Raw genomic sequence first — 72089 nt, 5'->3', positions numbered from 1 at the left:
GGGTGTATGGGGTTGCTGGGTGGTGCAGCTTGAAGGGCCGAAAGGCCCTACGAAATATTTCTAAAATTAAGAAAAAACTGAAATGTAAACATATCTTAGATTACGCCAACATTGTAGCGAAGCGAATGACATAATGTGTTTGTTCAAGCAAAAGCGATTAATGAAACTATCAGCATTTAATTGCCCCCTTGGAGGTTACTTACCAGTCCTAATAAAGGACAAGATGAATGTTCCACAGAACACCCGGCGGGACAGCTCACTGTCAGGGGAACGATTAACAACTCTTGCACCCAATGTCTCAGGCTCAAAGTGGTCCTTTGTACGCTCTTTACTACCCTGTTTTCGCGGCCGTGGGTATTCCGGGTGAGTTACTTTGGCAAGTCAATAATTAACTTTACATCAGTTCTTGTTTGACGGTAGCACAAATGATTGTTAAGGATGTTTCTCGTGGTAAACTAGTTAAAAACAAAATTAGACAGGATGAGATTTGTGACTTACTAGGTTTTCCTATCAGAGGCGCATACTATTCCGAGGCATTGCAGGTCTATATATGTGAACCATATAATCATTCAGTATTTGCAGCTCCCCCTCTGCCACCGGGAATTTTCGAAAATCCGGCTTCTTAAATTAACAAACTTCCGCTATACACGCGAAACTTCGTACTCGAATGCAGAGATCCGACAGGAAATATACATGCAACACACATCAAAGTTGCCGATGAACGCAGCAGGCCAGGCAGCATCTGTAGGAAGAGGTGCAGTCGACGTTTCAGGCCGAGACCGTTCGTCCTGAATTTCCAGCATCTGCAGAATTCCTGTTGTTTGCGTGGACCTTTTTCTGCGGCAGATGCTGTTCGATTTCAGGTGTTCCTCCTGCAGTTTTTTGCTTGTTTGCGTCTGCAGTCTCTTGTGTCTCCGAAACTTTTTCTTTTCTTTCCAAGGTTTCCACGAAATTGCTTGAAATGCACTAGCCGTTTCCGTGGAAACCTTGGAAAGAAATGCATTAGCATTTTCATTGATCTGGGTTAAAATATCTGATGATTAATGCTTAATTTAACTTTAGGTCGATGATCGCTAGGTCTCTGTTTTACCCAACTTGTACGACAGATTCACGTTACTGCTGCTGTAGACGTCTGCTTGATAGGAAATTGACTAGAATTCTGCTGAGACTATAGTATTCAAAGGCGATAAATTACAATTATTTTCCGTTTTCTTTCTCATGCTGTTGATTCGCTGAAGATGTTATGACATTACCAAGGAGTTCTTTTTTGTATTGAAAAAATCTTTATACGAAACTTAGTTGTAATTTATCAGAAAATTTAGCGTAGGGCGTCATTCAAAAGGACCGCCGTTTGAGTAGCCACTAGACGGGTTCATTTTCATTCCTTAATCTCTGTCTTGGCTTCCAGTATGATGGTTCCACTGCATGTTAAAATCCTCATTAATTGGTAACATCGAATTGTTCATGAGTATTCCTTTACATCTATCCTCCCACCAGTGTAGTGCGGCCCGAAGAGTAGGCGAATCTCCAAGTTGCTTGCACGACATACTTTAGGGATTGTGACTGAGATTGGCAAATTTATCCCCCAGGACTTCGTGGAATCACTATCCCTACGGATCTTCGCTCCAGGGGCGTTGCACTTCATTTCATCCGATTGATTCGCTGCATCTGCACTGAACCGGAATCCAATTCTACGCACAGCGTTATTTAGGACGGCCTAATTTTCTTCATCGGAGATCAACTCCATTGATTATTTTGAACATGGTGATTGTTGTGTATTTAAATATTTACGTAATGTGTGAATAATGTTTATATATGTATATATGTACCTTCTCTTGAATTAGTTTAATGTTTTCTAATTTCAAAACATAACTTTGGTGATTAGATATTTTTAATATGAATCCGAGACGGCTACCGACCTGCTAAATCGCAACGAGGCGTTGGAACTAACAAAACGCAGAGCGAGCAACGAGGATTAAAAAAATAACGCAGCGCACCATGTGCAGGGACGGTCCAGTTGCTTCAAAGGAAGGCAGCACATGTTCCTCGGAAGGGGAGACACGATCGAGTTTTTTTTAAAAGTCTGATAACGGAAGAAACTACGGGTTTATAAATAATCATAATAATCAGAAATGGTTGGTTAAGTCGAAAATATTGACACAAAGGATAACTAGAATATATATACTGAGCTAAATCAGCAATATTTTCAGGCAAATGTACTGACCAATGAGAAACGAGTACCAATCTTACTAAGTGCATTGGTAGTAAAGGTATACGGTTTGCTTCCGAGTTTAACTATTCTATCCAAACTAGCCTATATGAGCTTTGTTGATATTGGAGAAGTGATGCAGGAACAGCAGGCAGAGACACAATTGAGTTGCAGTCAGGAATGAAAGTGAGAATGAACAACATTGCAATGTCTAAACAGAAACCAGCCAGGCCGAATAAATTGTGTTACCATTCTGGCAAGGGCTCATCTACGCCAGACCAATGCAGATGTAAAGGCGAAACTTGCAGAAATTGCAACAAAGTAGGACACATACAAATAGTATGTCAGGCAGACAAAAATAAATAGACTGCACAGGGAAGAGAAAAATCTAAAGAGTAAAGTTGCAGTTTGAAAAAGAGTACTAATCTGCATTCTGTTCATGAAAAATCTGATAATGATGAGAGTGACGCAGAACTGGATACCCTCATGATTTACAATGTGAAAGCTAACAATGGACAACTAACATGGCACCAGAGTGAATGGCAAATTAATTAAAATGGAATAAGACGGTTCAATTGTTTCAGTCATTCTACAAAATGAGCTTGAGTGCCATTTCAAAAATACCAACAAGAAGCCTGGAGATATTCCACTAGGTACTTAGACTGGAGAATAGACAACTCCTGTGGGAATTACGCTCATGACAGTGAAATGCAACAACCAACAAGCCACATTGAGCTTGCGTGTGGTAAAAGCAGGAGGACCAGCATTGTGGGGATGAAAGTGGCTGAGACAATTACAACCAGCTTCGAGCTCTATCCGCCAATTGCATGACATCCCCTGCAAAAGAGTTAACAAAAAGCGAATTAGGAAAGGTGCTGGATGATACCACAGCTGTTTCCATGCTGTACACCGTGAACTGTTCCCCAATAGAGGGCAGACAAGTGTTGGCGCCAAGTTCTGTGCTTCTGGTAGGAAAGCATATTGGACCAAGGAAGGACAATGTTGCTTAAAAGAATTATGAAGGTTTCGAAAACTGTGGTCCAACTACAACAGTTTTTGGGGGTAGCATATCTAAGAAAGCTTCTGATATGTTAAGCTGGCAGGTACTTGTGTTTTCTCAGTTGTCTATTTTTCATCTTACTTGGAAACGTATTCAAATGTTTTAAACTGCCTCATGTTTACCAGGAGTTAAGTTGCAGTTAGAATAGTGCGCCAGTGTTCGGCTTTCCACTCAAAGCGAGGCCGAGACCAAGGTCAGAGCCGATTGTTCTATTCAATAATGGACAGTTTCCACTGGGGAAGTAATAAGTGAAATTGGAGAAACTGGATCAGATTTATTCTGACAATTGTCATTGCTAATTAAAAATGTTCTTTCTCTACCCTCCATAAAACATGACCTACTGATCAGCGTTCCAAACAAAAAACGAGTTAAGAGAAAAAAGTGAGAACCAATTCCCTCTTTTTTTCGTTCTTTTAATTCCTTGCTTAACTCTTAACTCCTGAGAGAGAATTCGAGGGAATTCGCCGCAAGCCGGCACATATCCCTGAAAACCCTTCAGCTGACAACAAATCTTGTTGACGACACTTCGAAATTACGTAAGCAAAATACAGTATAGACGTAACTGTGAATGGAAACATCTAGAAATTCTACTCTAGAAATGTATTCAAGTATGTTTCAGGCGATAAGCACAGGTGTCAATGGATGACTTTTTTAGAAGTTGAAGACGACTGCTTCACTATCTCTGATCACGGATTTCCTTGCTATTTTTTCTGTACCCAAACAGCGAACCTTTTGTCCATTGTGATCTTGCCCCAGGGAAAGTGTGGTCTCTCCAAGTGTATCGCTCGATATTTGGTGTCCATGGCAGTCACCGACCTCCTGGTTGTTGTCACCGCTTTGATACTGAATCCAATCAACGGTATTTATATGCCGGTGAGTTTCCTGTCCATCACTCCCGTCTGCAAAATGAGCACCGTGCTTATTTATTCATCCAGAGACTGTTCCGTCTGGTTAACCGTTGCTTTCACCTTCGATCGATTTGTAGCCATTTGTTGTCAAAATCTGAGGAACAAATATTGTACCGGGAAAACGGCGCGTGTGGTCATATGTGTGGTTTGCGCCATGGGATGTTTAAAAAACATCCCCTGGTTCTTTCCATATGAACCCCTGTATGTGATAAACGGCGTGCCCTGGTTTTGCAGACTTAAGTTATTTTTTTATGCTTCCTTTATATGGACAGCTTTCGACTGGTTCGATCGTGTTTTAACTCCTTGTATTCCGTTCCTCTTGATTGTATTGTTCAATGCTATGACCGTCAGGTACATTCTGGCAGCCAACCGAGCCCGAAAGAGACTCCAAGGTTCTTGCAGTGCTGAGAAACAGAATGACCCGGAGATGGAGAGCCGCAGGAAGTCCATAGTATTACTTTTTATTATATCGGGAAATTTCATTCTGTTATGGACGACGTACGTAGTGAATGTTGTATATGTGCGGTTTACAGACGGTTCTTACTTCACTGGCTTCAATTTCAAAGACCCCAGGTTTATCCTGGAAGAAAGCGGAAACATGCTGCTTCTCTTCAGCTGCTGCATTAACACGGGCACCTACGCAATGACCCAAAGTAAGTTCAGGCAGGAGCTAAAGAAGCTGATAAAATATCCACTGTTTGCCATGATGACATTATGTAAATAATGGGCGTTCGAAAACATCTCTGAACTACTCTGTATCTCATATACCTGATCTCCCTCTACCATTTTCCCTTGTTGTCAGAGCTCGGCTCTAAAATAAATACCTTTAAGCCCCTTTTTGTAAATAATTTCTCCCCTTTTTCTGAATGATTTCCGAAGAAGATGGTATCACTTCCTATCCGGAGCTAACAAATTTATTTTATGCTTGGGGTCGCATTCATTTTTATTGGAATTTGAATCCCACATTTCCTCAGGTCGTTATTTCTTTTTCTCAACGTGAATTCTGTCTAATTTATGCATCCTCTGTTAGCTGCAGATTCCAAGTGACCTTGGTCTTTAATCTCAGATTCAGAATCAGGTTTATTATCATCGGCATGTGTCATGAAATTTGTGAACTTAGCAGCAGTAGTTCAATACAATACATAATATAGAAGAGAAAAAATAAAATAATAATACATAAATAAGTACAAACGTTCACAAATCAATTACAGTATATGCTATTGGATAGATTAAAATCGTGCAAAAACAGAAATAATATACATTAAAAAGTGAGGACGTGTTCAAGGGTTCAATGGCCACTTAGGAATCGGATGGCAGAGAGGAAGAAGCTGTTCCTGAATCGCTGAGTGTGTGCCTTCAGGCTTTTGTACCTCCTACCTGAAGGTAGGGTGCTGGAGGTCCTTAATATTGGACGCTGCCTTTCTGAGACACCGCTCCTTGAGGATGTCCTGGGTACTTTGTAGACTAACACCCAAGATGGAGCTGACTAAATTTACGATCCTCTGCAGCTTCTTTCGGTCCTGTGCAGTAGCCACCCCACCTCCCTTACCAGACAGTGGTGCAGCCTGTCAGAATGCTCTCCATGGTACCTCTAAAGACGGTTTTTGAGTGTATTTGTTGACATACCAAATCTCTTCAAACTTCAATGAAATATAGTCACTGTCTTGTCGTCTTTGTAACTGCATCAATATGTTGGGACCAGGTTAGGTCATCAGAGATCTTGACACCCAGGAACCTGAAACTGCTCACTCTCTCCACTTCTGATCCCTCAATGGTATCTGTTCCTTCGTCTTACCCTTCCTGAAGTCCACAATCAGCTCTTTTGTCTTGCTGATGTTGAGTGCCAGCTTGTTGCTGCAGCACCACTCCGCTAGTTGGCATATCTCGCTCCTATACACCCTCTTGTCACCATCTGAGATTCTACCAGCAATAGCTGTTTCATCAGCAAATTTATAGATGGTATTTGAGCTCTGCCTAGCCACACAGTCATGGGTATAGAGAGAGTAGAGCAGTGGACTAAGCAAAGCATACACCCCTGAGGTGCAGCGCTGTTGATCGTCAGCGAGGAGGAGATGATATAACCAATCTGCACAGTTGGTGGTCTGCCTGTTAGGAAGTCAAGGATCCAATTGCAGAGGGAGGTACAGAGGCCCAGGTTCTGTAACTTCTCAATCAGGATTGTGGGAATGATGGTATTAAATGCTGAGCTATAGTCGATGAACAGCATCCTGATGTAGGTGTTTGTGTTGTCCAGGTGGTCTAAAGCCATGTGAAGAGCCATTGAGATTGTATCTGCTGTTGACCTATTGTGGCGATAGGCAAATTGCAGTGGGTGCTGGTCCTTGCTGAGGCAGGAGTTCAGTCCAGTCATGACAACCTCTCAAAGCATTTCAGCACTGTAGATGTGAGTGCCACCAGGTGACAGTCATTAAGGCAGCTCACATTATACTTCTCAGGCTCTGGTATAATTGTCGTCCTTTTGAAGCAAGTGGAAACTTCTGCCCATAGCAGTGTGAGGTTGAAAATGCCCTTGAATACTCCCGCCAGTTGGTTAGCACAGGTTTTCAGAGCTTTATCAGGTACTCCATCAGGACCTTCCATCTTGCGAGGGTGCACTCTCTTTAAAGACAGCCTAACATCAGCCTCTGCCTCAGGGATCACAGGGTCACTGGGTGCAGCAGGGATCTTAACAGCTGTAGTTATATTCTCCCTTTTAAAGGTGGCATGGAAAGTGCTGAGTTCATCTGGTAGTGAAGCATTGCTGCCATTCATGCTAATGGGTTTCGGTTTGTAGGAAATAACGTCTTGCAAATCCTGCCAGAGTTGTCATACATGCGATGTCACCTCCAACCTCATTCAAAATTGTCTCTTTGCCCTTGAAATAGCCAACCATAAATTATACCTGGTTTTCTGGTAGAGGCCTGGGCCGGGGGTACAGGATCTGAGCTATCGAAGAGCCTTGCTATTTTCTTCCCTATTCACTAGCTCCAACTATGTACTGAAGTCACCTGTCTGATAGAAACATTTTAAAGTGTTGAAAAATAATTAAATTCCTTCAAATTAAAGTTACTAAAACACATTCAAATACATTTAACTGTTATAAGTTATTGTGGAAGTATAATAGATATTAGGTACTGTACAGGTACACAGAATGTTGCCGAGACTCGATCTGGACTACCACTGTGTTTCCATATTTAAAGAAGGACATGCTTACATTGGAGACGCTGTAGAGAAGTTTTAATAAATTGGAAGAGATAAGCTGATAAAGAAATGTAGAATGGGTTGGACTTTTAACTATTCCAACCTTGAAAAATAATAAGGGTCAGTTTCACATGTATAGGATTCTGAGGGGATTGATAAGATGGGTTGAGGATTTTCTCGTGTTTTTGTGTGTGTGCTGCTTTCAAATTCCAGCATCTTCAAATTTTCCCGTGTTGGTGTTGAGGACGCTTACTTTGGTGAGGCTGGCTGGAAGGAAGAGTCCATCCATTTTGATAGAGATAAGGAGGAATTTCTTCATTCAGAGGGTCGTCAATATTTGGAATTTGCAATCCCAGGGAGGATCCTTCAGTCCTGCCAAAGGTTCTCAGCCCGAAATGTCGACTGTATTTTTTCCATTGATGCTGTCTGGCCTGCTGATTTCCTCCAGCATTTTGTGTGCCTTGCTTGGATTTCCAGCATCTGCAGATTTTCTATTGTTTGTGATATAAAAGTGTGATAGGAAGATATCAGGGTCAGGATGTTCCTGTTAGAGTGAAGGGCAAGGCTGACAGAAGTACCCGGGATGATGAAGGATATTAAGGACTTGGTCATAAAAAGGGGGAATACATTATGGAGAAGCTATTTGGATGAGACCAAGTCCTTGAAGAACGTAGGGATGCAGGAATACACTTAAGACGGAAATCAGGAGGGCAAATGAAGGACACAAGACACAAGTGGGAGATAACGTAAAGGAGACTCCTGAGAGATTCTGTAAGTATATTGAGCAAAAAAGGATAACAAGTGAGAGTGTATTTCTTCTTAAGGATGAATATGGACATGAGATAAATCTTAAATGAGTAATTCTCATCTATATTTATCTTGGACAATGTCATATAAGGAAATTCAGGAAAGAGAATAGAGATGTGTTGAAACATTTCTATACTACAAATGAGGTGGTGCTGGTAGATACAGTTGATAAATCCCTGAGGTCTGACAAAGTATATTCAAAGATACAGTGAGGAGCAATAGTTTGACTGAGATGTTTGAAGAGGTGAGCAAGAGAATTGACGAGGGCACAATGAAAGGCATTGGTCCCACTTAGTAAACTGGACCAGAAGTTTACATCACATGGAACCCAAAATGAGCTCGTTATTTGGGAAAAAATGGCTTGGTGGAATGAGTTAGGCAGTAGTGGAACCATTTTTTTTTGTTGTGTTTTGCTTTTGCAGTTGGAAGCCTGTGACCAGCAGCATGCCTCAGGCTTTGTTGCTGGGTCCAATACTATTTGCCACATATGTTGAGGATTTGGAACCTAAGGTTGACGGCATGATGAACAAGTTAACGAGTGGTGTCACAGGTAGACCTACCAGTGAAAAAGGGGTTTGCATGCCATCCTTCATCATTCAGGGCATATAACAGGTCAATGTCATGGATAACTAGAACTCAACTAGATCCCAACTCCAATACATATGGGTATAGATTGTAGTCGGACAAGACATTTGTGAGGCTGCAGCTGGAGAATTGTTCACAGTTTTGGGTACCTGCCAGAGGAAAGATGCTATTAAGCTGGAAAGAACGCAACTAAGATGATCGGAATGTTGATAGGATCCAAGAGCTAGAATTAGAAGGAGAGGCTGGGCAGACTTGGACTTCACCCTTTTGAGCATAGCAGACTAAGAGGCCACTTTATAGAGGTGTTTCAACAATGAGAGCTGTAGATAGGGCGAATGCATACATTCTTTTTCATAGTCATGGAAAACTACAGATAGAAACAGAACTTTGGCCCATCTAATCCATGCTGAAACATTTGAACAGCCTTGTCTAATTGACATATACTTAGACCATAGCCCACCAAACCCCTCATATCCATGCTTCTTCAAACATCCAAACTTTTCCTGAATGTTGAAATTAAAATCACATTCACTACCTACATTGCTATCCCATTCTACACTCTTAGCACCTCTGAGTGAAGCTCCTCCCTTATATTCACCTTAAACATTTCACCTTTCACCCTTAACCCATGACCTCTAATGGTAGACTCACCCAACTTCAGTGCAAAAAGCCTGGTTGCATTTAGCCTATCTACACTCCTCGTAATTTTGTGTATATCAATCAAATCTCCCCTCAATCTTCAACGTTCTAGAGAATAAATTTCTAACCTATTCAATCTTGCCTTATAACTCAGGTCCTCCAGTTCCAACATCCTTGTAATTTTCTCTGTACTTCTTCAATCTGATTTACATCTTTCCTGGAGATAGGTGACCAAAACTGCATATAATACTCCAAATTAGTCCTCTCCAATGTCCTATGCTGCTTTAACATAACATTCAACTCCTGTACTCAAAAACTTTGATCTCTGAAGGCCAAAGTGTACCAAAAGCTTTCTTTATGACATTATCTACCTGTGATGCCACTTAAAATGAATTATGGACCTGTGGTCTCAGATCCCTTTGTTCTACCATATTCGTCAGTGCACTATGGCTTATTGTATAAGACCTACCCGATGGTCCTTTAAAAGTGCAATATCTCACAATTGTCTGCACTAAATTCCATCTGACATTTTTCAGATCATGTTTCCACCTGGTCCAAATCCCACTGCAAGCTTTGATCGTATTCCTTGCTGTCCACTGCACCCCTAATCTTGATATTAACTGCAAATTTTCTGATTCAATTAGCCATATTATCATCCTGATCATTGATTATAGATGACAAACCAAACAGACCCAGCACCAAGCTCTGTGGCCGTTCACTAGTCATGGGCCTCCAGTCAGAGGTCAACTATCTACTACTACTCTCTGGGTTCTGTCACAAAGCCAGTATCTAATCCAATTTACTACCTTATCTTGAATGTCAAGCAACTGAAGTTTCTTAACCAACCTCCCATGCATGATATTGTGAAATGTCTTGCTGAAGTCCATGTAGTCCATCCACTGCCTTGCGTTCATCAAAATTTCTGGTAACTTCCTCAAAGAAATTCTATAGGATTGGTTAGGCACAACCTATCACACTCAAAACCATGCTAACTATCCCTCAAACAACAGGAATTCTGCAGATGCTGGAAATTCAAGCAACATACATCAAAGTTGCTGGTGAACGCAGCAGGCCAAGCAGCATCTCTAGGAAGAGGTGCAGTCGACGTTTCAAGACGAAGGGTCTCGGCCTGAAACGTCGACTGCACCTCTTCCTAGAGATGCTGCTTGGCCTAACTATCCCTCATTAGTTCCCGTCTAGTCAAATACTCACATATCCATTCCCTTAGAATAACTTCCAATAACTTTCCCCCTACTGATAGCAGGCTCATTGGCCTATAATTTTCTAGTGAGGTACAAGAGGATTGGATGATAGGTTGTGTTGTTCAGCAGGAATAGTATCTGGGTCACTAAGGGTGATTTAATCATCTCTGCTAGGGCCCCTGAAATTCCTACACTTGCCTTTAATAGGGTGTGAAGGAACACCTTGTCAGGCCCTGGGAATTTGTCCACCCTGATTTGCCTCAAAGCAGCGAACACCTCCTCCCCTGTAATCTATATGTCCATGATCTCACTGCTGCTTTTCCTCACTTCTATAGACTCTATGTCTGTCTCCCAAGTAAATACAGGTGCAAAGAAATCCACTTCAGATCTCCCACATCTCTTTTGGCTCGTCACATAGATTACCATTCTGATCTTCCAGAAGACCAGTTTTGTCACTTACAATCCTTTTTCTCTTAGCATATCTGTAGAGGCCCTTAGGATTCTCCTTCACCTACAACTGCTAGGGCAACTGCTAGCCAGAATGATTTCTTTCTTAAGTGTTCCCTTGCATTTCTTACACTACTCGGCTATCTCATTTGTTTCTGGCTGCCTATACCTGCTTTGCACCTTCATATTTTTTCTTAACTAGGGCCTTAATATATGGTCCGGTCTGTTAACTACTCATTTCAGTTAATTTCCTTTGCCCCATGTTCCACCAGCCTCCTTAATTAGGGCACCTGATCTTCACCCAAACTGGCAGGATGAAAACCCCAGCTTACACTACCCAGGGCGCGATGAATGTTCCAAGCTGCCAAGGATAAGGGACCATCTTCCGAACCACCAAGAATAAGGGACCGTCTTCTGAGCCGCCAAGAATAAGGGACCATCTTCATGAGCTCCTCCGTTTCAAGATTCGTATTGTCTGTTGTTGTTTGTTTTTGTTGTCTCGTGTCCATCTGAGTGTTGCCAGCCATTCTGCCGCTGCTCTGAGCTGGGATGCGAGTGGTCTGTCGTTGATTTGTTTTGAAGGCTCCGAGTCCCAGTCCAAGTCAAGGCTCCGAGTCCCAGTCCAAGTCAAGGCTTCGTGTCCAGTCAAGTGATTGCCGGCCGTTTGCCGCTTCATGAGCTTCTCCGTGTCAAGATATGTACTGTATTGTTTTTTATTGTTTGGTTTAGTCGTCTCATTTCCAGCTGAGTAGGTCCAGCCATTTACCGCTACTCTGAGTTGGGAATTCTGTCTCTTCGTGTCCCAGTCCAAGTCCAGGCTCTGTGTTCCAATCAAGTCCAAGTCCAGGCTCTGTGTCCAAGTCAAGTCTAAGTCCAGGCTCTGTGTTCCAGTCAAGTCTAAGTCCAGGCTCTGTGTCCAAGTCAAGTCTAAGTCCAGGCTCTGTGTTCCAGTCAAGTCTAAGTCCAGTCTCTGTGTTCCAGTCAAGTCTAAGTCCAGTCTCTGTGTCCAAGCCAAGTCTAGGTCCTGGCTGTGAGTCCAAGTCAAGTCCTAGTCCATCTCCGTGCCTGTGTCCTGCACTTGGGTCCGCTTCCTCCAGCTGCCCCACAGCAACACACACTGGCCAGATCCTTTCTGAGACTATCAAAATCAGACTTTCTCCAATTTAGAATCTCACCATGAAGAGCAGACCTATCCTTTTTTGATAATTACCTTGAAACTAATAGCACGATGATCATTAGATGCAAAGTGTTCCGCTACACAAGCTGTATCACCCGTCCTGTCTCATTTCCAAAAAGGAGATCAAATTTGCATAAAATTTTAATTGGAATTCTATGTACTCAGTAAGGAAACTTCCCAAAAAATATTAGACACACTCAATCCCATCTAGTCTTTTTACAGTATGGAAGTCCCAGTCAATATGTGGAAAGTAAAAATCAACTATTATTAAAACCTTATGCTTCTTGCAACAGCCTGCAACTTCTCTACAAATTTTAAATCTTAAAGCAATATACACAACATGCTGGAGGAACTGAGAAGGTCAGGCAGTTGTATGGAAATGAATTAACAGTGGACTTTTCAAGTTGAAACCTATCTTCATGACTGAAAAGGAAGGGGAAAGATGCGAGAATAAAAAGGTGGGGTAGGGGAAGGAAGCTAGCTAGAAGAAAATAGGTGAAGCCAGGTGGGTGGGAAAAGTATAGGGCTGCAAAAGAAGGAATATGGTAGGAGAGGAGAGTAGACAACAGGAGAAAGGAAAGGAGGATGGGACCCATTGGGAAGAGTTAGGCAGATAAGAAGAGGTAAATGGCCAGAGTAGGGAATAGAAGAGGGCAGGGGAGGGAATTTTTTTTTTAACTGGCAGTAGAAATCGATATTCATGCCATCAGGTTAGAGGCTATCCAGACACAATAGAAGATATTTCTCCTCCACCCTCATCTGGTACAAGAAAAGGCCATGGATCAACATGTTGAAACTGGCAAAAACAAAGGAGCTGGTTGTGGATTACAGGAGGAATGGAGACGGGCTAAACCCAATTGACATCAATGGATGTGGGATTGAGAGGGTAAGCAGCTTTAAGTTCCTCATCAACCACATCACCAAGGACCTGATGTGATCTATACACACCAGATGTGTGGTGAAAAAGGCACAACAGCGCCTCTTTCACCTCAGATGGTTGAGGAAGTTTGGTATAGACCCCCAAATCCTAAGAACTTTCTACAGGGGCACAATTGAGAGCATCTTGACTGGCTGCATCACTGCCTGGTATGGGAACTGTACCTCCCTTAATCACAGGATTCTGCAGAGAGTGGTGCGGACAGCCCAGTGCATGTGTAGTTGCGAACTTCCCATGATTCAGGACATTTTGAAATACAGGTGTGTAAAAAGGGCCCGAGCAATCATTGGAGAGCAGAGTCACCCCAACCACACTCTATTCCAGCTGCTACTATTTGAGAAATAGTACCGCAGCATAAAAGCCAGGAACAACAGGCTCTGGGACAGCTGCTTCCACCAGGCCATCAGACTGATTAACTCACGCTGATCTGAGTGTATTTCTATGTTACATTGCCTGTTCTATTTATTATAAATTATTATAAATTACTACGTTTGCACATATAGATGGAGATGTAATGTAAAGCCTTTTACTCCTCAAAATCAAAACGAATGGGAATTGGAGTTAAAATGTTTGGCCACAAGGAAGTGGAGGTGCTTGGATAAACTGTTTCCCCAATTTACAATGGGTCTCATCAATGTTGAGGAGGCCACATTGAAGCACCAGACACAATAGATGACCCCAGCAGATTCACAGTTGGTCTGAAAGATCTGTTTGGGCTCCTGGATGGAGGTAAGGGAGAAGGTGAATGGGTAGGTGTAGCATTTAGGCCACTGCTGGGAGGGAGATTATTGAGGAGGGACAAATGGACAAGGGAATGATGGAGGGAGCGATCTCTGTGGAAAGTGAGAAGTGTTTATGTAAAGATGTGTTTGGTGGTAGAAACTGTTTGGAAATGGTAGACATTGTGGAGAATGATGTGTTGGATGCAGAGGCTCATGGGATAGTAGATAAGGACATGAGGAACTCTATCACTGTTAAGGCAGTGGGAAGATGGGGAGAGAGCGGATGTTCAGGAAATGGAGGAGATACGGGTGAGGGCAGCATAGTCATAGTCATACTTTATTGATCCCGGGGGAAATTGGTTTTCATTACAGTTGCACCATAAATAATAAATGGTAATAACACCATAAATAGTTAAATAGTAATATGTAAATTAAGCCAGGAAATAAACGTCAATAGTAGAGAAAGGAAAACCCCATTCTTGGAAGAAAGAGAACATCTCTGATGTCCTGGAAAGAAAAGCTGCATCCTGGCAACAGAAATGAGAAAAAGGAATACCATTTTACAGAAAGGCCTACAAATCTCTTCCTCTAAATCCTGCAGACTATTGGCTAGTCTAGAAAATAGCGGCATTAATGTAGTCACTTTTCTTATTCCTCAGCTCGACGCATAAATCCTCACTACATGAGTTCTCCAGTCTGACCTGATTGAGCACTGCTGTGACTTTTTCCCTGACTAGTAACATTTCTTAATCCCTCCGCTCTATCATGTCTAAAACAACAGAACCCTGGAATATTTAGATGCCAGCCCTGCCCATCCTGCAACCAAGTCTCACTAATAGCTACAATATCATATTCCATATGTTGATCCATGCCCTGTTCTCATCTGCCTTTCCTACAATACTTCTTGCATGGAAAAAATGCAACTCAGAACAATAGTCCCACTATTCTCAACCCTTTGCTTACTGACTTTGTCTGAGGTCTTAACAACATCTTTCTCCAAAACCACTCCACTATCTGTTCCAGCACTCTGCTTCCAATCCTCCTGCAACTTGAGTTTAACCTGCCCAGTCCCATCCCGTGCAGTATCCACAAACCTTCCTGCGAGGATATTAGTCCTACTCCAGTTCAGGTACAAACTACCTCTTCTGTTTGGGTCCCACCTTCTTTGAAAGAGAGCCCAATAATCGAAAAATCTGATACCCTCCCTCAAAAACCAACACCTTAGACACAGGTTAATCTATATGATCTTCCTCTTTCTGGCTACAGTCTCACAAGGCATGGGTAGCAGCTCTGAGATCACCACCCTGGAGGTCCTATTCCTTAACATAGCACCTAACTCCCTGAACTCACTTTGCAGAACCTCATCACTCTTCCTGCATATGTCATTGGTATCCATATGGACCATGGCCTTTGACTGATCACCCTCCCACTTACAAATGCGAAGGACTCAATCCAAGATGTCCCAGACCCTGGCACCTGGGAAGCAACAGCCCATCTAGGAATCTCATTCTTGTCTACACAGCCTTCTTTCTGTTCCCCTAACTAATGGATCTCCTATCACCACAGCTCAACACTCTCCAACTTTCCTTGCTGAGCTACAGAGCCAGACTCAGTGCCAGAGGCCTGACCACTTCCTCTGATAGTCCATCACCATCCCAGGCAGCGACTCTCTGAGTGAGAAAGATCACCCCTCACATCCCCCTTGATCCTATCCCCTCTCACTTTCAATGCATGCCCTCTGGTATTAGATATTTCAACACTGGGAAAAAGATACTCTCTTCCCACTCGCATGATCTTGAAAACTATTATATCTCTACTTAGCCTCCAATGCTCCAGAGAAAACAACCTAAGTTTATTCTGCTTCACGTGTTAGCACATGCCCTCTAAACTAGGCAACTAACTGGTAAACCTCTTCTGCACCCTCTCCAAGTCCTAAACATCCTTCCTATACTGGGATGACCAGAACTGTATGCAATACTCTAGATGTCGCCTAACCAGAATTTTATAAAGTTTCAACATAACCTTCTGACTTTTGAACTCAATGCCTCAACTAATAAAAGCCTTCTTAACCACCTTATCGATGTGCATAGCTCCTTTCAAGGAGCTATGAACTGGGATCCCAATATCTCGCTGCCCTTAACAGTGTATTGTCTCCTTGCATTTACCCTACTGAGGTACAGCACCTCATATTTATCTGGGTTACATTACAACTGCCATTTCTCAGCCCATATCTGCAACTGATCTATATCATTCTGTATTCTTTGTCAGTCTACTACACTATCCACGCCTCCACTGATCTTAGCATCATCTGCAAATTTACTAACCAACCAATCTGCATTTTCATCCAGGTCATTTATATACATCTGAAGCAACAGAGGTCCCAACACAGATCCCTGTGGAACTTCACTAATTACAGACCTTCAGCTTGAATAAGTCCCTTCAAACACTGCCCTCTGTCTTCTATGTGCAAACCAGTTCTGAATCCAAACAGCCAATTCACCATGAAACCCATGCATCTTAATCTTCTGGATTAGCTTCCCATGAGGGACTTTATCCAACACCTTACTAAAATCGATGTAGACAACATTCACTGCTTTACCTCATCAATCTCTCTCATCACCTTGTCAAAGAACTCATTCAAGTTGGTGAGGCACGACCAGCCACAAACAAAGCCATGCTGGCTCTCCCTAACTAGGCCATGGGTTTCCAAATGGTGATGTAACCTATACCTAAGAACTTTCTCCAGCAATTTCTGTACAACTAACATGAGGCTCACTGGTCTACAGTTCCCAGGATTTTCCCTTTTTCCCTTCTTAAATAGAGGTACAATGTTTACCACTTGCCGGACCTCCAGGACCTGGCCTGTGGCTAGAGAGGTCAAGGCCCCAGCAATCTCATCTCTTCCCTCCTTGAATAACATGGTGTAAATCCCACCAGGCCCTTATCCAGCTTAATACTCATTAGGAGCCCCAACATTTCCTCCTCCTTGACCACTAAACACCCCAACATATGCACTCAGCACCAATCTCCTGGTCCCCCATATCCTATTCCTTGGTAAATATTGAAGCAAAGTACTATTAAGTACCTCACTCACATTCACTGCATCCAAACAAATGTTCCCCCCTTTATCCTTGAGTGGTCCCACCCTCTCTTATATTCTTCGCAATATATGCATAGAATTCCATGGGATTCACCTTAATCCTACTTGCAAGGGCTTTTCATGCCCCTCTTGGCTTTCCTAGTGCCCTTCTTTAGATTTTTTTTTGCCCTTGTTCTGCTCATCGTGTACTTCATTTGATACTAACTTCTGAAGTTTTACACAATCTTCCTTTTTCTTTTGACTAAATTCATCAGCTCTCTAGCCATCCAAGGTACGCTTATGTTTCCAGCCCTGTCCTTCTTCCTAGCAGGAACATACCTTTCCGGTGGTCTGTGCAATTGATATTTAAACACCCTCCATATGTCTGATATGGTCTTGCCTGAGGAAAAGTGTTCCCAATTAACACATCTTAATTCCTGCTTAATACCCTTGTAATTTGCCCTACTCCAATTTTAGACTTTCCAACAAGGACAGTATTGAGCCTCATCTATAGCTATTTGGAAAGTTAAGGAGTTATGGTCACTGTTCCCTATCTGTTCACCCACTGAAAGGTCAGTCATCTGGCTCATTATCCTACACCAGGTTCCCTACCTGGATACACTTTATCAATTCTGCCCCTTCTAACTCGTTGCACTAAGAAGACCCCAGTTTATATTAGGGAAGTTGAAATCCTGATGACAACATCCCTATAATTTTTACACATTTCCTTAATCGGATTACATATCTGTTCCTCAATATCCCAGTGGCTAATAGGTGGTCTGTAGCACAATCCCGTCAGCATGATTGCACCCTTCCTGTTCCTGAGTTCCACCCAAATGGACTCAGTGTCTGACCCCTCCATTAAGTCTCCTCTGAGTGCAGCTGTGATATTGTCCCTGATTAGAAGTGCAACTCCACCCCCTCTTTTACCTCCTTCTCGATCTTTTCTAAAACTTCGAAAACCTGGGACATTAATCACTTATTCCTACCCCTTTCTCAACCAAATTTCAGTAATGACTACAACATTGTAGTTCCATGTACTGATCCATGCTGTAATGTTAGGGAAATTGATTTGCTAAGGAAATTAATTAAAATTGATCACAGGTAAATTAAACATAGACTTTGAAGCAAAGAGAGCTTTATTCATGATATCGTGGAGAGTGGATCCTCTAGCAGTGGGTTTCAAACTCCAAATAATACAGAGGGCACAGCTCTTTTTATACATGTACAACCATTTGCAAAAGCAAAGGCTGTTTCATTAACCTAGTGAATTACAAAAGGTTCACATGTATTTATCATGATAAGCTATACCTGTAGCAACAGTCACAAATTAAAAATTCAGTCCTTTGTACAACTTTGTATGAAAAGACAGTTTGTCTCATATCCTTGAGGCTAATTCTTATAAGATAAGCAACTGCAAGTATTTATTCTTAGAATTGTCTCTGCTAAAAGCCAAGTCCATATCTATAAGAAACTATGCTGCAAACTAGTTCCATAATCAAAAAATCAATATTAACCCTTCATTTATCAAAATCTTTAAGTCACAATATTGTCCTCCACAGTACCCCTCTTTTTGATCACAGGATCAGTATAAATATCAGAGTTAGCAAATGGGGCTTCATAAGTCAGTGGTAGGGATTTCATTTTTAAATATTCCACTTCATTATACTCCAGGTCTTAAGTATTAGTGTTAACCCGATGGAATGTAGAAATGGGTAGGTTTGCACATATGAATCAAGTGGCAAAAACACATACTAAATTACATAATGTACTCGTGTTATCCACCACACCACCAAAGATATTCCCAAAGGGCATCCAAGCCCCAGACAGATATTGTTATAGAATTCTTCACCAATCCGATGTATCTGTTTTAGATATCTCCAGATATGGCCAGCCAAGCAAGCAAGTTTATTTGTATAGCACTCTTCAAACACAAGGCAACTCAAAGTGTTTTACATAGAACAAGATATAAAAATTAAACATCAAATTTGAGACAATATATAAGAGAATAAAATCGCACAAAATAGAGATGATAAATTGAAGTTAAAGTGCAGGAGATTCTAACTAAAAGTTACAGCAAAAAGAGAAGTTTTAAGCATTGATTTAAAAGAAATTAAAGTTGGGGCAGACTTCAGATCCTCTGGAAGGCTATTCCAGATATGTAGAGCACAGTAACTAAAAGCTGCTTTACCGTGTTTACTTTTGACCCTGAGGACGGTAAGCAGACCCACCCCAGATGACCTCAGGCTTGGGAAGGTTCATAATGCAGCAGGAAATCAGAGATGTAGTTAGGTCATAATATTTTAAACTCAATCCTCTGATGGACAAGAAGCCAAAGAGATCTGATAACTGGAGTAATATGTTTTACTTTCTTGGTCTCAAGTGGGTTATGTTTACAGATCCATCAGGAATATAGGTACAACATTCTTGGCCTTTAGTGGCACATGTTCCTCCTTTCTCAGCCAAAGTAAAATATAAGGCCATCCTGTTTTGCAGGGCCTCAGTTCGAGTGGCTACTACTTCAGCAGTTAAGCTGAAATAAACATTATAAGCACAGGTAAGTCTAGACACTAAGGCAATGAGGCAACTGAATCTATATATCATTAGCCACTCCGTTCTTTTCCAGTACACTATCTGACTCTGGAAGAGAGGGCTGATACACCTTACACTTGGTTCTGTGCTCCCAGTGTCTTTCCCTGATATCTGTCTTCTGGTCTGATCCATCCCTTACTGACCTGGGGCTCTGGTTCCCAGCCCCCTGCAAAACTAGTTTAACCTCTCCTGAGTAGCATCAGCAAACTACCGGTCAGGATAGTAGTTCCCCTCCAGTTCACGTGCAACCCGTCCCTCTTGTACAGGTCACCCCTGTACAGGAAAGACTCCAATGATCCAAGAACTTGAAATGCTGTCCTCTGTGCCATCTCCTCATCCACTCATTCATTCATGAAATCATCGCATTCCTGCCTGTGTTAGTCCATGGTGCAGGGGGTAATCCATAGATTACAACATTGGAGGACTTCTGTTCAGACCCTTTCCTCTGTATACTCACGTAGACCTTCTCCGCCCACCCCCGTAATCTGTATAGGGTCAATGAAGTTGTTGCCACCTTGCCTCACTTCGAAAGACTCTGTGTTCATCTCCTGAGTAAATACAGATGCAAATATATAAAATGTCCCCCATCTCCTGCGGCTCCACACATGAAATACCATTCTGATCTTAATGAGGATTAAACTGCTTTTTTTTTCTGGGGCATTTTATTGGACAAAATGTTAATAAAACAAATCCTATTGACTAATTAAACAAACCAAACTTATAGGCCAGTTGGAACAAATGAGGTGCATACAGAGTTCAAGAAATGCAAGAGAATAGAAACATAGAAAACCTACAGCACAATACAGGCCCTACAGCCCACAAAGCTGTGCCGAATATGTCCTTACCTTAGAAATCATGCAGGGTTACCCATAGCCTTCGATTTTTCTAAGCTCCACGTACCTATCCAGGAGTCTCTAAAGAAGAAACATTCAAACTTTTATGTTTTTGTGTTTACCCAGATCATATCCACCCGAGACCCGTTTATTTACTGGCGATGGCCTTTTCATCACTATTCCCACGCATAGTAGAGTTACGTTGCTGTTAGTTTGTATTCACAGTAATGGCTAACCCATTACAAATCTACGGTGAAAGGGTTACAATAACTACCTAATGTTTCTTGTAAAAGTCTGCGATCTCTCTACAATTCCCTCTAAATCCCCCAGACTGTTGGATGGTGCGTATTAACCTTTCTTATTACTCAGTTCCACCAATAAAGTCTCACTAGCCGAGTTGTCCAGTCTGTCCTGACTGAGCACTGCCGTGACATTTTCCCTAACGGGAAACGCTGCCCCTCCTCCTTTAATCCCTTCTACTCTGTTGAATCTAGAGCTGCCAGTTCTGTCGCCCCTGCAACCAAGTCTCACTAATGGCTACCATAACATTCCGGTGGTTGATCCAAGCCCTGAATTCACCTGCCTTTCCCACGATACTTCTTGCATTGAAGTATCAGCTCATCGCACTATGCTCAACCTTTTGATTCCTGACTTTGTCTGAGGTCTTAACAACATCTGTCTCCGCAACCTCTCCACTATCTGTTCTGGCACTCCGGTTCCCATCCCCGGGATTTTTTTGTGTCTCTAACATTCTTTTATATTTATGTAATCCAAAGCAGACATAAATCCATTCAGCATTTCCTATGATTAAATTACAAACGTTTTTATGTTTATTTTGATAATTGTCCTCCAGTACGAATTTGATAGTAATCGTGAAGCTGACAATGGCAGAACGCCATTCCCAGAATTCCACGCGAGGCAGACTGCACTCTACCATTTGTCAGTGAAGTTTAGTACGCAGGCGTGCAGTTGGATTCCCTTCTGCAGAAAGGGTGGAATGGCGACGGAGTATATGGATCGAGTGGGTCGAAACTGGTAAGAGATATGGGGCATAAAGGAAGGGCTAATGCTGTGAGTAGGCTAGAATAAGGTATAAGCTGCAGGTTTCAGTCTGAGACTTAAGTAATCGCAAACGTTGCGCTTAAATCGGAGAGGTAAGTCCTATATCAGCCGCAGGAACATCAAACGCATGCTCTGTTATTGGAGGCGCGACTGTGCATAGGTGGGGCTTCAAGACCAATTTGACTAAGAGAGGAAATTATTGGCCTCTTCCTTTGATGGGCAGCATAGTGACAAGCGGAACGTGAGGAGGGGACTGGACAGAGTGCAGCCGATCGAAATCTGATATGGCGCTGGGAGTTTGGAAAATCAGGAAGGACAAACTCAGAATGTATTTATTTCCTACGTGCAACTTCTGCACTTGGGATATAAATTTCTAATCATTCAAAATAGGGTTAACAAAATACTTTCCATCGTTGCAGTTTCCTGTTGCATTTCTTGATTAAATCGAGTGAAGAAGAGTTTAAACACGATTGAATGGATGAAATGCATTATTCAGGTGCAGAGACACAACTTTAGCTGAGCGGGCAAGATTGGCGTATAAAAGGGATTGGGTGTAAATTGATGCACTACTACTCCAGAGGCCAGGGCTAGTCATTTATGGGGGTGACACCGTGATTAATTTACCACACAAGAAATCCAGAAGTAAGAGTTCAAAGCCCAATAAGACAATGCAGTTATTTGGTTCGTAATCTGGAGGGCAAAAAATAGACAATCTAACGATGATACCCATTAAAATTAGTGACCTGTCATTGAAAACCCTTCTGCTTTGGTAATGAAAATCCCTTTGCTGTCCTGATGGAGAGTTTCAGCCTTAAACATCGACTCTTAATTTTTTTCCATAGACGCTGCCCGACCTAAGGGAGGGAACGACCACTCCTCTCCCTCCTCCCTCCCTCCCTCCCTCCCTAACCTAAGATCCTCCAAAATTTCGTGAATGTTTCTCTGGACTTCCAGCATCTGCAGAATCTACTGTGTTTATGTTTTGTTTGGCTGAAGTCCTTCGGGTGAGGATATCTGTCATCCTCACCATGAGTGGCGGGAATGGTTGATTAATGGACCAGGTTTCTGAAATGTTAGAAGAGGTAGAGGAGAATGTAAAAGAGTTCTTAATCAGGAACAATATTACAGCTGCACTCAGGGGAGGCATAACTGGTGGTGGGGGAGAGTCAGACAGTGAGGCTGTTTCGGTGAAACTCAGGAAGGGGAAAGGTACAATCACACTGATGGGATTGTACTACAGACCCCTAATAGCCACTGGGAAATTGAGGCACAGATATGTAAACAGATTAAAGAAATGGGTAAAGTAATGGGGTTATTGTCATGGGGGATTTCAACTTTCCTAACATAAACTGGATCCTTCTTAGTTTTGCAAACACGAGGAATTCTGGAGATACTGGAAATTCAAGCAACACACATCAAAGTTGCTGGTGAACGCAGCAGGCCAGGCAGCATCTCTAGGAAGAGGTACAGTCGACGTTTCAGGCCGACACCCTTTGTCAGGACTAACTGAAGAAAGAGCTAGTAAGAGATTGAAAAGACTTTTAAATCTCTTACTAGCTCTTTCTTCAGTTAGTCCTGACGAATGGTCTTGGCCTGAAACATTGACTGTACCTCTTCCTAGAGATGCTGCCTGGCCTGCTGCATTCACCAGCAACTTTGATGTGTGTTGCTCCTTCTTAGTGTAAAGGGTTTAGATGGGGCAGAATTTGTAAAGTCTATCCAGGAATGTTTCTTAAATCAATATGTGGATGGATCATTGAGAGGGAGGCGTACCGGACCTGGTGTTTAGTTAATAGCCTGGTCAGGTGACTGACTTTTCAGTTGCAAACACGAGGAAATCTGCAGATGCTGGAATATCAAGCAGCACACATAAAAGTTGCTGGTGAACGCAGCAGACCAGGCAGCATCTGTTGGAAGAGGTACAGTCGACGTTTCGGGTCGAGACCCTTCATCAGTAGGTGATGTTAGGGAACAGTGACAACAACTCCTTAACTTCCACAATAGCTATAAATAAGGATAGGTATGCTCCTTGTGAGAGAGTTTTAAATTGGAGTAGGGCAAATTATGAGAACATTAGACAGGAACTAAATTGGGAACACCTTTTCTCTGGCAAGTTCACATCAGACATGTGGATGAATTGTACAGAATACAGGAAGGGTATGTTCCTGCAAGAAGGAAGGACGGGGATGGAAAGGTAATAGAACCTTCAATCAGCAGTTGAATTTAGTAAAGAAGAAAAAGGAAAAGTATCTGAAGTTTTGGAAGTTAGGATCAAACAAAACACATGATGGGTATAAAGAAGCCAGAAAAGAACTAAAGAAGGGAATTAGGAAAGCCAGAAGGGGCCATGAAAAGTTCTTGGCAAGCTGGATTAAGGTGAATCTCAATGCTTTCTATACATACATCAAGAGCAAGAGGATAACTATGGAGAGAGTCGGACTGCTCAAGGGTAAACAGGGGAATGTTTGCTTGGATACGGAGAATGTGAGTGAGGTACTTAGTGAGTACCTTGCTTCAGTATTTACCAGAAGAGTATATGGAGGACCAGGAGATCAGTGCTGAGTGTATAAATATATTAGGGCATTTAGTAGTGAAGGATGAGAAAGCATTGGGCCTTCTAATGAGTAGTAAGCTCGACAAGACCCCAGGGCCTGATGGGATTTACACCCGGTTATTGATGGAGGCAAGAGATGAGATTGCTGGGCCCTTGACCAGTATCTTTGTGTCCTCTTTAGTCACAGGCAAGGTCCCAGAGAATTGGCAAGTGGCTAATATTGTATCTCTATTTAATAAGTGTGTGGTGCGTGGCCAAGTGGTTAGGGCATTGGACTAGCGATCTGAAGGTCGTGGGTTCGAGCCTCGCCAGGGCAGTGTGTGTGTCCTTGAGCAAGGTACTTAACCACACAATGCTCCAGTCTACCCAGCTGAGAATGGGTGCCAGCAAAAATGCAGGGGATTAACCTCGTGATTGACCGCTGGGGGGGGGGTGCAGGGGGGAGTCTCGTACTCTCAGTCACTTCATGCTAGCCTGATGGGCACAAGGCTTGTGACAGACTTTAATCTATTTAACAAGAGAAAATCCTGGTGAGTCTTGCATCAGTTGTAGGAAAATTCTTGAGTGTAGGATATATGAGTATTTGGAAACTCATGGTGTAATTTGGAAGAGCCAGTGTGACTTTGTCCATGACAGGCCATGTCTTACTAATTTGAGTTTCTTGACCAGAGAGTTTGATGAGGATAGGGCATGGATTTCAGTAAGGCATTTCACAAAATCCCTCATGGGAAGTTAATCCAGAAAATTAAAATGCATGGGATTTGCGGCAAATTGGCAGTTTGGATCCAGAACTGGCTTGTGCATAGAAGACAGGATAGAGGTTGAAAGGACTTATTCGATCTGGAGGTCTATAATTAGTGGAGTTTCGCAGGGATCTCTGCTGGGACCTCTGCCATTTGTGATGTATATAAATGACCCGGATGAAAATGTAGACAGGTGGCTTACTAAGTTTGCAGATTGGTGGAGTTGTGGATAGTGTAGCAGACTGGCGAAAAGTACAGTGCAGAATAGATCAGTTGTTGATATGAACTGAGAAATGGCAGACAGGGTTTAACCTATATAAATGTGAGATGTTGCACTTTGTAGAACAAATTAACAGTGTTGCTGAGCAGAGGGATTTTGGGATCCAAGGTCATAGCTCTTGAATGTGGCTGCACGGGTCAATGTGGATGAGAAGGCTTTTGGAATGCTTGCTTTTATGAGTCAAGGCACTGAGTTCAAAAATCAGGAGGTTATGCTACAACTTTAAGAAACTCCGCTTCGGCCAATTTGCAGTATTGCTTTCAGTTTTCTTCGCCCCACTGTAGGAAGGATGTTGAGGCTTTGGAGGGGGTGCTGAAGAGGTTTACCAGGATACTGCCTGTTATTACAAGATGCTGGATAAACTTGAATTGTTTTGTCCGGAGCATTGGAGGCTGAGGGGAGATCTGATAGAGGTTTATAAGATTATGAGAGGCATGATAGAGTAGACAGAGAGTATCTGTTTCCCAGAGTTGAAATGCCTAAAACCAGAGGGCTTGCACTGAAGATGAGAGGGAGTAGGTTCAAGGGGAATGTGAGGGGTCAGTTTTTACTCAGAGTCATGGATGCCTGGAATGTGCTGCCTGGTATGGTGATAGAGGCAAATACATTAGAGGCTTTTAAGAGGTGTTTGGATAGACGTGAATGTAAGGAAGATGAAGTGATATGGACATGGTGTAGGTAGGAGGGATTAATGGTTAGGTAGGTGTTTTTGATTTTTTTAGCCGGTTCGACACAACATTGTGGGCTGAATGGCCGTTCCTGTGCTGTATTGTTTTATGTTCTTAAATGGCCCCATGACAGCTTTGTGCTCCACTTATTTATTCCAATACCCTGTGTTCAAGGAATAAAATTAGACTATCACCTTGTATTGAACTTGGCAGTAAATTTGGACATGGTAAGTTTGCAAAGGGTTAATCCAACCTTACATAAGACTTCAAACAAATATCTGAGAATTGGTGTTTAAACTGAAAGTTCTGTACCATGAACTAGTCAAATAATAGGCTGAAATTGTCATTCTTGTATAATTATACCAACGTGCCAAATTCCTTTGCCACAACCTTAGAGCACGTCATATCCCACTGGTAGGACAAACCCATCAGAGGCATTGACAAAATTGTATATGGGCGGGAGGGAGTAGATTACCAGCAGCTGGCCTTCTGCCATTAGCTGATGAACTGGTGCTGCTCCACATTTGGAAGAAAGACTGGAAGTAGCGAGAGCATTGAATGTAATCTGGCTGAGGAATTTCAATTCCTTTTACCAAGATGAAACAGGTACTGTGGCAGATAGTTGAGTGAACCAACACATGAGGTAGAGTAGATTTACTTAACCTTACAGTATATATGTGTATCACTGTCTATTATGGAGGGGCCACTGTATAATATCATGTAGTGGCCCCTCCATTCCAAATGGTGCGGTGGGTCGTAAACTCAACCATCATGGGGCACTAGCCTGCCTACCATTGAAGACATCTTCAAAAAATGTGCTTCAAAAAGCTGCATTCCTCATTAAGAAGACCACCATCTAGGACATGCCCACTTTTCATTACTGCTTTTAAGGAGAAGGTACAGGAGCCTGACAATACAGACTCAACATTTTAGAAACAGCTCTCTCTCCTCTGCCCTTAGAGTTCTAAATGGTCTATGAAGCAGTAAACACATCCTCACTACTTTTGTTCTCTTTTCACACTATTTATTTATATATACCAGCCATCAGTTACCTAGCTGCAATAGTGCGCTAGCCAAGGAACAAAATAGAAGCCGCTGACATCAAGACCTGGAAACTACTAACAATACTTGGGGGATTCCATCCAATGTTGAGTGACTGCACACCTGCTGGAATAAAGGAGGATGGGAACTTGAAAGTATCAAGGTTCCCACATTCCTGAAAGAAACGCAAAATATCCATGACTATGTCAAGGAGATGGCCCCTGAGGACGACTTGCTAGGAGTATACCTCAGACAGCAGCCAGGAGAGATGGAAATGGAAGTGGATGAAGCAGAGCCAGAGGACCGGAGGCCATGGCAGGACCAGCCACTGCACAGGATGTATCATCACCAGGTATCGAAGTGGCTGACATAAGAAAGTCTTACCAATGGCTGGAAATGGCAGGACTTAGGGACGGCACAGAGGCACGGCTCATGGCTGCAGAAAAACAAGTGCTGAGCACAAGAGCAATAGAAGCAGGGATCTATCACAAGACCCAAAGTGCAGAGTGTGCAAGGAATCCACCGAAACCATCCAGTACATAGTATCAGGGTGCCAGATGCAGGCAGGGACAGCATAGACTGAACGGCACAACTAAGTTGCAGGGATTGTGTACAGGAACATCTGCACTGAGTATGGATTGGACACTCCCAAATCCAAATGGGAAACACCCAAGAACGTAATGGAGAATGACAAAGCTAAGATCCTGTGGGACTTCCAAATACACACTGATAAGCAGGTACTGGCCGACCAACCACACATGGTAATACTGGACAAGGAACAGGAGAAAAACAGTAACATTTAAGATGTGACAATCCTGAATGACAGTAACATCAGGACAAAAGAATATGAAAGGCTGGAGAAATACCAGAGCTCAAAAGAGCAGATGGAAAGGTTGTGGAATGTTAAAGCCAGTGTAATCCTGGTGGTGATAGGAGCACTTGGAGCTGTGACACCTGGACTGGGAGAATGGCTCCAATAAATCCTGGGAACAACATCTGAGATCTTGGTCCAGAAGAGCGCACTACAAAGAACAGCAAGGATACTGTGCCAACCCCTTAAGCTCCCAGTCCTCTGGTAGAGGACCTGAGTTTGAGAGAAAAATACACACATACACCACCCATAAGGGTGAGAAAAAAATATATTTCTTATTGTAATTAATGCAGTCTTTTAGGTTTGCATGACTCTGCTGCCACTAAACCACGAATTTCATGACATACGTCAGAGATGGGAAACCTGATTCTGATATTGCGTCCCATTACCGGTTGTCCATCACTGGTTACAGACTGACAATCAGGAAAAACACTCGTTCACCACTACCCTCTGCCTTCTGTCTTAAAGCCAATTCTAATTCCTGTTTGCCAATCTGTCTTGGATACCTGGGCTTAATCTTCTGGATCAGCTGACCATGCAGGACTGTGGCAATGTAAATTTTTGAGGAGAGCAGCTTTCGTAGTCTGGTCTTTGTCCTGGATGTACAGCAACAGAGTGTGGAATCAAGGAGAACTGCAGTAATAGGAGACCTTGTCGTTAGTGGGACAGATTGAAAACTCCGTGGTCATGAATGAGAATTTAGGATGTTTTGTTGCTTAACTCCCAAGCGTTTTAGAACATTCCCAGGGTGGAGGGGCAGAATGAGTAGCCAGAGCGTAGACAAAAGGATGAGATCTTGCAGAGTGAATATAAGGGGTTGGGTAGAAGGTGAAAAAACACAGAACCCTAAGGATTGTAATCCCTGGATTACTCCCAGTGCCACATAGTGATGAAGACAGGAATATATGGCTGATTAGCTGATACAGGAGGGAGGCAATCAAGTTCTTGGACTTCTGAGAATCTCTTTTGAGGCAGAGATAACCTAGACAAGAGGGATAGGTTGCATCTGAACAGAAGGGGAACTACTAGTGTAGATTTAAACAATAGCATAGCTGCTGATGCGATGCTGTTACAGCTCCAGATGTCAGAGTTCAGAGTTCATTTCTGGTGCCATCTGCAAGGAGTTTGTACATTTTCCATGTGACCACAATGGGTTCTTCTGGGTTCCCATTTCTTCACACAGTCCAAAGAAGATGCACCGGTTAGTAGCTAAATTGGTCATTGTAAATTGTGCTGTGATTAGGCAAGAGTTAAATAGGTAGGTAGCTGGATGGCTCGGTTTGTTGGGTTGGAAGGTCTCTTCTACACTGCATCTCTAAATAAATAAGTCCGGTATGGGCCATGGCACAAGGTAGTGTTGTGGCAGATAAGAATGTTGAAGCAAATAAAGAAGTGAAAGCCAACAATAGGTGGGGACAGGACAGGAAAAGAAAATGATGCGATAGGCTCAACTGCATTTACTTTAATGGCAGAAGCCTGACAGGTAAGGCAGGAAAATTCGGGGGATGTACTGGAATGTTATAGCTATAATGAAAGGATGGTAGAAGGAACAGGAGGAATTGGAATTAGTTTCATATTGTCACACATATTTCTGTATAGTGAAAAGCTTGTCTTGCACATTACATACAGATAAATTCATTACAAACTGCGTTGAGATAGTGTAAGGTAAAAACCATAACAGAATGAAGAACAGGAAAAGAAGATGATGTGATAGGCTCAGCTGCATTTACTGTAATGGGAGGATCCTAACAGGTAAGTGTAACTGCTACACAGACTGACAGTGCAATGTTCTCGGGTACAGATGCTGCAGGTATAATAAAAATGAAGGAAGAGAGGAGTGGAAGATTACAGTGGCAGTATTGAGAGAGGATTCCTCTTGTGGGAATGTCCACTGAGGTGAAATAGGTAGAACTTATAAATAAAAAAGATCCCTTTTGGATTGTACTATAGGCCTCCAAATAGCCAATGGGAATTGGAGAAGCAAATACGTAGAGATATTGCAAATGGATTTAGGAATACTGAGTTTGTATTAGCAGGTAATTTTAATTTAGAACATAGAGCACTACAGCACAGTATAGGTCCATAGGCCCATGATGTTGTGCAGAGCTGAAGATCAATCAAACCCTTCCCTCCTAAAATAACACTTCATTTTGTATCATCCATATGCCTTTCTAAGAGTTTCTTAAATGTCCCTAATATATCTGCATGTCCCATTCACCCAGCATTCTCTGTATTTAAAAAAAAACTTCCATTTGTACCAGATTATACTTTCTTCTGATCACCTTAAAATTATGTGTCCCCATATTAGCCACTTCAGCCCTGGGAAAAAGTCTGGCTATCCACTTGAACTATGCCTCTTATCTTGTATACCATTATCAAGTTACTGCTCATCTTCCTTTGTTCCAAAGAGGAAAACCCTAGCATGCATAACCGATCCCCATAAGACATGCCCTCTAATCCAGGCAGCATCCTGATAAATCTCTTCTGCACCATCTCTAAAGCTTCCACATCCTTCCTATAATGAGGCAACCAGAACTGGAATTTCCTGATATTAACCACCATAGGTGATTAAATGGGGCAAAATTAGTCAGATGTACAGGAAGGATTTCCCAATCAGTATGAGTATGGCCTCCCTGAGATTTTTTTCTGCCAGCATACTTAGCAAATCTATAGAATAGTACCTGTAGGCAGGATCAATGGACAACAAACTGTTGAAATGCAAATATAAATATATAATAAGCATGAAATAACAAGATAAGAGTCCTTAGAGTGAGACCATCAGTTGTGAGAATACCAGAAACAGAAAGAGTGTTCAAGGGTCTGACGGTTCAGAGGCAGTAACAGTGTTTGAACTGGTGGTGCAATTCCTGAGGCACTTGTAGCTTCTACAAGATGGCACCAGTGAACAACATGATCAACGGCGATGTCCTGCAGAGTTTCACAAAACTACTTCTCTTATTTCTTCTTTCAAATATGATTCTACTAACAAGCTTTACATGATCCAAACTTGTGATTTACATTTTGGTGGTGTGTTTTGGGGCTGATTGAGTGGTCTGTCTCCAAGGAAGTTCGATGAGGATTGGAGCGGAGTATGCGGCCTGGTAGCCTGGAAACGGGGCACGAACGCATGATCAATTCTATAGCTTCTCTCTGATTGAGGCACTGAGCAAAACTGTAGTCGTCGAGAACAAGAGTGGAGGACGGGCAGTTGCTCAGCACCATCTGCCTGCGTTTGCCTTGGGATCCACGTTGTCTGTACTGATCGGCAAGGCCGTGGACTCATTTTTAGGGGACTTTAAGATTCAAGTTGTATGTGTTCCTGGATTCTGGTTATCCTGTTTTACTGTTTTTGAGTGGTTTGATTAGGGTGATCAATGCTTCGGTGAAGAATAGCTCTGGCTTGTGGTGAGATGAGGAATTGAACTAAAATGAATTCAACTGGTTTGGTATTTTACATGTTCTTTGCTCGCCTGTTGCTGTTTGTGCAGGACTAATCTCAGGTTGTCTTCTGTGTACAAATTTTGATAATGAATATACTTGGAATCTTTAAATCAATTCTCCCTTCATTCTCCTATGCCTTAGGGAATAAAAGCCTAACCTATTCAACCTTTTCTACCTTTTCTTATAACTCAGATCCTTAAGTCCTGAAGTCCTGGCAACATCCTCAAATCTCAAATCTCTTACTAGCTCTTCCTTCAGTTAATCCTGACGAAGGGTCTCGGCCTGAAACGACGACTGTACCTCTTCCTAGAGATGCTGCTTGGCCTGCTGCGTTCACCAGTAACTTTGTGTGTTGCTTGACTTTCCAGCATCTGCAGAATTCCTCGTGTTCATATGTCAATTATTTGGATGACAGAATTGATGACTTTGTGGCCAGGTTTGCAGGTGATATGATGATAGGTGGAGGGACAGGTAGTTTTGAGGAGGTAGAGAGGCTGTAAAAGGACTTAGACAGATTAGGAGAATGGTCAAAGAAGTGGCAGATGGAATACAATTTATGGTCATGGATTTTGGTAGAAGAAATAAAAGGGTAACTTCTAAAAGTTGAGAAAATTCAAAAATCACATGCGCAAAGGCATTTGAGAGTCCTTGTGCAAAATTCTCTTTAGAAATGGAGTGATGTCTATGGAATAGCATGATATGGCCACTGCTAGGGATTCCCCAGGATATGCCTGGAGCTAGCGCTGGGCATGACAGTGAGCAAACTGCTGAATAGGCAGGCAGGCACCAGGAAACCTGGAAAAGATTTCAGATTTGGTAGAAGAAATAAAAGCGTAGACTACTTCCTAAATTAAGAGAAAATACAAAAATCTGAGGTGTAGAGAGACTTGGGAGTCCTCATGCAGGATTCCCTAAAGGTTAATTTGCCAGTTGATTCTGTGATGAGGAAGGTAAATGCCATGCTAGCATTCATTTCAAGAGGACTAGAATGTAAAAACAATTATGTAATGTTGAGGCTGTATAGTCATAGTCATACTTTATTGATCCCGAGGGAAACTGGTTTTCGTTACAGTTGCACCAACCAAGAATAGAGTATAAATAAAGGCCACACTTGCAGTATTGTGAGCAGCTTCGGCCCCCTTATTTAAGAAAGGATGTGTTGACACGGGAGAGGGTTCAAAGGAAGTTCATATAAATTATTACAGGATTGAATGCCTTATTCTATGGGTAGTGTTTGATGGTTGTGTGCCTGTACTAACTGGAATTCAGAAGAACGAGCTGTGTGGGGGGGGGGCAGGGAAGGATTCTCATTGAAACCTATTGAATGTTGAAAGTACTTGATAGAGTAGTTGTGCAGAGGATGTTTACTATGGTAGGAGAGTCTAAGACCAGAGGCTACAGCCTCAGAAGGGGCCTCCTTTTAGAATGGTGATGATGAGGAATCTCCTTTGCCAGAGAGTGGTGAATCTGTGGAATTCATTGCCACAGATAGTTGTGGAGGCCGAGCTTTTATGTATATTTAAGGCAGAGGTTGATAGATTCTTGATTAGTCAGGGCATGAAGGGATACAGGGAGAAGGCAGGAGACTGGGGTTGAGGGAAATGGATCAGCCATGATGAAATGGTGGAGCAGACTCAATGGGCCAGATGGCCTAATTCTGCTCCTATTTTTTATGCTATAAATCCTTGCACTCCTTTACCAACAGTCCTATGCAAGTACTTTTCACAAAAAGGACTCCAGCAGTTCAAGGTGATTCAATAATTACTGTCCTTGCTGATGATACCCAGCTCCCAAAACTGAATAAAAATAAGCATGATTATTTAATTGAACCTTAAAGTGACTCCATTCCTGCAGATGTAGAACCATAGAAACTACAGCATAGAAACAGGCCTTTTGGCCCTTCCTGGCTGTGCCGAACCATTTTCTGCCTAGTCCCACTGACTTGCACATGGACCATATCCCTCCATACGCCTCCCATCCATGTATCTGTCCAATTTATTCTTAAATGTTAAAAAAGAACCCGCATTTACCACCTCATCTGGCAGCTTATGTCTCAATATCCTCTGAAAACATCCAAACAACAGTCTAGTTTTGATGAGTAATAAGAGATAGGAAATCAATGCAAATTTTAAGATTTTGTGTTTTTAAAAGAAGGGTTATATTAGTTTTTAAATGGACTCCAGGCAATTGACATACAATTGTCATATGATACTTGCAGTTAATGAAACAACACAGGCTCCATCAATCTGCTGTTACTGATGCTTTATTGGTCATCAGGGCAAAACAATTGCAACCTTCAGACTAAACTCTTATTTTGGCTGAATTGGCACTTTTATCGCACAACCTTGTTGGTTTGATTGATTAACTTGCTCAGGAGCTTGCAGGTTTTTCATATTCATAGAGTTACTTAAGGCAACAATGGCATGGTGGGAATTTGTGATATCTCAATTCATTTTTGTTGAAATTCCTGCATATTTGATTGGTCAAGTGAATTCTGCATAAATTTGTCTGTTGATTGTATTCAGTTCCATAATTTCTCCCTGAATTGTGCTGAAGGAGTAAGAAAGTTTAAAAAAACATGGTTACAAGGTGACAGTTTTTAAATCTGTTTTATATTTAAATAACTATAAAACTGTGATATGTGATTCTAATTTCACTGTTTCCACTGTGATATGTGATTCTTTGAGTTTGAGGAAGGATATGATTGTCTTGGATTACTGCAAAGATTTACAAAATTAATTTCTGGTGAAAAAGATGTTTCTTCAAGTAACAATTGAGCAGAATGGCTCTAAATTCAATAGTGTTAGGAAGATGTGACGATTCAATGAAGCAGGATTCTAACGTGTCTTGATGCTGCGATATTTGCCTTTGTATAGGGTCCAAAACCAGGGGATTCAACATAGATTGACAATTACTTCAGACTAAGCTGAGGAGGACTGTTTTCTCTGTGGACATTTTAGAATTCTGTATTCCAGGGAGCTAATGTGAATTCTAGCCTGAAAAAGGTTGTTAGACCTTGGTGGGCAAAATAAGAAGAAGCGGTGGTTCCCCATGTGCTTCATCACTCGTTAGCTGCATGACTGCCCAGCACTCCCTTCTCCTATCCCACCCATATCCTTGAGCTCCCTGGAGCCATTATACTGCAGATACTGGAATGGAGAACAAAAGTAAACTATTATGAAGATATATAAAATGGTCCAGCTTGTCCGTGTCAACCAAGTTACCGAACTCAGCTAGTCCCATTTTCTTGTGTTTGACCCATGTCCTTCTGAAACCTTCCATATCCATGTAACTGGCTAAATGTTGTTTAAACATTGTAATTTTATGTGTCTCTACCACTTACTCTGTTAACCTGTTCCATATAACCACCACACTGTCTAGAAGGAGTTGTCCCTCAAAACTCACACCTTATTTCTTTCCTTTAGGGTTTAGACTCCATTACTCTAAGTAAAGGACTGTGACCATTCTACATACCTCAGCCTGTCATGATTTCAAATTCTCCATGATGTTACTACTCAGCTTCTTCCATTCCAGGAATGAAAGCCCCAGCAGTTTCTCCTTGGAACTCAAGCCCACCAGTCCCAGTAACATCCTTGTGAAGCTTTTCTGCACTTTTTCCGGTTTCATCCTTCTGAATAGCTAGGACACCAGACCAGAACTTCAGAGATAACTCCAAGTATAGTGTTGCCAACATCTGGTACTGTTCTGCCATGATCTCCCAAATCTTGTACTCAATGCCATGACCCATAAAGGCAAGCATGCCCAAACTTCCTTCATTGCCATGTATAATTGTACAATCACTTCCAGATTACAGAAACGTAGAAAACCTACAGCCCTTCAACCTACAATGCTGTGCCGAACATGTACTTACTTTAGAAATTACCTAGGGTTACCCAGAGTCCTCTATTTTTCTAAGCTCCATGTACCTATCCAGGAGCCTCTTAAAAGACCCTATTGCAGCGGTCCCCAACCACCGGGCTGCGGACTGGTACCGGGCCACGAGGAAACGATATGATTTGGCGATATGAGTCAGCTGCACCTTTCCTCATTCCGTCACGCCCACTGTTGAGCCATTACACGCGCGTCATCCATGTCAGCGCGGGAAGGAGATCAACTCCTCGAGCTTGCAAATGACCGCGGGCTGAAAAGTATGTTTGACGTAATATCTCTGCCGGCATTCTGGATCAAAGTCAAGGCTAAATATCCTGATATAGCCACGGAAGCACCAAAAATGTTGCTTCCATTTCCAACATATCTCTGCGATGAATGTAACAAAAACCAAATTGCAGAATAGACTGGACATAAGGAACCCCGTTTGAGTATCGCTGTCTCCCATCACCCCTTGATAGAACCGTCTTGTTGCAGGAAAACAAGCCCAGGGCTCCCACTGATTCAGCGATATTGGAGCGTTGCAATGATTTTATATGTTCATACGGGGAAAATATGCGCTGTGTGTTTAATATCCAAACGTAACTTAAAATGTTATGATGCTATTGACTTATATAACCATGTAACAATTACAGCACGGAAACAGGCCATCTCTGCCCTCCTAGTCCGTGCTGAACACTACTCTCACCTCGTCCCACTGACCTGCACTCAGCCCATAACCCTCCATTCCTTTCCTGTCCATATACCTATCCAATTTAACTTTAAATGATAATATCGAACCTGCTTCTGCCACTTCACTTCTACTGTAAGTTCGTTCAACACTTACTTCAATCTCCCCTGTCCTCCCCTGATAATTGACATATCGCTATATTTATGCGAGGAAAATATGCGCTGTGTGTTTAATATTAAATTTGTTAGATAAACCCTCTAGAAACAAAATTGAGTGTATTAGCCACTTCTCACCTATATTCCGGTTGTGATTAACACCACCCCACCCCACCCTGAACAGAATCGCCAAAAACGATTTGTAGAAAAATAATCGGCACGTGCACGCATGCGCAAGTCACACATGCGCACTGGTTCCTGTGCAAGGCTTCATGGTCATTGTAGTCTTTCTCTGGGTAAACACAACGTATTTGACTGCTACTCTTGTCCGTTGGTAACCATACACCCCGCCCCCCACACCCCCCGGTCAGCCGGTCCGCAAGAATATTGTGAATATGAAACCTGTCCGCAGTGCAAAAAAGGTTGGGGACCCCTGCCCTATTGTATCCATCTCCACCACAGTCGCTGGCAGCCCATTCCACGCGCTCACCATTCTCTGCGTAAAGTAACTTGCCCCTGACATCCCCTTTGTACCTACTTCCAAGCACTTGAAAATTGTGCCCTCTCGCGTTAGCCATTTCAGCCCTGGAAAAAAGTCTTTGACTATCCATACGATCAATGCCTCTCATCATCTTATACATCTCTATCAGGTTACCTCTCATCCCCATCGCTCCAAGGAGAAAAGGCCAAGCTCACTCAGCGTATTCTCGTAAGGCATGCTCCCCAATCCAGGCAACATCCTTGTAAATCTCCTCTGCACCCTTTCTTTTTTTTGTAATTTATTTTTTATTGAAGTTCATCATCAAACAAACATTTCCATAAGATGTAATTCAGATACTGTACATATATATCATATAGTCATATTTGTCACAAATCTCCACATGATATTTATCTGAGGTATACACTTATAGAAAGGAGAGGAAAGAAAGAACAATCTAAAGAAGAAAACTATGTACAGAGTAGGGAGTGATCTTTTTATTAACAACATATTCATTGACTTGTGAGAGTAAAATCAGGCCTTTGAGGTGTTATGTAATTAAACCATTTTTCCCAGTATGAATCAAAATGTTCCAACTTATGATTAGCAGAAGCTGTTATCTTCTCCATTTTGTAAATGTCCATTGTAATTTCCATCCATACATTTAAAGTTGGGCTCTCCTGTGATAACTATTTCCTGGTAAGGGTCTTTTTAACCAGCCACCAGCAGTACATTCATTAAATATTGATCTCTTTTCAACCATTCTTGAGGTATATACTCAAAATATATGGTCTTACTTTCTAAGGGTATTTCACATTTAAAGATGTCTAGTAGGGCATTGTGTATCCACTCCAATAGTGGTTGATAACAGGGCATTCCCAGAAAATATAATGGTTTTCATTTTGATTTCCACAATTTCTTCAGCAAACAGGGAGGTTACTATCATAATGGGATTTCTGAGAGGGTGTAATAAAATATCTTACAAATTTTTAGATTCAAACTCCCTCCATTTCTATGAACTGGTAAACTTCCATTGATACCTCCATATTATTGTCCATTCTTCCTCAGATATTATTATCCCTCCTTCCTTCTCCCATTTTGTTTTAATGTATGAAGTCAAATGTGTCTAAGATTTGACAAACCCTTATACACACTTGAAATGATTCTACTACTGTTGTCTGAATTATATGCTTTTCTAAATAGCTCTATCAAACGTACTTGCCTTGGTTACATTTTTAACCATCCTATTAACATACTGTTGCATCTGTAAATACCGATAAAAGTCTTGTTTTTCTAATAAGTGTTTCTCTTTGAGCATTTCAAAACTAAACAATGTTCCTTCTTTCATTATATTGCAAATAGCTGTTATTCCTTTAGCTGTCCAGTCCTTAGATCTAGCATTCAGTTTATTCGGCGTAAAATCCAAGTCATATGCACACCATTTAAGAATTGCAATGTTTCTCTCTAGTTTATATTCTTTTATAAGAGTTTTCCATATTTTGAGAGTCCATTTCACCTATGGGTTATCAGTATTATTTATGTAACTTTGTAGGTTGTTGTCAGCCAAAATTGCCTGTATGGGGATGGAAAGTATCCTCTCCTCAATGTTTTTCCATTGAGCGTCGTATGATGGGTTGCATCAGCATATCACAGCTCTCAACTGTGCTGCAAAATAGTAATCTCTAAGAGAAGGTAGGCCCCATTTCCTCCCCCCACCCCTTTTCCTTGGCTATTGCAAAGTTTTGAGACGAACTCTAGGCCTTCTACCTTGCCATATACATCTTGATAGCATCTTTTTCCATTCATTGAATTGATTTTGGTTAAACTCTATTGGTAGGGTCTGAAAGAGATAAAGTAGTCTGGGCAGTATATTCATTTTAATAGATTCAATCCTTGAACTGAGACCAAGAAAACACTATACAGGCACTATATGACAATCCTACCGCTCGGATTAAAATCAATGGATATTTATCTAATAGTTTTACCCTAGAAAGGGGTACAAGATGGGGTTATCCATGGTCACCGCTATTCTTCGCATTATATGTGGAACCATTTGCTCAATACATCAGACAAGATGAAGATATCAGGGGAATTACTATTAAAGGGACAGAACATAAAATGGCCTGTTATGCAGATGACATTTTGATCTATCTAGAGCAACCAATGTACTCGTTACCTAAATTGATGCAATCCTTTGAACAATATGGCCACTTATCAGGATACAAGATCAATATAGATAAAACCCAATTACTTTCATAGAACTACAGCCCACCAAGAGAAATTGAAAGTAGATATCCTTGGGCATGGCAAACAGAGTCCGTCAAATATTTGGGCATCATTATGCCAAAAGATTTGGCAAAATTATCAGAGTGCAATTATCAGCCGAAAAAAATTAAGGAAGGTATAACAAGATGGAATTTTCTATAGTTTCCACGTCCTTCCTGTAGTGACATGACCAGAAATGAGCACAGTACTCCAAGTGGGGTCTGACCAGGGTCCTAGACAGCTGTAACATTACCTCTCCACTCTTGAACTCATTCCCATGGTTGATGAAGGCCAATGCACCGTATACCTTCTTAACCACACAGTCAACCTGCGTAGCAGCTTTGAGCGTCCTATGGACTCAGATCCCAAGATCCCTCTGATCCTCCAACTGCCACGAGCCTTACCATTATTACTATATTCTACAATCATATTTCACCCACCAAAATGAACCACCTCATACTGCTATTGTGATTCCCGTCTCCCCTTCCCCCACCAATACTCTGCAATCCCGTCTCCTTCCGATCCCATCGTTGGCTCCTGGGTCCTCAGAGGCTCCATCTTCCTATCACCCCAACCCTCCCCTCTCCATTGACACCCCCAGCCTCCCCCCTCCCCCCTCTGATCCCAGCTCTCATCCGTGCTGGGTCTTTACCATCCCCTCCGACCTTCAACTGTCGGAGGCAGAGCGCTCTGTCCTCAGTAAGGGCCTCACCTTTGTCCCCCTTCGCCCACACCTCAGCGAGTTCCGTGTTCACCACGATGCGGAACTCTTCTTCCGCCGTCTCCGTCTCCGAGCCTACTTCTTCGGCAAGGACTCTTCCACCCCCACCAATGACCCCTTCTCCCGTCTTCAACCCTCCTCCTCTTCATGGACACCCCGCTCTGGTCTTCTGCCTGCTCTGGATCTCTATATCGCTAACTGCCGACGGGACATCAACCGTCTCGACTTCACCGCACCTTGTTCCCATTCCAACCTCACTCCTTCGGAACGCTCTGCTCTCCACTCCCTCCGCACTAATCCTAACCTTATTATTAAACCCGCCGATAAGGGGGGTGCTGTTGTGGTCTGGCCTACTGACCTCTACCTTGCTGAGGCACAGCGACAACTCACGGATACCTCCTCTTATTTATCCCTCGATCGTGACCCCACTAAGGAGCACCAGGCCATTGTCTCCCACACCATCACCAACTTTATCCGCTCAGGGGATCTCCCATCCACTGCTACCAACCTTATAGTTCCCACACCCCGCACTTCCCGTTTCTACCTCCTACCCACGATCCACAAACCTGCCTGTCCTGGCCGACCTATTGTCTCAGCTTGCTCCTGCCCCACCGAACTCGTTTCCGCATACCTCGACATGGTTTTATCCCCCCTTGTTCAATCCCTTCCTACCTATGTTCGTGACACTTCTCACGCTCTTAAACTTTTGGATGATTTTAAGTTCCCTGGCCCCCACCGCTTTATTTTCACCATGGATGTCCAGTCCCTATATACTTCCATCCCCCATCAGGAAGGTCTCAAAGCTCTCCGCTTCTTTTTGGATTCCAGACCTAATCAGTTCCCCTCTACCACTCTGCTTCGTCTAGCGGAATTAGTCCTTACTCTTAATAATTTCTCCTTTGGCTCCTCCCACTTCCTCCAAACTAAAGGTGTAGCTATGGGCACCCGTATGGGTCCTAGCTATGCCTGCCTTTTTGTTGGCTTTGTGGAACAATCTATGTTCCGTGCCCATTCTGGTATCTGCCCCCACTTTTCCTTCGCTATATCGACGACTACATTGGCGCTGCTTCCTGCACGCATGCTGAGCTCGTTGACTTTATTAACTTTGCCTCCAACTTTCACCCTGCCCTCAAGTTTACCTGGTCCATTTCCGACACCTCCCTCCCCTTTCTAGATCTTTCTGTCTCTGTCTCTGGAGACAGCTTATCCACTGATATCTACTATAAGCCTACTGACTCTCACAGCTATCTGAACTATTCCTCTTCTCACCCTGTATCTTGCAAAAATGCCATCCCCTTCTTGCAATTCCTCTGTCTCCTCTGCATCTGCTCTCAGGATGAGGCTTTTCATTCCAGGACGAGGGAGATGTCCTCCTTTTTTAAAGAAAGGGGCTTCCCTTCCTCCACTATCAACTCTGCTCTCAAACGCATCTCCCCCATTTCACATACATCTGCTCTCACTCCATCCTCCCGCCACCCCACTAGGAATAGGGTTCACCTGGTCCTCACCTACCACCCCACCAGCCTCCGGGTCCAACATATTATTCTCCGTAATTTCCGCCACCTCCAACAGGATCCCACCACTAAGCACATCTTTCCCTCTGCCCCCCCCCCCCGCTTTCTGCAGGGATCGCTCCCTACGTGACTCCCTTGTCCATTTGTCCCCCCCATCCCTCCCCACTGATCTCCCTCCTGGCACTTATCCGTGTAAGCGGAACAAGTGCTACACATGTCCTTACACTTCCTCCCTCACCACCATTCAGGGCCCCAGACAGTCCTTCCAGGTGAGGCAACACTTTACCTGTGATTCGGCTGGGGTGATACACTGTGTCCGGTGCTCCTGGTGTGGCCTTCTATATATTGGCGAGACCCAACGCAGACTGGGAGACCTCTTTGCTGAACACCTACGCTCTGTCTGCCAGAGAAAGCAGGATCTCCCAGTGGCCACACATTTTAATTCCACATCCCATTCCCATTCTTAAATGTCTATCCACGGCCTCCTCTACTGTAAAGATGAAGCCACACTCAGGTTGGAGGAACAACACCTTATATTCCGTCTGGGTAGCCTCCAACCTGATGGCATGAACATCGACTTCTTTAACTTCTGCTAATGCCCCACCTCCCCCTCGTACCCCATCTGTTATTTATTTTTATACACACATTCTTTCTCTCACTCTCCTTTTTCTCCCTCTGTCCCTCTGACTATACCCCTTGCTCATCCTCTGGGTTCCCCCCCCACTTGTCTTTCTCCCCGGACCTCCTGTCCCATGATCCTCTCATATCCCTTTTGCCAAATCACCTGTCCAGCTCTTGGCTCCATCCCTCCCCCTCCTGTCTTCTCCTATCATTTTGGATCACCCCCTCCCCCTCCCACTTTCAAATCTCTTACTAACTCTTCCTTCAGTTAGTCCTGACGAAGGGTCTCAGCCTGAAACATCGTCTGTACCTCTTCCTAGAGATGCTGCCTGGCCTGCTGCGTTCACCAGCAACTTTGATGTGTGTTGCTTGAGTTTCCAGCATCTGCAGAATTCCTGTTGTTCCACCTCACATTTATCTGGGTTGAACTCTATCTGCCATTTCTCAGCCCAGTTTTATATCCTATCGATTTCCCTCTGTAACCTCTGACAGCCCACCAGACTCTCCACAGCATCCCCAACCTTCATCCTCATCCAGGTCATTTATAAAAACCGCGAAGAGAAGGGGTCCCAGAACAGATCCCTGAGGCACACCAATCGTCAAAACCTCCATGCAGAATATGACCCGTCTACAACCACTCTTTGCCTTCCGTGGGTAAGCTAATTCTGGATCCACAAATCAAGGTTCCCTTGGACTCCATGCCTCTTAATTTCTCAATAAGCCTTGCACGGGGTACCTTATCAAATGCCTTGCTGAAATCTGTATACACTACATCAGCGGTCCTCAACCACCGGGCTGCAGACCGGTACCGGGCCGCAAAGCATGTGCTACCGGGCCGCGAGGAAACGATATGAGTCAGCTGTACCTTTCCTCATTCCCTGTCACGTACTGTTGAACTTGAACATAGGGTTGCCAACTGTCCCATATTTGCCAGGACATCCCGTATATTGGGCTAAATTGGTTTGTCCCATATTTCCCCCGCTAAGGTACCATTAATTTATATGGGAAAAATTTTTGAGCGTTCCCAGACCCAAAAAATAACCTACCAAATTATACCAAATAACACATAAAACTGAAAATAAATAACACTAACATAGAGTAAAAGCAGGAATGATATGATAAATACACAGCCTATATAAAGTAGAAATTATGTATGTATAGTCGGAAAGATGAAGGCAAAACCGATTTGTGGGGGGAATAGTTGGCACGTACGCGCATGCGCACACAGGTGCCCGCGCAAGGCTTCATGGTCATGGTAGTCTTTCCGCTCTGTCCGCCAGAGAAAGCAGGATCTCCCAGTGGCCACACATTTTAATTCCACATCCCATTCCCATTCTGATATGTCTATCCACGGCCTCCTCTATTGTAAAGATGAAGCCACACTCAGGTTGGAGGAACAACACCTTATATTCCACCTGGGTAGCGTACAACCTGATGGCATGAACATTGACTTCTCAAACTTCCGCTAATGCACTACCTCCCCATTGTACCCCATCCGTTATTTATTTATTTATATACACACAGTCTTTTTTTCTCTCTCTCCTTTTTCTCCCTCTGTGCCGCTCACTATACCCCTTGCCCATCCTCTGGGCTTTTCCCCCTCCTCCCCCTTTTCTTTCTCCCTGGGCCTCCTGTTCCCATGATCCTCTCATATCCCTTTTGCCAAACAACTTTCCAGCTCTTGGGTCCATCCCTCCCCCCCCCCACCCCCCATCTTCTCCTATCATTTTGGATCTCCCCCTCCCCCTCCCGCTTTCAAATCTCTTACTAGCTCTTCCTTCAGTTAGTCCTGACGAAGGGTCTCGGCCCGAAACGTCGACTGTACCTCTTCCTATAGATGCTGCTTGGCCTGCTGCATTCACCAGCAACTTTGATGTATGTTGCTTGAAATTCCAGCATCTGCAGATTTCCTCGTGTTTCCGGGATTTGACTGCTACTTTTGTCCCTTATTTGGAAGTGAGAAAGTTGGCAACCCTAACTGTAAAAGACATGTGGATGTGAGTTTAACCCCACTTGAACACCTACCCTGGTCGGCTGGACCGCAAGAGTATTGTCAATATTAAACCGGTCCGCAGTGCAAAAATGGTTGGGGACCGCTGCACTACATCTACTGCTCTACCTTCAACAATGTGTTTAGTCACATCCTCATTAAAAAATTAATCAGGCTTGTAAAGCATGACCTGTTGACAAGCCATGCTGACTATTCCTAATCATATTATGCCTCTCCAAATGTTTAAAATCCTGCACCTCAGGATCTTCTCCATCACCTTACCAACCACTGAAGTAAAACTCACTGGCCTATAATTTCCTGGGCTATCCCTACTCCCTTTTTTGAATAAGGGAACAACATCTGCAACCTTCCAATTATCCAGAACCTCTCCTGTCCCCATTTATGATGCAGAGATCATTGCCAGAGGTTCAGCGATGGTTCCTGTATCCTACCATCCTTTCCATCTCCTTGGAACATACCTGTGCAGACCACACAAATATCCCCTGAACATTTGTTACATTTCTGCCGTACATTTCTCTGAGAACATCTGTTCCCAATTTATGCTTCCAAGTTCCTGCCTGATAGCTTCATATTTCCCCTTACTCCAATTAAACACTTTTCTAACTTGTCTGTTCCTATCCCTCTGCAAGGCTATGGTAAAGGAGATAGAATTGTGATCACTGTTTCCAAAATGCTCTCCCTCTGAGAGACCTGACATCTGACCAGGTTCATTTCCCAATACCAGATCAACTACAGCCTCTCCTTTTGTAGGCTTATCCACATATTGTGTCAGGAAACCTTCCTGAACACACCCAACAAACGCCACCCCACCTAAACCCCTTGCTCTTGGGAGATGCCAGTCAATATTGGGGAAGTTAAAATCTCCCACCACGACAACCCTGTTTTTATTCCATCTTTCCAGAATCTGTCTCCCTATCTTCTCGATGTCCCTGTAACTGTTGGGTGGTCTATATATAAAAAAAAAACACCCAGTAGAGTTATTGACTCCTTCCTGTTTCTAACTTCCACCCACAGAGACTCAGTAGACAATCCCTCCATAACTTCCTCCTTTTCTGCAGCCGTGACACTATCTTTGGTCAGCAGTGCCACACCCCCACCACTTTTCCCTCCCTCCCTGTCCTTTCTGAACCATCTAAAGCCTGGCATTTGAAGTAATCATTCCTGCCCCTGAGCCATTCAAGTATCTGTAATGGCCACAACATCATAGTTCCAAGTACTGATCCATGCTCTAAGCTTATCGGCTTTGTTCATAATACTCCTTGCATTAAAATAGACACATCTCAAGCCATCAGTCTGAGCACGACCCTTCTCTATCACCTGTCTAATCTCCCTCTCGCACTCTCTCCAAGCTTACTCTATTTGTGAGCCAACCGCCTCTTCCTCCGTCTTCAGTTTGGTTCCCACCCCTCAGCAATCCCAGTTTAAACTCTCCCCAGTAGCCTTAGCAATCCTGCCTGCCATGATATTGGTCCCCCTCGGATTCAAAAGCAATCCGTTCTTTTTGTACAGGTCACTCCTGCCCCAAAAAAGTTCCCAATTAAACAGAAATCTGAAGCCCTGCCCCCTGCTCCAATCCCTCACCCACGCATTTATCCTCCACCTCACTCTATCCTATACTTACTGTTGCGTGGCACAGGCAGTAATCCCGAGATAACTACCTTTGAGGTGCTGCTTCTCAACTTCCTTCCTAACTCCCTGTAGTCTGTTTTCGGGACCTCCTCCCTTTTCCCACCTATGTGTTGGTACCAATATGTACCACAACCTCTGGCTGTTCATCTTCCCACTTCAGGATATCATGGACGCGATCAGAAACATCCCGGACTCTGGCGTCTGGGAGGCAATCTACCATCCGAGTTTCATTCCTGCATGCACAGACTCACCTGTCTGACCCCCTAACTATAGAGTCCCCTATCACTGCTGACATCCTCTTCCTTTTCCTACCCTTCTGAGCCACAGGGCCAGACTCTGTGCCAGAGGTTCAGCCACTGTTACTTCCCCCAGGTAGGTCATTCCCCCACCCTCCCCCAACAGTGTGCAAACTTTCCTGACTGTTACCAACTTACCTGTCTCCCGAGGCCCCAGTGTGACTACATGCCTATAGCTCCTCTCTATCACCTCTCACTTTCCCTGACCAGACAAAGGGCATCAAGCTGCATCTGTAGTTGCCTAACCGGGTCCTTAAGGAGCTGCAGCTCGACGCACCTGGCACAGATGTTGCTGTCCGGGAGGCTGGGAGTGTCCCGGGCTTCTCACATCTGACACCCAGTGCAGAACACCAGCCTCACAGACATACTTCGCCTGGACCTGTTATTGTCGAAGCCCTGTTGAGCCAAACCCTTCTACTCTGACTCCCTCTACTCTGTTGCCCGCTCTGTAAAGCTGTCTTCTTTTTAAACCCTTCCCACCGGTCTAACTCACTGATGTCCACGCGCCTGCGCAGTCATTTCTTGATCAAACCACCAAAGAGAAAAAGATCTCCTTTTAAACACGCCCACTGGTCTAACTTGCTGACATCCATTTGAACTTATTGATTACTCTGTTCTACAATGTTCTCTAGACCCCTCTCAATTACTCCGCAAGTCCTCCTCTGTTTAACTTACCAAAATGCAATGACGCTGTACTTTTCCTAGTTAAATTCCATCTGCCATACATTGGACCATTTTCCCATTTGTTCTAGGTCGTGTAAATAACTCTCTCGCCTGCCCACTATACCAATAATTTTGGCATAATTTTTATACTTACTAGCCATGCCATTTACAGTATATTCTCATCCAAATTGATAATGTAGATAACAAATGAGTTAAATGCAGTACCAGTCCCTGCAATTCAGAAAAACAACCTTCTTTTACTCTTCTCTAACTCCTACCACCAAACCACAGAGGCTTTGCTGATCTGCTGAGTTCCTTCAGCTGTTTGTTTTAGTTTCCTATAGTCCCACACTGGTGAATGTATTCAACAAATATAGTACATATGCAGAGCCCTTTGGTAGGGGGAATTCCATACCTCAATTTAAAGAGATCTGCTTGTCTATGGCTTAATCCTAATGCTATACTCCCTGGTTCTAGATCCTACAACTGAAGAAATGACCTCCCAACATCTACACTTTCATTCCCTCTCAGAATTTGTGTTTCAATGGCATCAGAAGTCATTCTTAAAAGTGGTGAGTATAGTCTCTCCTCATCAAGCAGGCCTGTCATTCAAGGAATCAGCTTAGATGGAATCTAGATATCAGGTGAATTGACCAATGGCTCATATTTTTTAAACCTTCATTAATACGTTGTATTTTAAATTCAAGATGAACAAACAAACTCATCACTGATAAAATTGGTTGGATGGTGGGAAACAAGGTGATGATGAAATGGTCTTTCTTGAACTAGAGGTCTGTGACTAGTGGTATGGCTCCTGGGTGTGTTATATGTCATGAAATATATATCCATGATTTGGATGAGAATATGCAATGAGTGTTTGATTAGATTGTAGGCGATAATAAAATAGGTGGTATCATAGCCAATGAAGAGGAGTGTCAAGACTTGCAACAAAATCTTGTTTGGCTGGGTACGTTGACTGGGGCATGGGAAATGGGATTTAATTTAGATCAGGGCAAAGCATTATATTTTGGAAGGACAAATTACAGAAGGACTTTTACATTAAACGGAAGGGCCTTGGGTACTGCTGTAGAGCAAAGGGAGCTTGAAGTTCAGGTGCATAGTTCCCATATAAAGAGATGTAAAGAGATCGCAGACTGTTGACAGAAGCATAAAGTTGTTATAGTACGTGTTTTTAACTGTCCACATATTGACTGGGGCTCCCACACTATAAAAGGACGAGATGGAATAGGGTTTGTCAAATGTGTTCAGGAACGTTTCCTTAATCACTATGTAGCTATCAATGTTGCAAAACAATGATATAAGGAGAAGGTTGAGTGAAGATTTACAACAGATAGCACACATGACTTGTGGTGAGGGCTGCATGCCATCGCAGCCTCTCTCCCAGATGAGCTCAATCGCTTTTATGCTAGGTTCAATGTCACTAACTCTGAGCCTCCAAGGAAAGCCACCGCTACAACCTGCAACCTGGTCATCTCTGAGGCTGAGGTACGCAGATGTTTCCAACGAGTGGACAGTCGCTAGGCTGTGGGACCAAAAACCATCCCAGGGTGAGTACTCAGGATGTGCGCAGCACAACTGGCAGGTGTGTTTACAGACATTTATAATCCCAGTGTAGAGTGCTCTCCTGCTTCAAATTATCCACCATTGTCCCTGTACTAAAAAAGACCAAGGTAACATGCCTGAACGACTGGCATCCTGTCGCACTCACCTCAATAATAAGCAAATGCTTTGAGAGGCTGGTCAACGATTACATCTGCAGCTTGCTACCACCCACACTGGACCCCTTACAATTCACCTACCGACACAACTGATCGACAAATGATGCAATAGCCACTGCTCTACATACAGTCCTTACACATCTGGAGAAGAAGGATGCTCATGTGAGATTGCTGTTCTTGGACTGCAGTTCAGCATTCAACACCATAGTTCCATCCAGGCTCAACAAGAAGTTCAGAGACCTCGATATTGACCCTGCCTTGTGCAGCTGGATCCTGCCCTTCCTGTCAGATCACCAGCAGGTTGTAAGAATAGGTTCCCTCACCTCCAACCCTCTGACTCTCAATACAGGAGCCCCTCAGGGCTGCGTACTGAGTCCCCTCCTTTGCTCCCTGTATACCATGACTGTATTGCCACCCACAGCTCAAATCTGCTAATTAAATTTGCCAACGGCACTACATTGATTGGCCTTATCTCAAACAATAATGAGGTGGCCTACAGGGAAGAAGTCATCTCTCTGACACAGTGGTGTCAGGAAAACAACCTCTCCCTCAATGTCACAAAAACAAAGGAGCTGGTTGTAGATTACAGGAGGAATGGAGATGGGCTCACTCCTATTGACATCAATGGATCTGGGATTGAGAGGGTAAACAGCTTCAAGTTCCTCGGCATCCACATCACCGACATCCTCACATGGTCTGTACACACCAGCTGTGTGGTGAAAAAGGCACAACAGTGCCTCTTTCACCTTAGATGGTTGAGGAATTTTGGTATGGACCCCCAGATCCTAAGAACTTTCTGCAGGAGCACAACTGAGAGCATCCTGACTGGCTGCATCACTGCCTGGTATTGGAACTGTACCTCCCTTATTTGCAGGACTCTGCAGAGAGTGGTGCGGACAGCCCAGCGCATCTGTGGTTGTGAACTTCCACGATTCAGGACGTTTACAAGGACAGGTGTGTAAAAAGGGCCCATAGGATCATTGGGGACCCAAGCCATACCAACCACAATCTATTCCAGCTGCTATCATCTGGGAAGCAGTACCACAGCATAAAAGCCAGGACCAACAGGCTCCAGGACAGCTTCTTCCACCAGGCCATCAGACAGATCACCAGCAGGTTGTAAGAATGGGTTCCCTCACCTCCAACCCTCTGACTCTCAATACAGGAGCCCCTCAGGGCTGCGTACTGAGTCCCCTCCTTTACTCCCGGTATACCATGACTGTATTGCCACCCACAGCTCAGGAGTGTGCAATACTTGATGTGCTATAAGGAAATGAGACAGGGTAGGTGACAGAAGTTTGTGTTGAACACTTTGCATTTAGTTACCAAAATGCCATTAGTTTTGCATTATGCAAAAAAATAGGTCTGGCTCGCAGGTTGAGATGCTAAATTGGAGAAAGGCCAATTTTGATGGTATCGGAAATGATCTGGCAGGTGTGGGTTGAGGCAGGCTGTTTCTGGAAAAGGTGCACTTGGTAGGTGGTAGGCTTTCTAAAGTGAAATTTTGAGAGTACAAAGCTTGCATGTGCCTGTCAGAATAATAGATAAAGATATCAAGTGAAGAGAACCTTGGTTTTCAAGATATTGAGGCCCTGGTTAAGGAAAACAAAAGAGGTGCATAGCAGGTATAGGCAGGTAGGAACAAATGAGATGCTTATGGAGTATAAGAAATGCAAGAGAACACTTAAGAAAGTAATCAGGAGGGCTAAAAGAAAGCATGAGGTGGCCATAGAAGACAAGGTGGATTCTACAGATATGTTAAGAGCAAAAGGATTACAAGGGACAAAATTAGTCCTCTGGTAATCCATGTGTGGAGCCAAAAGAGATGGGGAAGATCTTAAAATAACTATTTTGCATTTGCATTTACTGAGGAGATGGACACAGAGTGTATAAAAGTGAGTCAAAACTGCATCAACTTCGTGGACCCAATACAGATTGCGAGGAGGAGGAGTTGGCTGTCCTAACGCAAATCAAGGTAGATAAATCTCCAAGGCTTGACAAGGTGTTCCCTCAGAGCCTTTGGGTTGCTGGGGCCTAAGCAGAGATATTTAAATCATCATTAGCAACAGTGGAGGTACCAATGTAGTTCCACTGTTTAAGATACGGCTCGAAACATAAACCAGGAAATTATAGGCCATTGAGTCCCATCAGTTGTGGGAAAGTTATTGGAAGATATTCTAAGGGACTGGATATATCAGGATCAGATTCAGGTTTAACATCATGTCATGAAATTTATTAACTTTGTGGTATCTGTACAATGCAATAAGTAGATATATAGTGTGCTGGGGCAGCAGGCTGAGGGTAGCAGACACCAACAGAATCAACAAACTCATTCGTAAGGCCAGTGATGTTGTGGGGATGGAACTGGACTCTCTCACGGTGGTGTCTGAAAAGAGGGTGCTGTCCAAGTTGCATGCCATCTTGGTCAATGTCTCCCATCCACTGCATAATGTACTGGGTGGGCAGAGGAGTACATTCAGCCAGAGACTCATTCCACTGAGATGCAACACAGAGCGTCATAGGAAGTCATTCCTGCCTGTGGCCATCAAACTTTACAATTCCTCCCTTGGAGGGTCAGACATCCTGAGACGATAGGCTGGCCCTGGACTTATTTACTGGCATAATTTACATATTACTATTTAACTATTTATGGCTTTATTACTATTTATTATTTATGGTGCAACAGTAACGAAAACTAATTTCCCCTGGGAGCAATAAAGTATGACTATGACTTTGACTATATGTATATATAAAATGCATTCACTCCCTTGGATGTTTTCATGCTTTTATTGTTTTTCAACATTGAATCACAGTGGATTTAATTTGGCTTTTTTTGACACTGATGAACGGAAAAAGACTCTTGTGTCAAAGTGAAAACAGATCTCTACAAAGTGATCTAAATTAATTACCAATATAAAACTCAAAATAACTGTTTGTAGAAGTATTCACCCCCTTTAATATGGCACACCAGATCATCACTGGTGCAGGCAATTAGTTTTAGAAATCACATAATTCGTTAAATGGAGATCTGTTTTCGGAGGCTTGTGTGCAGTCAAAGTGTTTCAATTGATTGTAGTAAAAATACACCTGTACCTAGGAGGTCCAGCTGCTGGTGAGTCAGTATCCTGGCAAAAACTACACCATGAAGACAAAAGAGCATTCCAAGCAATTCTGCGAAAAGTTTATTGAAAAGCACAAGCTGGAAACAAGAAAATTTCCTGGTCACTGAATATTCCTTAGTTGTCAATCATCAAGAAATGGAAAGGAAATGGCACAGAGCAGGCTGTCCTCGAGAAGGGGGCTAGTGATGGAGGCCACCAAGAGACCTACAGCAACCCTAGAGAAGTTACAAGCTTTAGTGGCTGAGATGGGAGAGACTGCACATACACCAACTGTTGCCCAGGTGCTTCACCAATTGCAGCTTTATCAGAGAGTAGGCCGTAAGACCATAAGATTTAGGAGCAGAAGTAGGCCATTCGGCCCATCGAGTTAGCTCCACCATTCAATCATGGGCTGATCCACTTCATCCAGTCATCCCCACTCCCCTGCTTTCACCACGTACCCTTTGATGCCCTGGCTAATCAAGAACCTATCTATCTCTGCCTTAACTACACCCAATCACTTGGCCTCCACAGCTGCTCATGGCAATAAATTCCACAGATTTACCACCCTCTGACTAAAGTAATTTCTCCGCATCTCAGTTCTAAAAGGATGTCCTTCAATCTTGAAGTCGTGCCCTCTTGTCCTAGACTCCCCTACCATGTGAAATAACTTTCCCATATCTGATCTGTTCAGGCCTTTTAACATTCAGAATGTTTCTATGAGATCCCCCTCATTCTCCTGACCTCCAGGGAATACAGCCCAAGAGCTGCCAGATGTTCCTAATACGGTAACCCTGTCATTCCTGGAATCATTCGTGAATCTTCCCTGAACCCTCTCCAATGTCAGTATATCCTCTCTGAAATAAGGAACCCAGAACTGCACACAATACTCCAACTGTGGTCTCACGAGTGCCTTAAAGAGCCTCAACATCACATCCCGGCTCTTATATTCTATACCTCTAGAAATGAATGCCAAAATTGCATTCGCCATCTTCACAACCAACTCAACCTGCAGGTTAAACTTTAGGGTATCTTGCACAAGGACTCCCAAGTCTCTTTGCATCTCTGCATTTTGAATTCCCGCCCTATCTAAATAACAGTCTGCCCGTTTATTTCTTCAACCAAAGTGCATGACCATACACTTTCCAACATTGTATTTCATTTGCCACTTCTTTGCCCATTCCCCTAAACTATCTAAGTCTCTCTGCAGGCTCTCTGTTTCCTCAACACTACCCATTCCTCAACCTATCTTTGTATCATTGGCAAATTTAGCCACAAATCCCTTAATACCGTAGTCCAAATCATTGACATATATCGTAAAAAGTAACGGTCCCAACACCAACCCCTGTGGAACTCCACTGGTAACTGGCAGCCGGCCAGAATGGGATCCCTTTATTCCCACTCTCTGTTTTCTGCCAATCAGCCAATGCTCCACCCGTGCTAGTAACTTCCCTGTAATTCCATGGGCTCTTATCTTGCTAAGCAGCCTCATGTGCGGCACCTTGTTAAAAGCCTTCTGAAAATCCAAGAACACCACGTCTACTGCATCTCCTTTGTCTACCCTGCTTGTAACTTCCTCAAAGAATTGCAGTAGGTTAGTCAGGCAGGATCTTCCTTTCAGAAAACCATGCTGGCTTTGGCCTATCTTGTCATGTGCCTCCAGGTGCGCTGTAATTTCATCCCTAACAATCGATTCCAACAACTTCCCAACCACTGATGTCAGGGTAACAGGTCTATAGTTTCCCACCCTTCTTAAATAGTGGAGCAACATTTGCAACTTTCCAGTCATCTGGAACAATGCTAGAATCTGTCGATCCTTGAAAGATCATTGTTAACGCCTCTGCAATCTCTCCAGCTACTTCTTTCAGAACCCAAGGGTGCATTCCATCATGCCCAGGAGATTTATCCAACCTCAGACCATTAAGCTTCCCGAGCACCTTCTCAATCGTAACTTTCACTGCACAAACCTCATTTCCCTGACACTCTTGAATGTTCAGTATACTGCAGACATCTTCCACTGTGAAGACTGATGCAAAATGTGCATTCAGTTCCTCTGCCATCTCTGCATCTTTCATTACAATATCTCCAGCGTCATTTAGTATTGGTCCTATATCTACCCTTGATTCGCTTTTACCCTTTATATACTTAAAAAAGCTTTTAGTATCTTTTTTATATTAGTTGCCAGCTTCCTCTCATAATTCATCTTTTCCTTCTGAATGACCTTCCTAGTTTCCTTCTGCAAGTTTTTAAAGGCTCCCTAATCCTCTATCTTCCAACATTCGGGCTTCCTTGTATGCCCTGTCTCTTGCTTTTACTTTGCCTCTGATCACATGTCAGCCATGGTAGTGTTCTTCTTCCCTTGGAAAATTTCTTCCTGTTTGGAATATATCTGTCGTGCACTTTCCTCATTTTTCACAGAAACTCCAGCCATTGATGCTCTGCTGTCCTTCCTGCAAATGTTCCTTTTCAGTCAAGTTCAGCCAGTTCCTCTCTGATGCCATTGTAATTTCCTCTATCCCACTGAAATACTGACATGTTAGATTTTATTTTTTCCCTCTCAAATTTCAAAGTGAACTCGGTCATATTGTGATCACTGTTCCCTAAGGGTTCCTTAACCTTCAGCTCTTTTATCACCTCCGGATCATTGCACAACACCCAATCCAGCACAGCCAATCCCCAAGTGGGCTCAACAACAAGTCGTTCTATAAAGCCATTCCTTGGACATTCTACAAATTCTCTTGAGGTCCAGTACTGGCCTGGTTTTCCCAATCCACTTTCATGTTCAAATCCCCAACGATTATCATGACATTGCCTTTCTGATAGGCCTTTTCTATCTCCTGCTGTAATTTGTAATCCACATCCCGGCTGCTGTTTGGAGGCCTGCATATAACTGCAAAGAGAAAGCCACTGTTGAAAAAAGCTCTCATGAAATCTTGGCTAGGATTTGCCAGAAGGCATGTGGGAGACTCTGAAGTCAACTGAAAGAAGGTTCTATGGTGAGGTGAAACCAAATTTGACCTTTTTGATAATCAGACTAAACAGTTTACAGCAAACACTTCCCATCGTCAAAAACACAATCCCTACTGTGAAACATGGTGGTGGCTGCATCCTGGTGTGGCGATGCTTCAATGTAGCATGTCCTGGAAGGCTTGTGAAGGTACTGGATAATATGAATGAAGCAAAATACAGGGAAATCCTGCAGGAAACCTTGATGCAGTCTTCAAGAGAAGATTTCTTTTCTCGCAAGACAATGACCCCCAAGCTTTGCTGCTTTGATACACTCTCGGGCCTGAGCCCCATCTATCTTTTTTAAAATAGATATTTTATATCTGTTGCCTTTTTTAAACCCACAGGGAGCGTAGGCCATCAACTTTTTTGCTGTTGATGTTTCTGCAGCAGGCAATTTCTTTTTTACGAGGTCGAGTTGCTAGCTCGACGCTCAACCCAGCACGGATGGAAACATAGAAACATAGAAACATAGAAAATAGGTGCAGGAGTAGGCCATTCGGCCCTTCGAGCCTGCACCGCCACTTATTATGATCATGGCTGATCATCCAACTCAGAACCCAGCCTTCCCTCCATACCCCCTGACCCCTGTAGCCACAAGGGCCATATCTAACTTCCTTTTAAACATAGCTAATGAACTGGCCTCAACAGTTTGCTGTGGCAGAGAATTCCACAGATTCACCACTCTCTGTGTGAAGAAGTTTTTCCTAATCTCGGTCCTAAAAGGCTTCCCCTCTATCCTCAAACTGTGACCCCTCGTTCTGGACCTCCCCAACATCGGGAACAATCTTCCCGCATCTAGCCTGTCCAATCCCTTTAGGAAAGCGTGCCTGGGGAGCCGGCTGGGTTCGAACCTGGGAACCTTCGCTTCGAGTTCCGGCGCTGATGCCACTACACCACCAGCTGACGATCACCTAAATTAGGCCCATACCTTAATTTCCCAATTCAGCCCAGCACCTAAATTGATCAAACCTCTGTACTTTCCTTGCTCTTGGGCCCTGCCACCTTGACTTTGCCTTGCCTCATCTCAGTTTTGTCATATCGAATCGTCTCCAAGTATCATCCAGCAATGGCCAAATATTGGTTCATTTACTGCTCTGAGGCATGGGTTCTGCCACCTCGATTCAACCCACACACCCTTCACTGCAACTGTCCTGCGCCTTCGAGACTTCAGTTCACACCGCAAAAATGCCAGGTCGTTCAGGTGGTACAAAAACTTGACTCCAAACGGGAAGTTACAAGCTATTGATTGCAGTGATAGTTTACCATAAAGAGTGTGATTAATAAAGTAGTTAGTAGTTTTGTTTGTTACAGGCAAGTAGTTACCGTGCTTCACCAGCACGATCTTCAACCAGAAGATTTTACTACTTCAAGAAGTTAGAAATTATGAAGCTATCAACAATCATCTTGAATGTTATAATGAAAATGAAGATTTGGAGAATGTAATAATCTAAAGCTTTGTATTAGGTAGTTCATTATCTGTATTAGGTGTCTGCACTGATTTTGTTCATTTACAGTCAATCAAAAGAACTTGAGAGATGAATTCCTCCATTGATAAATATTAAGAACTAATACATAGTTTTAAGGTATTGTAGAGGTATTGCTAGTGTTTTAATTTGTTCTATATTTAATTTAAATGCATAAATTGTTACTCATTTAAATGTTAGTTTGTCTTTTTTATACCTTTTAACTATTTCCATGAAACTTTGGCTCATTGGGGCAGCCACTTGTGTCCCTTTTAACCGGAATCCATTGTACTGGAAAACTAAATAGTGTTGCAATAGAGGAATAATGGCTGATGTGGAAAGATCAATGACAAGTACATTTACATTAATTAGGAAAAGCAGTTGTGGTCCAACTTAGACTAACAAAAGAATAATGAAGGATGACCAACAAAAAAAGTCCTGATGAAAAGTCTCAGCCTGAAACATCTGCTGTTTTTTCCTCTGCATAGATACTTCCTGACCTGCTGAGCTCCTCAGCATTATGTGCATGAAACAACAGAAGGAATGGTTTTGTAAAAATATCTTGTTTGTTTTTAATAAAGAAAATATTTCTTAAATAGATGACCAAGTCTGAAGATAGGATAAAATTCAGAATTCAGCAAAAGAGCAACAATAATTTTGTGAAAAGGGAAGACAGAATAAAAAGAGAAATCTTCCAAGAAACACATTTTTAGAGACTTCTGGAAAAGGTTTACAAAAGTTAATGTGGACATCTAACAAGAGAAATAAGAATTGGTTGAGAAATTAAACAACTTTCGTATTGGTCTTTACTGAACAGGGACAAAAAAGGGCTTGCAGCCAGTCGTCATGGCACCTTGGTACCAATGATACAACTAGAATGAGAGCTGAGGTCTTGCACAGGAATTGAGGAACTAAGAAGGAAATTAAAGTGCAGGACCTTAAGGATAATCATCTCAGTATTACTCTGAATGACGTGCTTGTCAGAGAAGGCAAAAAATGTAAGTAGAGTTTCCACCCCACCCCACAGTTTACTGTTCCTCCTTTTTTATATTTTTATATTTACTCAGTTAGAACATAGAGATGTTATTCAGGATAGTGGAATGCTCTTCGAGCAGGACGTGGGAAACCAGGGAGACCTCCAGCCACTCTGGCGTCTTCACCTGCAAGAAATGCAGACGTTTCGGGTCGAAACCCTGCATCTGGACTCGGGTTGTTGTTCAAACTACGAATCCACACGTTTTTCAATTGCGAGAAGCTCGCCTAGAGAATGTGTAGACGCCCCAGATAAACATCGCCGATGTTGCAGCATTGAAACCTGGTCGCTGAAGCTGAGAGGCGGCGCTATTCTGCTGTCCAATATTTATTTTGTATTTCCAGCTTATTGCATTTATTATAGTTAGTTACTTGTTTGATATTGTGGTGTGCTGATAAATTGTGTCCTGGTATTTTAATACCGGGATTACAGATAGTGAAGATTGGACCTTTCACTCTCAATGGCGGTGTGTTTACCCAGAACGGAGGGAGAGGCAGAAACTGCCCCTCGGAACCGCAAGAATCCAGTGCGCTGGCGCAGAGATCATGCGCACTGCGGCTGCTGGAGACGGACTGAGGTGGAGCGGAGGATGGGTGGCTGGTAGGAAATGGAAATCAGAGGCGTCGGTTTGCCTTCATGGGTGGCTGGGGGGTTGAATATCGTTATTGCCTCTGGTGTGGGCTTCCGGCCCAGAATGAGGTCGTGTGTTTGGGAGTGGGGTGCAGCGCCTGTTTGACCGGTTGAGCTGGCGTGGTCGCCATTCGAGGGAGAAAGGGAGAGGGGCACGTGCGTAACTATCGCTGTGACAGAACAAAAGAGTGGGCGCGGCTTCAGCGCAAGGCCAGTGATTGGTCGGGTGGTTTGATTGACTCCGGACGGTAGTCGCGTCAGCGCTTGTCCTGACGCGTACCGAGGTTTCGGTCCCCGTCCCCGGCCCGGGCGCGTTCGCTGTATTGAAACCGTGCAGTTTCCAACCTGACACCACGAAAATCACTGCAGCAGATCGAGAAGGCGGCTCACTGCTATCTTAAGGATAATTCTTCTGTTTTTAAATGTTGGCAGGGTATTTGAACGTAGAGACATCCCATGATAGAGATCGAGGTTTGAAACAGTCAACCCGACGGTGACAGCATACAGTTCACGGCTTGAGTTTGGGAGTCACTCCCGAGAGTCCGATTCACTATTTCGTATAATCATGCCTAAAATGTAATTTAGCTTTGTGTCAGCCTATGTCCCATAGGTTTGAGTAATAAACATCTTCCAGTCTCGTCTCAGATTTAAAATTGTGTTTACATCAAATGATTATTGCAGAAATAATTTCTAACTTCTATTAACTGTTTCTCGCTTCTTGTCCTTTGTCTTTGACAACAGCCAATCAAAACAGTGTCTCTTTATTTTAACCAGTTTCCTTCATAGTTTGATAATCAATGAAAATTTATTAAACACATTAGTTTCTATAATCTTATAATTTCAAACTTTAATTCCAGTCCTAATTTATGATGTCATTCTAAGATTAATATGTTTTTCCAAAGGAGTGATATCTAGATTTAAGCTGCCTGTAGTCTGTGTTAAGTTCAGCCTCCGTGGTTCCTGAGAGAAAAAAAATCCCAATTTTGTCCAGCCTCTCCTTAATAGCTAATACTCAGCATCCTGATGAATCTCTTTTGCTACCTCCCCAAAACCTCCACATAAGCCCTGTAATGTGACAACAGAACTCTGCACAGTCGTCCAAGCATGGTCTAAACAAAGTTTCATACAGCTGCAACATGACTACCTGACTTTTATGCTCAACAATGATGCTGTTCACTTTCTTTACCACCGTATCTATTCATGCTGCCACTTTCAGGGAGCTAAGGATGTGCATACCACAGTCCTACTGTCCATTAATGATCCTAAAGACCTGCCATCCTTTCCCCTTCTTTGACTTCCCAAAATGCATCGCTTCACACTTGCCAGATTAATCTCCATTTTTGGGAGAACAACTGTAAAGTGATAGTGGTGGTTGTTCGTCCATCGTTCTTTCTTTTTAAATCTTTTTATTGAGTAAGTATACAAAAAAGGTAAGCCATATAAACATTAATACAATGTTAAAGTATAATAAAATTCCAAAAGATAACAATACCAAAAAGAAAATACTACAAACAATGTAATTTAAGCATAAGAAACCAAGATAACATAATAGTATACTAAATTTTATATATATCAATGGAAAAAAAAAGAAAAAAAAACAACCCCAAAAAAAAAACCCACCGTGCAACTAACTAAAAGCAAAGCAAAGCAATGGGCTAACTTGAAACCAAACAGAGTTAAACTTAAAATCACGTCCTCAATCCCGACCTCCATTAAAACAGTGAAGAAAAAACAAGAAGGGTAAATATTACATTAAATGAAAATATCGAATAAAAGGTCCCCAAATCTGTTCAAATTTAAATGAAGAATCATAAAGGTTACTTCTAATTTTCTCCAGATTCAAACATAAAATCGTCTGAGAAAACCAAAAAAAGGTAGTTGGAGCATTAAGCTCTTTCCAATGTTGTAAAATACATCTTTTCGCCATTAAAGTAAGAAATGCAATCATTCTACGGGCTGAAGGGGAAAGATTACTAGAAATTTTAGGTAGTCCAAAGATAGCAGTAATAGGGTGAGGAGAGATATCTATATTTAATACCTTAGAAATAATATTGAAAATATCTCTCCAAAAAGTTTCCAAAGTAGGGCAAGACCAAAACATATGAGTTAAAGAGGCTATCTGCCCCGAACATCTATCACAGAAAGGATTAATATGCGAGTAAAAACGCGCTAACTTATCTTTGGACATATGTGCTCTATGAACCACTTTAAATTGAATTAGGGAATGTTTAGCACAAATAGAGGAAGTATTAACTAATTGTAAAATCTGCCCCCAATCATCCACAGAAATGGTAAGCCCCAATTCCTGTTCCCAATCTACCCTAATCTTATCAAATGGAGCTTTCCTAAGTTTCATAATAATATTATAAATCATAGCCGATGCACCTTTCTGACATGGATTAAGGTTAATTATCGAATCTAAAATATATATAGGAGGAAGCATTGGAAAGGAAGTAAGTATAGTACTTAGGAAATTTCTAACTTGTAAATATCTAAAAAAATGTATTCTTGATAAGTTATATTTATTAGATAATTGTTCAAAAGACATAAGGGAACCATCTAAAAATAAATCCAAAAACCGTAAAATACCCTTAGTCTTCCAAGTTTGAAAAGCGCGATCCGTAAAAGAGGGAGGAAAAAATATGTTACCTAAAATAGGAATCGCTAACCCGAATTGATTAAGATCAAAAAAGAGTGAACTTTTTCCGATTAATAAACATCTTCCCTTATATTATAAATTTCCATTTAAATTGATTAATAATTACTTTTCATATCTTGGGATTAAAATTACTTGTAAACATAAAGATTTATTTAAGACTAACTTTTTACCATTAATAGACCATATTACTCAACTTTCATCTAAATGGTTTCCCTTATATTTAACTTTGATTGGTCGTATTAATGCAGTTAAGATGTTTTTTTTGCCAAAATTTTTATATGTGTTTCAGGCATTACCAATTTTCGTTCCTAAATCTTTTTTTGATAAAGTTGACTCTAAAATTTCTTCATTTATTTGGCAGAACAAGAATCCGAGACTGGGTAAAATACATTTACAGAAAGCTAAGAGAGATGGAGGTTTAGCATTACCTAACTTTAGATTTTATTATTGGGCTATTAATATTCGACATATGAAATTTTGGTTACTTGACCGGGACATACTATTTATTCCTAAATGGGTAGCATTGGAATTACAATCTGTTCAGGGTTATACACTTGGTTCTATTTTAGGTTCCTCTCTTCCTTTTGATTCGAAACGTCTTAAGCAGGTCTCTAACCCGATAGTTAAATATGCTTTGCGCATTTGGTTGTTCGTCCATCGTTGACGTCGATGAGGACCTCGACACCATAGTGATGGTGTCGAGACTGGCGCGTGATTTGGATTTAAGTGAGGGAGAGTTGCGCAGCATCAGTCTCACTCTCTCTTCCCAATTCCCATCTGGGTCCAGTGGCAAGACAGAGTCTAGACGGCTGGAGATGGGACTAGGCGCAGTGGATGACCAGGACGTCTTCTGTGTCTTGTCCTGCTCTACACGTTCCACGACGCTTGCAGAGACCACCTTCTTGACCGTTGGACCTTCCATAGGTCTCGTCTGCTCAATCCGCCAGAGTCTGCCCTCACATGCTGGGATAGACAACTCCCTATCTCACCGAGGGTTTGAGACCCATCGGCTACCCTCACCTGGTTTAGCCGGCTTGTCGAAGCCGTTGCCCGGGGTGTGGCCGCTGTCGCATGCAAACAGCTACGGGGAGCCACAGGTGAGAGCTGAGTGCCAGGTGCGGACCAAAGGTGGACAAACCGCCTTGTAAAGGACGCGACATGTTCCCCCACCAGAGGTGCTACCTCTCCCTGACACCCCATACACCTTTAATGTACACAGTTAATGGTGGAGCCCTAGCAGCACTTGTGTACCGAGTTGAAGTAGATAGTCCACAGCTCTCTGAAAGTGGCTGCACAGGTTGAAAGGATGATAAATAAGGTGTATGAAATGCTTGTCTGTTGGTCAAGGCATTGAGTTCATGAGTCAGAAAGTTATGTTGCTTCTTTATAAAACTCTCCTTGGGCTGCATTCAGTTCTGTTCCCCCGTTATAGGAAGGATGGAGAGGGTGCACATAAGGTTTACCCAGCTAATACCTGAATTACAGGACATGCTACAAGAAGTTGCAACAAGTTTGGTTTGTTTACTCTACAGCAGTGGAGGCAGAGAGGAGATCTAATAGAAGTTTATGAAAAGCGTAGCTAGATGGTATCTTTTTCCCAGGGTTGATATGTCTCTTATACCAGAGGGTATGCATTTACGGTAAGGAGATAAGTTCAAAGGACATGCAACTAGGACTTTTTACACAGAATGGTACATGTCTGGAATGCAGTGTCAGGGAAAGTGACGGAGGAAAATATGATAGAGTCATTTTAGGAGGCTCGTAGATGGATATGTAAATGCGCAGAGAATGGAGGGATTTGGACATTGACTAAACAGATATGATTGGTTTAGTTATGTGTCCAATTAGTTCGGTACATCAAGTGCCGAAGGGCACATGTTCCTGCGGTGTACAGTTCTATTTGCAAAGAACAGGTTCCAGAAAGTCAACATTCACAATTCTTTAATTGTGGCAGAGATGTTAAAACTATTGTAAAGGTATGATTCTCTGAATTGTGCCTTTAGCCCACCATGTTTGCGCCAGCCACCGAAAACTAACTCAGTTTTCTAGCACTTTCAAATGCTCATCTAAATACTGAAGTGTTCTGAGAAAACTTTTCTCCACAACCCCTCAGGCAGTGCATTGGAGATTTAGCTGCCCACTGGATGAAACAAAATATGCCTCCCGTTTCTTGCTTTAAACATATGCTTTCTAGTTATAGACATGTCTGCTAATGAAAAATGTTTCTCATTATCTGCCCATTCCTGATTTTGCACATATCAGTCAGTTGTCCTCTTAGCTTTCTCTGCTTCAGAATAAACAAACAATACGGTTTCTTCCCAGAGCTGAGACATTCCATTCCAACAACATTCATGTGAATGTGCTCAACATTGACTCTCCCTGCTGCGGTTACGTGCGTCCAGTGGAGTGGTGACCAGAGATGCATACAGCTGTGCAAAGTAGCGTACACAAAATGCTGGAGGAACTCAGCAGGCCAGGTAGCATCCATGGAAAAAAGTACAGTCAACATTTCGGGCTGAGACCCTTTGACAGGACCCCTATGCAGGGATCACAGAGGGGGAGCAGTGAGAGAGCGTTTCACTGAACTCCCGTCGAAGGGAAGATTTAAACTACTTCAGGGTAAGCATCCCTGGAAGAGAATTCACAGTGTACTAATCAAGTCACAAACATTTAGTGTGTGTTTATTGGGTGTGCAGCATCTGCAGATTCTGTCCTGTTTGTGATGAATAAACATTTGATGTTTTGGGCGGAAACCCTTCCTCAGGACTTTCGGCCTGAAACGTCAGCTGTTTATTCATTTCCATGGATGCTGCCTGACCTGCTGAGATCTTCCAGCATTTTGTGTGTGCTTCTTTGGATCTCCAGCATCCGCAGGCTTTCTGGCGTTTATACCAGCTTACACGGTTGTACCCCTCACCTCCTTTCCTTTAAACTGTGCTCTAGCTAATGAGAATCAAGTACCCTGTATGCCTTCATAGATCCCTGGAGGTTTGCTCCAAGAACTCTCCGTTCATGGGTACTGCCTAGGTTCTTTATTCAGGTGATGTGGGCCTCGCAGGCTGAGGCCAGAGTATGATTGCTCATCTCTCACGGTGGTGAGCTGCCTTCCTGAACCGCTGCTGTCCATGAAATGGGTTTATACCCACCATGCTGTTGGGGAGGGTTCTGGGATTTTGATCCCGAGACAGTGAATGAATGTCTATATGTTTCCAAGTCAGGGTGGCGTGTGGTTTGGAGGGCAACTACCAGGCAGTGGTATTCCGATATTTTTACTGCCCTTGACCATAAGGGTGTAAGACGTAAGAGTGGAATTAGGCCATTCAGCCCTGCCATTTATGTTCCCTCCCAACCCCATTCTCTTTTCATCACCCCATGACCTTTGACGCCCTTACTAAATCAAGAACATATCAACCTCTGCTTTAAATGTACCCAGTGATCTAGCCTCCACAACCATCGGTGGAAATTGATTCCACAAATTCACCACCCATTGCCGAAGAAATACCTCATTGTCTCTGTTATAAAGGGATGTCTTTTGCAGTGGCTGTGCCCACTGATCCTAGACCTCCCCACTGCAGGAAACATCAGTCCACATACATGCTGTCTCGGCCTTGCAATATTAGGTAGATTTTAATGAGATCTCTGATTTTTTCTAATCTCTAGTCTGCTCAGTCCTGGAGCCATCAAACACTCCTCAGATGTTAACCCTTTCAAGTTCAAGTTTAATTATCATTCAACCAAACTAAGTACAGCCAGCATTCCTCTGGGGCCAAGATGCAAAACACAATACTAACAGCACACAGCACATATGGCATATTTAGTTACAATTTCGTACAGTCACAAAGAGAAATAAAAACAATCCCAAGTCCCTGAGTAGCATGACTGTAGAATTGATGGTAAGTTGCCCTGCCCCTGCTTGTTCCTCCACTGAGCAAACACTGGAGGGTAGCACTGATAGGAGGGGCTATCACCCAACCCAATTGCGGCTCCAGCGTGTCCTGCAGGTGCTGTCCCTCACCTCCTCAACTTCTCCTCTCCCTGTCGCCTGCAACAGGTGACCCTACAGCCTTGGCCTAGTCGGCGCTATAACCAAAGAAAAGTATCTCCCCCAACGATTGGTCTCACCAGTGAATCACACTTGCAATATTCTATGTTACCAATGCCCATAGTAAAAGTTCCAAGACAATCATTTGCCCTGTACACTGTCCAATGGCCCAGCTGCATCACTATTGAGCAATTTGCTGATGGGATAGTCCTCCACTACTTGATGTTCTTAGAATCCAGCAGTAACTTGTGATCACAAGAAAGACACACAAGATGAACAGATTACACCTCTGATTGGACCCAGAGTGGCTGCTGCAACCAAGCACACTGTCATCTTACCTTTCATTGTCAGGATCGTTATCATAAAACTCCTTTGGACCCTCTCCAATTACAGCACAGCATTTCTTAGATAGGGGCCCAAAACTTCTCTCAGTTCTCCAAATGAGGCCTGGTAATGCCCTGTAAAGCCTCAACATTACATCCTTGCTTTTGTATTCTAGTCCAGGATTCCCTGAAGGTCAGCTTTCAGTTTGAGTTAGCAGTAGGGAAGGCAGGTGCAATGTAAATGTAAATTTCAACATCTCTGTGTCAGAATCAGGTGTAATGTCATCGGGATATGTTGTGAAATTTGTTGCTTTTGCAGCAGCAGTACAATGCAATATATATTAAAAATGATGAATTTTACAATAAATAAATAAATATTTATACATTGTTAAGGATAGTGGAGAATATCAGTAGCTCCTTTTGATCTCCAGTCAAGGTGACATCCTCAGTGTGCAGTTGTTGGTGTTTCTTTCTGGGAGTGCTCATATTTATATAGGCCCCATTTGCCTGCCTCAGTCCTGATTGGCTACCCCTTCACTTGTCCTTTGCTTTCTATTGGTTTGCGTTTGTTTGGCTCTTAGGCGCTTCGTGGATGGTGCCTATTTAGATACGTTTGTTTATGTAGTTATCAGAAGGAAATCACAGTTTTACAATTCTTATGCCTGCTTCTTGTTTGCCTGCATCAGACCCTCCGCAGTGTCCCAGTTAAAGTGCTGTCCTTCCTGGTCTGTGGTTTGTGAGCAATTGTGATTTTGTGAGGTTCGACCAGTCGAGCTGTCATTTCTGAGATATTCTTGATGTACAGCAAGGTCATGTGTTTCAATGCGTTGGATAAGGGTTGCATGACTCTCTCCTTAGTAAGCATAGAACATAGAAATCTACAGCACATTACAGGCCCTTCTGCGCACAATGTTGTTCTGACCATGTAAACTACTCTTGAAACTGCCTTGAATTTCCCTACTGCATAGCCCTCTATTTTTCTAAGCTGAATGTGTCTGTCGAATAGGCTCTTAAAGACCCCATTGTATCCGCTTCCACCACTGCTGCCGGCATTGCATTCCACGCACCCACCAATCCCTGTGTGAAAAACTTACCCCGACATCCACTTGGTACCTGTTCCCAAGCACTTTAAAACTATGCCCCCTCATGTTAGCCTTTTCAGCCCTGGGAAAAAGCCTCTGGCTATCCACACGATCAATGCCCCTCATATCTAATACACCTCTTATCAGGTCACCTCTCATCCTCCATCACTCCGAGGAGAAAAGGCCGAGTTCGCTCAACCTATTCTCATAAGGCATGCTCCCCAATCCAGGCAACATCCTTGTAAATCTCCTCTGCACCCTTTCTATGGCTTCCACATCCTTCCTGTAGTGAGGTGACCAGAACTGTGCACAGTACTCCAAGTGGGGTCTGAACAGGGTCTTGTATAGCTGTAGCATCTTCTGATGAATTCTGTAAAGATAACTCATTTATGGGAGCACACACTGGCAGTACAGATCCACGGTCCACTGTCGTTGATCTCAGTACATGAAGACTGAGAAGAACACCACTTTAACTGGGACACTGTTGAGGTTCTTGCGCATGCAAGCGCGGAGCAGGCACAAGTATTTTTAGAAGTGTGGTTCACTTCTGAAAGCTCCATAAACAAACATATTGAAATAGAGATAATCTACGAACCCCCAAGAGCCAAAGAAACACCAGCCAACAGAATTCAAAGGTCAATTGAAGGGGCCTATATAAATCTGAATACTCCCAGAGAGACAACACCAACAAGTGCGCAGTGAAGATGTCACCTCTGCACTTCCTATCGGATCACCGAAAAGTGGTAAGGATGGGATCCCTCACCTCTACCCCTCTGACCTTTAGCACAGGTGCCCCCCTCCCCCCAGGATTGTGTCCTGAGTCCCTTCCTCTACTTCACACCCATGACTCTGCTGCCACACGCAGCTCCAATCTGCTGATCAAATTCGCAGATGATACGACTTATTTGTAGTGGTGACAAGATGGCCTACAGAGTAGAGTTTAACACCCTGACACAGTGGTGTCAAGATACCAACCTCTCCCTCAGTGTCTAAAAAACAAAAGAGCTGATTGTGGATTACAGGAGGAACGGAGACAGGCTCGGCCGGATCAGCATCAATGTGTCTGCAGTTGAGAGGGTGAGTAGTTTCAAGTTTCTCAGTACACACATCACTGAAGATCTCACTTGGACTGTATGCACCGACTGTGTGGCAAAAAAAAGCACAACAGCAGCTTCTCTTCCACCTCAGGCGACTGAAGAAATTCGGTATGAGCCCTCAAATCCTCAAGACCTTCTACAGGGGCACCATTGGGAGTATCCTGACTGGCTGTATCACGGCCTGGTACGGGAACTGTACCAAGCTTGATTGCTGGGCACTGCAGAGAGTAGTACGGACAGCCCAGTGCATCGGTGGATGTGAACTTGCTTCCATTGAGGACATTAACCTCCATTGAGGTTCGTAAAGAAGGCCTGGAAGATCATCAGGGACACCAGTCACCCCAACCACAAACTGTCAGCTGCTTCTGTCTTGCATGTGGTACCAGAGCATTAAAGCCAGGACCAACAAGCTACGGGCAGCTTCTTTCTACAAGCCATTAGACTTATAACTTCACATGTCTACATTGCGACGGAGTCATAACACAGTGCAAAGATTTGTACTTACGTTGTGGGACAGATGTAAGATTTAAATAAATTCAAATTCAATATGTATAATATGTGTTTGTGTGTGTATGTATGTGTGTGTGTATGTATACACACACACACACACACACACATATATATATATATGTTAAATTGGTGGTGCAAAAAGGTAGTGAGGTAGTGTTCACAGGTTCAATATACATTCGGGAATCTGATAGCCGAGGGGAAGAAGCAATTCTTAAATCATTGAATGTGTGTCTTCAGGCTCCTGTACCTCCTTCCTGATAGTAACAATGAGAAGTCATGTCCTGGGTGATGTGAGTCTTCAATAATAGATACTACCTTTTTGAGGCATCGCCCCTTGAGGATATTCTGGATGCTACAGAATCTAGTGCCCATGATGGAGGTGACTGAGTTTGCAACTTTCTGCGGCTTTTTTTGATCCTGTGCAGTTGGTCTCTGATACCAGATGGTGATGCAGCCAGTTAGCATGCTCTTCATGATACATCTGTAGAAATTTGTGAGTCTTTGGTGACATACTACATAGAAAGTTTGTGAATCTTGTAGAAACTTTCTCTATGTCTGCATAAATATGACCTAAAATGTGATAAGATCTTCACATAAGTCCTAAAACTAGATAAAGAATTGAATTGACTTTATTTCTTACATCTTTCACATGCATGAGGAGTAAAAGTCTTCACATTACATCTCCATTTAAATGTGCAACGTGCAATCATAGTAATTTATGATAAATAGAACAGTCAATGTAATATGGAGTACACTCAAGTCAGCATGAGTTCATCAGTCTGATGGCCTGGTGGAAGAAATTGGCCCGGAGACTGTTGCTCCTGGCTTTCTTGCTGCGGTACCACTTCCCGGATAGTAGCAGCTGGAATAGATTGTGGTTGGGATGGCTTGGGTCCCTAGTGATCCTACGGGACCTTTTTACACACCTGTCCTTGTAAATGTCCCGAATCATGGGAAGTTCACAACTACAGATGCGCTGCACTCTCTGCAGAGTCCTGCGATTAAGAGAGGTACAGTTCCCATACCAGGCAGTGATGCAGCCAGTCAGGATGCTCTCAGTTGTGCCCCTGTAGAAAGTTCTTAGGATCTGGGGGCCCATATCAAACTTCCTCAACCGTCTGAGGTGAAAGAGGTGCTGTTGTGCCTTTTTCACCACGCAGAATCCAATTAAATAAAGAACACAAAAACTTTATACTTGTTCATTTATTTATTGAAAAAATTGATCCAATATTACATATATTTGTTGGAAAAAGTATGGGAACTGTTGCTTTCAGTCGCTGGCATGACTCCCCCCTTATACAACAGTGATAACTTCAACCAAACGTTTCTGGTGACTGTTGATCAATGCTGCACATTGGCTTGGAGGAATTTTAGACCATTCTTCCTTACAAAACTGCTTCAACTCTGGAATATTAGTGGACTTCTTTGCATGAACTGTTCGCTTCAGGTTCTTCCACAACATTTCTGTAGGATTAAGGTCAGGTCTTTGACTCGACTGTTCCAAAAGATGAATTTTCTTCATTTCAAACCATTCTGCTGTTAATTTACTCTTGACTCTTGGATCATTGTCTTGTTGCATTATCCAACTTCTATTAAGCTTCAGGTGACGAACTGCTACCTTGACATTCTCCTGTAAAATGTCTTGATACAATTTTGAATTTATTGTTCCGTCAATAATTGCAAGCTGCCAAGGCCTTGAGGCATCAAAGCAGCCCCAAACCATGATGCTTCTTCTACCATGTTTTACAGTTGGGGTGAGGTTTTGGTGTTGGTGTGCAGTGCCCTTTTCCCTCCAAACATAGCTATAGGTATTTCTGCTAAAAAGTTAACTTTTTGCCTCATGTCCACTGAACATTGTCCCAGAGCATTGTAGACCAACCAGGTGGTCTTTTGCAAATCTGAGATGTGCAGCAATGTTTTTTTTGCAGAACAGTGGCTTCCTCTGTGGTGTCCTTCCATGAATACGATCCTTGTTCAGTGTTTTTCTTATCATGGACACATAAATAGAGACCAGCAATTTCTAGAGATTCCTGTAGGTTATTGGTTCTTTTTCACCTCCTTCAGCATTACATGTTGTGCTCTTGATGTGATCTTTGCAGGATGCCCACCCTTAGGGAGAGTAGCAACAGTACTGTATTTCCTCCATTTGTAGACAACTTCTCTTACAGTGGACTGATGAATACTCAAGTCTTTAGAAATGCGTTTGTCGCCTTTTCCAACTTCATGCATCTCTACAATTCTTCTAAGGTTCTCTGAAAGTTGTTTTGATCGAGGTATGGTGCACATGAACCTATCTTGCTTGAGAAGAGCAGGCTCTGTCAGTAACCTGATGCTTACGTCTTTTTTTTATATAGGGCAGGGCACCCCTACAACCCACACCTCCAATCTCATCTCATTGATTGGAATACCTGACTTCAAATAGCTTTTGTAGAAGGCATTACCCCAGAGGTTCACATATATTTTCCAAGAAATAGGTGTAATATTGGATCATTTTTCTCAATAAATAAATGAACAAATATAACGTTTTTTGGTTTTTATTTAATTGGGTTTGCTTTATCTAGTTTTAGGACTTGCAAGAAGATCTGAATATATCTTAGGTGGTATTTATGCAGAAATAGAGAAAATTCTAGAGAAAACCTTGCAACTCCTAATGAAATATAGCCGCTGCCGTGCCTTCTTTGTAACTGCATCGATCTGTTGGGCCCAGAATAGATCCTCTGAGATGATGACACCCTGGAACTTGAAATTGCTCACTCTCTCCCCTTCTGATTGCTCTATGAGGGCAGGTGTGTGTTCCCTCATCTTACCCTTTCTGAAGTCCACAATCAGTTCTTTGGTCTTGCTGACACTGAGTGTAAGGTTGTTGCTGCGACACCACTCAACTAGCTGATATAGCTTGTTCCAGTGTGCCTTCTCGTCACCATTGAAGTTGTGTCAGCAGTAGTTGTGTTGTCAGCAAATTTATAGATGGCATTTCAGCTGTGCTTAGCTGCCCAGTCATGGGTGTAAAGAGAGTAGAGCAGAGGACTATGTACACATCCTTGAGGTACAGCAGTGGATTGGCAGCAAGGTAGACATGTTATTTCCAATTTTTCACCAATGATTCTTTCAAATATGCTGGGCTCCCTCACTGTTCAAGATATTATTGGAGCCTGCTCCTCCAGGGAGATGTCAAATTGTCCACCATCATTCACAACTGTACGTGGCAGGGCAGCAGAGTTTAGATTTGATCCATTGGTTGTGGGATCACTTAACTCTTTCTACTGCACACTGTTTAACATGAAGTAGTCCTGTCTTGTCACTTCAACAGGTTGACCCCTCATCCTGAGAAATGTCTGTCACCGCTCCTGCTACACTTCTCATAGAATGGTGAGCAGGTCCAGGTTTGATGATGGTGGTAGAGTGGGTGATAACCAGGCTGCAAGGTTACAGATAGTGGTTGACTATAGTTGTGCTGTTGCTGACCGCCTACAATGCCTCATGGATACCCATTTCTGAGATGGTAAATCTGTGTGAACTCTCCCCTCTTTAGCGTGGTAGGTGTGGCACAAAACATGCTAAAGTACATTTGTCCTGTGACTCCACAAGGATTGTGCACTGATCACTGACGTGCCATAAATTGCATATATCATCGGTCAATTTGACCTCTCAAAATGTCTCGCCTCACATCAGGATTAAATTCCATGAACCATTTGAAGCACATCTTGTCAATTCTTAATACCATTGTTTGCCTGGAAACTAGCTTTCTTATTATCCACACCATCAATAATTATGTCCTCTGCAAGGTCACTAATCGTACCTACCCGTGCCCACATTTCAAATCTTTATGCTACATAATAACCCTTTTCCCTGATCCATGTGATACACGAATGGTCAGAGGCTTTCGGTTCCAAAAGCAAACCTTGACCTTTGCCTTCTGCTTCCTAAAGCCAGGCCAGTTTGGATTCAGTTTGCTAAATTACCCTGGATTCTACGGTATCTTGCTTGTATGGACATGTCAGATTGTATTTGAAATCTCAGGTTCTCTTGGGAGTCTGGGATGAAGCATAAAACTTATCACTTAATGATTGTTATTAAGAATTATCAGAACAAAGAAAACAAACAGGACAGTGATATGGGTCATACTACTTAGAAGGAAAGCTAAAGATAGCACCTAACATAATATAGTTACTTTTATATTGAAAGATAAGAACATTTCATAGATAAGGATAATCTAATTAGAAAATACTGTAATAAAATCAGCCAATGAGAAAATATTCCTTTAGAACAAAGAAGCTTCCGGATTATACTTTGGACACCCACGACCTGCATATTAAACTGTTATGTTTATAAAGACTACTTATGTTTATCCAAACTATAAGCAGATAATTGATTGGTAAATTACAAAGGAAAGGACAATTAAAATTTCTAGGACGAGGGAGATGTCTTCATTTTTTAAAGAAAGGGGCTTCCCTTCCTCCACTATCAACTCTGCTCTTAAACGCATCTCCCCCATTTCACGTACATCTGCTCTCACTCCATCCTCCCGCCACCCCACTAGGAATAGGGTTCCCCTGGTCCTCACCTACCGCCCCACCAGCCTCCGGGTCCAACATATAATTCTCCGTAACTTCCGCCACCTCCAACGGGATCCCACCACTAAGCACATCTTTCCCTTCCCCCCCGCTCTGCATTCTGCAGGGATCGCTCCCTACACAACTCCCTTGTCCATTCGTCCCCCCCATCCCTCCCCACTGATCTCCCTCCTGGCACTTATCCGTGTAAGCGGAACAAGTGCTACACATGCCCTTACACTTCCTCCCTTACCACCATTCAGGGCCCCAAACAGTCCTTCCAGGTGAGGCAACACTTCACCTGTGAGTCGACTGGGGTGATATACTGTGTCCGGTGCTCCCGATGTGGCCTTTTATATATTGACGAGACCCGACGCAGACTGGGAGACCGTTTTGCTGAACATCTACGCTCTGTCCGCCAGAGAAAGCAGGATCTCCCAGTGGCCACACATTTTAATTCCACATCCCATTCCCATTCTGACATGTCTATCCACGGCCTCCTCTACTGTAAAGATGAAGCCACACTCAGGTTGGAGGAACAACACCTTACATTCCGTCTGGGTAGCCTCCAACCTGATGGCATGAACATCGACTTCTCTACCTCCCCCTCGTACCCCATCTGTTACTTATTTTTATGCACACATTCTTTCTCTCACTCTCCTTTTTCTCCCTCTGTCCCTCTGAATATACCTCTTGCCCATCCTCTGGGTCCCCCCCCCTTGTCTTTCTTCCCGGACCTCCTGTCCCATGATCCTCTCGTATCCCCTTTTGCCTATCACCTGTCCAGCTCTTGGCTCCATCCCTCCCCCTCCTGTCTTCTATCATTTTGGATCTCTCCCTCCCCCTCCAACTTTCAAATCCCTTACTCACTCTTCCTTC

At 43.0% G+C, this 72089-nt stretch overlaps 1 protein-coding gene and 1 long non-coding RNA gene across 2 annotated transcripts; both read left to right on the top strand.

The window, feature by feature from the left end:
- Positions 1–293: 293 nt before the first annotated feature.
- On the top strand, positions 294–4901 carry LOC134352513 (probable G-protein coupled receptor 139). The gene is made up of 2 exons (XM_063059779.1): positions 294–363; positions 3994–4901. The coding sequence occupies exons 1-2, from the start codon at positions 294–296 to the stop codon at positions 4899–4901; spliced, it is 978 nt and encodes a 325-aa protein (XP_062915849.1).
- A 16480-nt stretch (positions 4902–21381) lies between these two features.
- On the top strand, positions 21382–57577 carry LOC134352837 (uncharacterized). Its single transcript, XR_010019479.1, has 4 exons — positions 21382–21433; positions 46447–46541; positions 56099–56279; positions 57377–57577. It is a non-coding gene; the product is annotated as an uncharacterized LOC134352837 (long non-coding RNA).
- The last annotated feature ends 14512 nt before the right edge of the window (positions 57578–72089 follow it).

This window comes from Mobula hypostoma, chromosome 10 (genome assembly GCF_963921235.1).
Source record: "Mobula hypostoma chromosome 10, sMobHyp1.1, whole genome shotgun sequence".
Classification (NCBI taxonomy): domain Eukaryota; kingdom Metazoa; phylum Chordata; class Chondrichthyes; order Myliobatiformes; family Myliobatidae; genus Mobula; species Mobula hypostoma.
The sequence above is the reverse complement of the archived record's forward strand: the minus strand, read 5'-3'. Positions and strand labels throughout refer to the sequence as shown.

What these genes read in the sequence shown, in the direction of transcription:
- LOC134352513 (XM_063059779.1), top strand. Translation starts at nt 294, where the DNA reads ATGTCTCAGGCTCAAAGTGGTCCTTTGTACGCTCTTTACTACCCTGTT. An exon ending in CGCGGCCGTGGGTATTCCGG is followed by an intron (nt 364 to 3,993) that starts GTGAGTTACTTT and finishes GTACCCAAACAG; the next exon opens with CGAACCTTTTGTCCATTGTG.